Here is a 60,889-nt window from a genome sequence, read left to right as displayed (position 1 = left end):
ATCAACGAAAACCCTACCCCGTATGCTAACTAGGACTACAGCGATAATTTGTATACAACAAATGTAGTTTCCCCTGTCCAGGTGCTGACATATATGTCGGGCTTTCTGATTGGTCAATTATTTTGGTATTTTCTAATCATTGATTTGATTGGTCAAATCAGCAAAAGTGATATTTGTCACTAGTGAAAAATATCACTTTTATAGAATGAATATTTTTTGATATTTCACTGGTAAAAATGTAATAAAATACATTATTATGTATATTCCTACTTGGACTTCCTGTCAAATAATTGAAAAATGATATCCTAATTTCATACCTGCTAATAACTTCAATATGACATATGTAGTCATAATGTTTTTAATGCGGCAACAAGAACTTGACATCAAAATGGTTTTGAAAGCAAAATGCTTTGCTGGATTGTAATTCTTTCTCATCAAAGTATATTATTGCATTGAAAATAAACACATTGGTGTCCATCACATCCATGGAAAAATCATTACAAAATGAAATTGCTTGACTGAATTCCATGTCACAAACAAACAAAGCTATTCCAACTGGAAGTTCCCCAACTGTAACAGCATCCATTGCTTGATAATTGGTTCAATGTTGAGATCAGTCCTTATGCAACATGAATACAGCTTGGCATTCTCTAAATTAATACACAGACTATATCTAAGTGCACTTAAAGGAGGAATATATAGTTCTGAAATTATCAAAGCAGAAAATGAAATAGATCCTTTTATGATGCAATATAAATTAATTTATTTAATAAACAGCTGTATTTGTATTTGAAAAATGCAAACATGTAAACAAATGTTTCAAAAGCTGAATGACACATGCATGCAAGGGCTAGGCAATAGGCACATGTATTTATATAATCTAAAGCTATGTAAAATGTCTCCCCATAAAATCTGTTTCTCAAAAATATTGGTATAAACTTCTCGCACATTTATTTCTCTTTTCTTCGTTAGGATTACAGTCTATACTGTACATGTACCAATAAAAATAAGCAAACACTAGAATCTATGCCTACTATAACTCTATTACTGTTAAATCTGCCAACACAGCATTTTTAATCCAGGATTCTAAACAGACAAAAAGTAACATTTATGTGGATGTTTTATATATGCGTTTTACCTTCGAATCGTCCCTCCCCATAAACTTCAAATACTTTTATCCGTTTAATATAACAGGAACTCTCTAGGCTACAGTAGCCTACCTAAATTTTCTCATACTTTAGCTAGCCTAGACCAAGTTCTCCTTGATAAAACATGGGGTTTACTGCCACAGCTCCCAACTTTAGTTATTCACGAAAGTGTGTTTCTAGGTTCTATACCTCTGTATTATCTTCTTCGATCTTCGTATGAAAGATGAAATGGCGTCTTTCCTTGAATTCAAACACCTCGTGTGCGATATTTTCCTCTCGCAAAGCACACTTTGCAATGCGAAAATCTAAACAGTCTTCAAACTTCACAAGAGTGCCATTATCATATTCCTTATATGCTAGATGTTCAACCAAGCTTTGTATTATTTCGATGCCTCTATCGTTGAACACAATTATCATCCCTATCACGAGAACCATACTGCACAAAAAGTCTCACCTTATTCTAGATCTGTGGCTGTACTCTTGAGGTCCCTCTTCCTCTCCCCATAAAATGTCGCGCGCTAACAAAACATTCGGCACTCCTCGTACGGTTTCATCAAACACCGCGATCGGTTCCGAAGAGAAATTACTCTATACATCACCCCTCTTTAGGCCTATAGCGGGAAATTTAATATCTTGAATGACTGTTGCCGTTTACGAGAGACATTATAATGTAGGCCAGAGACATTATAATGTAGGCCAGAGACATTATAATGTAGGCCAGAGACATTATAATGTAGGCCAGAGACATTAAAACATAAACATGTTCCTCACAATAAACCTCTCACTTGTTTGTCTCATTTCTTTTCAATAGTCGACAGCTGACTCGTTCTGTTATCAAATTTTCGATTTCTCACTCCTAATCGCCCGCATTTTAATCCAATAATGACATAAAGCTGCCTCCTAATTATTTTTAACTTCCTTCCAGTCTTGAGAATTTTTTACCAAGATGACACAGTCAATGCAAATCCTCTCCCTCAACATAAATATTCTCGTGTCATAGATTCTACAGCAGGATCACCATTCATACCATATTATATGTATAATTAGGGATTTCCATTTCGGATGGAAATCCCTATTGTTATTGTTATGTTTTTTCTTCTTCTTCTTATTATTATTATTCTTAACACTTTTTTTGTGAGCAACCTCTCGCAAAAACGAAAACAGATAGAACGTTCTTGCTTTAGTACATGATAGAGAACATCAAGCTGATGATCCCGTAACAAATTTATGTTCATAAGTTCAGAGGTCAAGGTCACAGATCTATAAATAGAATTTTTTAAAACGTTTTTTAAACGCTCATAACTTCATAAGGGATCATTCTATTATGTTCTGGTTCAGTGTGTCATGCAGATAATTTACGGAGCTTACTTTTCTCCATGCCATCTTATCAGAGAACATTTTCTTGACGGGATAGGCGATAAATGTTTAAGGATACATGATACATTGAACAGGATTCCCATGACCTCGCTATGGGTTAAAGAAAATGTCGAAAAAAAAATTCTCGATCTAAGAATTTTGTCCCATCGTAAATGAAAGAGTATAATGCACTGAGACGAAATGTGAAATTTTTTTGATCATCGGATAAAAAATGACGGAGATATGGCACTTTGAAAATTTCGAAGTTTTCCCCGCCAAAATTCAAAAATCGAGCAAAAATGCTTAAATTTTTTTCAGCTCCTTCATTAAAACACATACAGACTTGATATTTCGCACAACCATAGAACGTAATAGTGGCTACAAAAGAAGTTATTTTTCAATGACCTTGAACTTCATTCAAGGTCAAATAAGCCAAAAAAGTAAAATAAAACAAAACTTCTTTTGAATCAGGTTCTTTGTCTGTTCGTTTTTCCCTTTAACAATCAATGCATCTTGTAGTTCATTGGCGGGGCTCACTTTTCTCTTCAATATGTTATCAGAAAATTTGTCAAGGTCAAGGTCTAAGCGCGAGGTCAAGTCAAGGTCAAAAATTCAAAATTCAAAATGAGTTAATTTTTTAACTGCATTAGGAAGTGCATGATTAATGAAGACAAACGGTGCAAGTTTTATGGTCGTGCGATAAAAATGACGTAGAAATGGCACTTTGAAAAATGTTTGTTTTCCCGCCAAAATTCAAATTTGTCCCCAAAATGCACTAAATTTCCTTTTACTCCTATCTCTTTACACATACAGATTTGATTTTTGGTACAGTGATAGCTTGGGCAAAAGGCTACAAACTTAATTGCTTTTCATTGATTTTGACCTTCGCTCAAGGTCACAAAGGTCAAATGATCAAAAATCGAAAATTTCAAATTTTCAAAATATTTTCATCGTATGTGAAAGAAAACGTTATTTTAAAGATGTTTGCAACGTTAGAAGGTCAACTGATCGGTTAAAGAAGGGAAGCGAAGAGAAAACGAATAGAAAACGAAGAGAATCGTAGGTAAAACGTACAAAAGCGTTCGTCAGAACGAGAACATGTCAGCGATCATTTTCTTGTTGACGGGATAGGCGATAAATGTTTAAGGATACATGATACATTGAACAGGATTCCCAGTACAGTAAAAACGATACAAGGTATGATATACACGATTCACAGTACAGTAAACATAATACAAGGTACGAGATACACGATTCACGGTTTAGTAAACCCGATGCAAGGTACGAGATACAGGGTACAGTTAACACGATAGAATGTACGAGATACACGATTCACTGTTTAGTGAACACGATACAAGGTATGATATACACGATTCACAGTACAATAAACATAATACAAGGTACGAGATACACGATTCACTGTTTAGTAAACACGATACAAGGTATGATATACAGTACAGGTAACACGATAGAAGGTACGAGATTCAGGTACAGCAAACACGATACAAGGTACGAGATACAGGTACAGTAAACACGATACAAGGTACGAGATACAGGTACAGTAAACACGATACAAGGTACGAGATACAGGTACAGCAAACACGATACAAGGTGAGAGATACAGGTACAGTAAACACGATACAAGGTGCGAGATACAGGTACAGTAAACACGATACAAGGTACGAGATACAGGTACAGTTAACACGATACAAGGTACGAGATACAGGTACAGTTAACACGATACAAGGTACGAGATACAGGGTACAGTTAACACGATACAAGGTACGAGATACACGATTCACGGAGGTCAAATGATACAAAATCTAAAAATTCAAATTCTTTTAAACCGGTTTATTTTTATCGTATGTGAAAGAAAAGGGTTATTTTAAAGATGTTTCCAACGTTAGAAGGTCAACTGATCGGTTAAAGAAGGGAAACGAAGAAAAATCGAGTAGAAAACGAAGAGAAATCGTAGGTAAAACGTACAAAAGCGTTCGTCAGAACGAGAACATGTCAGCGATCATTTTCTTGTTGGAAATCCCGTGTTTTGATCTTGATCAAATCTAGTTATTATTATTATTCTTATTATTCTTAACACTTCTTGATAACACTTTCGTTCGAAAACGGAAACGGACAAAACGTTCATATTTTAGTACATGATAGAGAACTTCAAGCCGAACATTACACTAACATTTTGGTGATCATAACTTCAAAGGTCAAGGTCACAGATCTAAAAATAGATTTTTTAAAAACGATTTTAGAACGGCCATAACTTCATGAAAGTTCGTTCGATTCCATAGGCACCTAGTGAGTTTTGTAGATCATGGTCGGGGCTAACTTTTATCTATGCCATCTTATGAGAGAATATGTCAAGGTCACGACCTCGCTATGGGGTAAACAAAATGTCAGACAAAAATTTCTGAAACTAAATATTTTTTTCATCTCGCTTGAAAGGGCATGAACCACTGAGACGGAGTGCGCAAATTTTTTGATAATCGGATATAAACTGACGGAGATATGGCACTTTGAAAATTTCAAAGTTTTTCCCGCCAAAATTCAAAAATCAGGCAAAAATGCACTTAATTGCTTTCAGCTCCTTCATTTATACACCTACAGACTTTATTTTTGGTACAACGATAGAACGTATGAATAGCTACAAAAGAAGTTACTTTTCATTGACCTTGATCCTACATTCAAGGTCAAATAATAAAAAAAAATAAAATTAAAAAAAATTCTTTTTACTCGAGCTCTTTGTTCGTTCGTATTGATCCTTGCACAATCAGTGCAACTTGTAGTTCATTGGCGGGGCTCACTTTTCTCTGCGATATGTTATCAGAAAATATGTCAAGGTCAAGGTCTAAGCGCGAGGTCAAATCAAGTTCAAAAATTCAAAATTCAAAATGAGTTAATGTTTTGATTGCATTACAAAGTGCATGATTAATCAAGACGAACTGTGCAAGTTTTATGGTTGTGCGTTAAAAAATGACGTATAAATGGCACTTTGAAAAATGTTCGTTTTCCCGCCAAAATTCAAATTTGCCCCAAAAATGCACTTAATTACCCTCTGCTCCAATATCTTTACATACACAGATATGATATTTGGCACAGTCATAGCATGTACAAATGCCTACAAATTATTTTACTTTTCATTGACCTTGACCTTCGTTCAAGGTCACCGAGGTCAAATGACAAAAAATCAAAAATTTCAAATTCTTTTAAAATCTGTTTATTTTGATCCTCTATAGAAGAAAATGCTCCTATGAAGATATTTGCAACGTTTCAAGGTTAAATCATCAAAACGAAAACAAAAACAAACAAACAAAAAACCCGAAGATAACGGTATGGTATACACGATACACGGTACAGGATTCACAATATTTTTACGGGATACACGACATCCGATACAGTAAACACTATACATGGTGTGTGCTACACTATATACGGTACAGTAAACACGAAACACGGAACGGTATACACAATACTTGGTACGAGATACACGGTACTTGGTACAAGATACACGGTACGGTATGCATGATACATGGTACACTGTAGTTATACACGATACTTGATACGAGATACACGGTACTTGGTACGAGATACATGGTACAGTATACACAATACACGTTACGGGATTCACGATACGTTGTACGGGATACACGATATATGGTTCAGTAAACACGATACACGGTATGACAAACACGATCACGATACAAGGTACGAGATACACGATTCACGGTTCAGTAAACACGATACAAGGTACGAGATACAGGGTACAGTAAACACGATACAAGGTACCATATACGGTACACACGCTATGGAATACACGATACGGGATAGACGATAAATATTACTGGATACATGATACAATACGGGATACACGATACATGGAACAGGATTCACAATACAGTAAACACGATACGAGATACACAATTCACAGTACAGTAAACACGATACAACGTACGATATACACGATTCACTGTTCAGTAAACACGATACAAGGTACGAGATACACGATTCACTGTTCAGTAAACACGATACAAGGTACGAGATACACAATTCACAGTACAGTAAACACGACACAAGGTACGATATACACGATTCACTGTTCAGTAAACACGATACAAGGTATGATATACACGATTCACTGTTCAGTAAACACGATACAAGGTACGGGATACACGAATCACAGCACAGTAAACACGATACAAGGTACGGGATACACGATTAACAGTACAGTAAACACGATACAAGGTACGGGATACACGATTCACAGTACAGTAAACACGATACAAGGTACGGGATACACGATTCACAGTACAGTAAACACGATACAAGGTACGGGATACACGATTCACAGTACAGTAAACACGATACAAGGTACGGGATACACGATTCACAGTACAGTAAACACGATACAAGGTACGAGATATACGATTCACGGAGGTCAAATGATTCAAAATCGAAAAATTCAAATTCTTTTAAAACGGTGTATTTTCATCGTATGTGAAAGATAACGTTATTTTAAGATTGTTTAAAGAAGGGAAGCGAAGAGAAACGAAGAGAAATCGTAGGTAAAACGTACAAAAGCGTTCGTCAGAACGAGAACATGTCTGCGATCATTTTCTTGTTGGAAATCCCGTGTTTTGATCTTGATCAAATCTAGTTATATGGGGCGCCGTTTTACTATTTATTCCTATTTGGTGAGAGTGATATCACCTATTCGAATAAGTGATATCACCTATTCGTTTCATTAAGTGATATCACCCATTCGAATAGGTGATATCTATGGGGCGCCATTTTACTATTTATTCCGATTTGGTGATATCACCTATTCGAATGAATGATATCACCTATTCGGATAAGTGAAATCACCTATTCGTTTCATTAAGTGATATCACCCATTCGAATAGGTGATATCTATGGGGCGCCGTTTTACTATCTATTCCCATTTGAGTGATATCACCTATTCGGATAAGTGATATCACCTATTCGTTTCATTAAGTGTTATCACCCATTCGAATAGGTGATATCACTTAATGAAACGAATAGGTGATATCACCAATTCGAATAGGTGATATCACCTATTCGAATAAGTGATATCACTTATTCGTTTCATTAAGTGATATCACCCATTCGAATAGGTGATATCTATGGGGCGCCGTTTTACTATTTATTCCGATTTGTAGATATCACCTATTCGAATAGGTGATATCACTTAAGAACTTTTTAAGTGATATCACCTATTCGAATGAATGATATCACCTATTCGGATAAGTGAAATCACCTATTCGTTTCATTAAGTGATATCACCCATTCGAATAGGTGATATCTATGGGGCGCCGTTTTACTATCTATTCCCATTTGAGTGATATCACCTATTCGTTTCATTAAGTGTTATCACCCATTCGAATAGGTGATATCACTTAATGAAACGAATAGGTGATATCACCAATTCGAATAGGTGATATCACTCATTCGAATAGGTGATATCACTTAATGAAACGAATAGGTGATATCACCAATTCGAATAGGTGATATCACTTAAGAATATTTTTAAGTGATATCACCTATTCCAATGGGTAATATCACCTATTCGAATGAGTGATATCACGTATTCGTTTCATTAAATGATATCACCTATTCGAATGAGTGATATCACCTATTCGAATAGGTGATATCACTGATTGAATATGTGATATCACCTATTCGAATAGGTGATATCACCAAATGGGAATAAATAGTAAAACGGCGCCCCATAGATATCACCAATTCGAATAGGTGATATCACTTAATGAAACGAATAAGTGATATCACCAATTCGAATAAGTTATATCACTTTAGAATCGTAAAACATACTGATTTTTATTAGATAATTTTCCGATATGCATGCTTAAAAGGTAGAAATTTGTTCCAATATTGTTAATTTATTTTCAGTTTTTCAATTATATGACTTCAAACATCAGAGACCTATAGGCCTATAGCACTGACGACAACTGACACGATTTTTGTTTCATTGGTTGCGCACAACCGATGCGCGGACGTGTGGCCATCCTAAAAGGTCACCTTCATAAACTCCATTTTTCTTTCTATGATTAATTATAAGAAGGAGTAATGAAAATACCCTGCCCGCCCTGGGCTAGAACTAGCGACCATTCGCTCTCAAGACAAATATCCAACCATTAGGCTAAAGGGAAATTCCCACTTGTCAGAGCTAATAAGTTGATCTCAAAAATAGTATACTCTCTAATTTTACACTATTCCCTCCTTCACAAAGTCTTCGCCCCCGAAGTCAACCACAACCAAGGTTCTTTAATAGCTCCAATGAAGTCTCTCAATCTCCTATAGCTTTCACTTGGGGTGGTCATCGGCACCGAATCTATAATAGGAAGGAGTAATGAAAATACCTTGCCCGCACTGGCGCTCGAACTAGCGATCATTTGCTCTCAAGGCAAACATCCAACCACTAAGCTAAAGGGAAATTCCCGTTAGTCTGAGCTAGTATACTCTCTACATTTATATGTACATGCTTCCTCACTACAAATACTAATTTCACTGAAAAAAACCCTCTTACCAACTATCTTACAATATTTCATCTTACTAGCTGTGTAATAAATTATAAGCGTGGTGATTTGAATTTCCCTTTTGTGCTTTTCATTTCGGGATAGCATCATTCCTGCATCCTCCAATCTAAAGTGTTTAATTGACAGACAAGCTCACAACAAGTTGACTATGATCAGTTTCTGGTCGTCATAATGACCTATTTTCGTGCGTTTGTATTCACCAAGATTTACAGGTGTTGTCGACGAAGCAGAAGACGCCTTTTTAAGGAGTCTCCGTGTAAAAATTTCATCGAATGAGTCTGAATTGGGATTTTCATGACACAGCAATATTTTCTGTGTTGCTTATAATGATACAGCGTATATATTGAGTTCTGGTTTTATAGAATCAGAAATGTAAATGTGATTTAGAAGATCATTATGAATGGTATCCGATGCGTGATCATTAATGTAGGTGTAAATATCTTGTTAGGATTTTCAGTTTCGTGGTCGTTATAAATTGTATTGGTTTGCCATTACTAGAAAAGAACATCTAAATTTGAACCAACCCTATTTTACCTAATATGTTCGTCTGTAAAAGTAGCGATGTTGACAGGAAGGTTGGACAGCCCAAATGGTGGGATAGTGAATGTGAGTGACTGGCTGTTAACGCGATGCCAATCATTTCACCAATACATAATAAAGGTAGGTTAAATTTGTGGTGTGATGCATATAACAAATTGTGTGAAAAACTAGATTGGCTATAGAGCTGGTTTTAGTAATACATGTACAATACAGATTATATTTTTTGTTTTACACGCTCTTGTTTAAAAGTATCTAACACGAACAATGGAGAGGCTGTACTGTATCTTGATAGAACAATGGTACGATGTATATGTTCCAAGTTTAAATCCTGGATAAAGGTTGACGTATTGAACTTTTAAATCTAATGTTGGAATCAGACAGAGCTGTATGGTGAATCATCTGCTTTTTTGTGCTGTTTTTGAATGAACTACTTGAAATGTTGCGAGACAAAGAATGTCGTGGTGTATTGCAACTGAATGTTGATATTATTACATCGATACTAAATGCTGATGACATTTCCATCCGATCCGATTCTGTGACTATACATTTGTAGATAGTGTTTCATATTTTTTTGAAAAATCTAGAATGAAAGCCAATCTTGGAGATACCAAGATTATTGTGTTTAGAAGAGGAAGTATCATTGAAAATGGACAAAAGTTGATTTTGAAAAGGCAAACGTATTGAAATTATTAGGGTTTTTTTTTATCTATAAATATCTGGGTGGCATTTTCGCTCCGAAAATCTCCTTGGGTCTGTGTCGCAGCACTCTGACACAACAAACTGGTAAGGTTTTATATATGCTTCAAAATGTCATTCATGCTGGCAGATTAGACACCAAGATCGAGTTTTGTCTTCAACGACCACATGATAACACCAATCTTGCGTTTGAGGCTTTTCAAAAGAGGATGTTATACAATCTGTACCTCTGAGGTTTTGAAGGTTCATCTCGGGTGTACACTTCAGTGCAAACAAAACTAATATATGATGAATTGGGAAGATATTCTTTACATGTAACACATATGCTTCGATGTGTGAAGCATTGGTTGAAAAATAGTATGCATGCGTTCTAAGTGAGACCCTAGAGCCTGCTATGAGATTATGTTTCTTTGACTCTGCAGGTAGAGTCACAAGAACAAAATGATAAGTTTTACTCTGTAATTTGTGAATTGTTATTAAACCAGGTAATATTAAAAGTTGACCTTTTCAACAAAATGTGACAAGTAGACTCATATTTAATGTATTTTTACAATCCTGGTACAACGCTGTGTTTCAGAAATATAGATTACAGGTACGTTCCTAACGCAGATTTAATGTAGGTAATGCAGTAACCCTTTTCGATGCAGTGAACATCATGCTGATAGAGAAAATGTGTTGATAGATCAGAAAGAAACTATATTTTCTCACTGAGTATGGTATCTATGTGGTTGAAGATCAACTTCACTTTCTCTGTGAGTGCTACACATGTGTCACAAAAAGACTTTATTGACAAGTTTTGTACATCGTAAAGTGATGTGCGGCATCGTGAAATTTCGGAAATTTTCTTAAGAAATGCATTAAGACTCGGTGAAAATTACAGAGATGTACATATACAAGAATGAGAATATATACATATGTTATTAAGTGTACGATTTCTTTGACAAACATTGTTTAGCTGTATGATTCACAACCATGATTTGCCTTAAATGTATTATGACCTTATACAGCAACTTGTATGAATTTGATTGGATTATACTTTTACATAATCAATTTAGTTTTTAAAACTGCACTGTATGTATACACACTTCAACACTTTGTTTTTATATGTGTATATTAGTTAAAATCTTCTATGTATTTTGGAACGAATATCATGTAATACGTCTACATTGTACTGTGGGCTGGAGGTCTTTGATACTGAATAAAGATTATTATTGTTTATAGAATGAATGAGGTAAATCATGGTATGACGGACTCTGGACAGGTCCCACCTTTGTATTTAATATTGTGGGAAGACAAAATGAAAGAGGAACGTTGTTAGTTGACAGTTTGTCGAAAATCTCACCTTTATCTTTGGGTTTGTGAGGAGAGAATGAATGAGATACAATATGGGGGTGATGTACTGAGGGAGAACACATTTTTGTATTTGATATATTTTGAGAAGTGAGAATTAAAGAGGTACATTGTGGGGTGACAGTTTGAAGGAAATCTCACCTTTATCCTTGGGTTTGTGGGGAGAGAGAATGAATGAGATACATTGTGGGGTGATATGCTTGGAGAAAACACATTTTTGTATTTGATATATTTTGAGAAGTGAGAATTAAAGAGGTACATTGTGGGGTGACGGTTTGAAGGAAATCTCACCTTTATCCTTGGATTTGTGGGGAGAGAAAATGAATGAGATACATTGTGGGGTGATATGCTTGAAGAAAACACTATTCTAGTATTAGATGTATTTTGAGAAGTGAGAATTAAAGAGGTACATTGTGGGGTGACAGTTTGAAGGAAATCTCACCTTTATCCTTGGGTTTGTGGGGAGAGAGAATGAATGAGATACATTGTGGGGTGATATGCTTTGAGAAAACACATTCTTGTATTTGATATATTTTGAGAAGTGAGAATTAAAGAGGTACATTGTGGGGTGACGGTTTGAAGGAAATCTCACCTTTATCCTTGGATTTGTGGGGAGAGAAAATGAATGAGATACATTGTGGGGTGATATGCTTGGAGAAAACACATTTTTGTATTTGATATATTTTGAGAAGTGAGAATTAAAGAGGTACATTGTGGGGTGACAGTTTGAAGGAAATCTCACCTTTATCCTTTGGTTTGTGGGGAGAGAGAATGAATGAGATACATTGTGGGGTGATATGCTTGGAGGAAACACATTTTTGTATTTGATATATTTTGAGGAGTGAGAATTAAAGAGGTACATTGTGGGGTGACGGTTTGAAGGAAATCTCACCTTTATCCTTGGATTTGTGGGGAGAGAAAATGAATGAGATATATTGTGGGGTGATATGCTTGGAGAAAACACATTTTTAGTATTAGATATATTTTGAGAAGTGAGAATTAAAGAGGTACATTGTGGGGTGACAGTTTGAAGGAAATCTCACCTTTATCCTTGGATTTGTGGGGAGAGAAAGTGAATGAGATACATTGTGGGGTGATATGCTTGGAGCAAAACATTTTTGTATTTGATATACATTTGTATTTTGTGAGAATGAAAGAAGTACATTGTGGGATGATGGTTTGACGGAAGTCTCACCGTTGTATTCGATATTGGGGGGACTAAGAATGAAAGAGGTAGATTGTGGGGTGACGGTTTGACGGAAATCTCACCTTTATCCTTGGATTTGTGGGGAGAGAAAATGAATGAGATACATTGTGGGGTGATATGCTTGGATAGAACACATTTTTGTATTTGATATATTTTGTGAGATTAACAGAGAATGAAAAAAGTACATTATGGGTTGACGGTTTGACGGAAGTCTTGCCTTTTTATTCGATATTGTGGAGAGAGAGAATGTATGAGATACATTTTGGGGTGAGGTACTTGGAGAGAACACATATTTGTACTGGCAATATTGTGAGGAGCGAGAATGAAAGAGGTACATTGTGGTGACGGTTTGACGGAAGTCTCACCGTTGTATTTGAAATTGTTGGGAGTGGTAATGAATTAGATACTTACGGAGTTATCGCCTTCCTATTTGATGTTGTAAGGGAGTATTTGCCAGAATCACTAGTACTTATGAGAAAATATAGATGCTCATTCAAAATAGAAAATTCGTAAGAAATGTTAAAAGTTTTCAAATAAAACAATGTTGATTATACAAGTTAAAATAACGTTTCGAAATATACGTAATTAGCAATGTCATTCAAACCTTTTAATTTTTATAGGAAAAGTTTGGATGGCTTCAAACATTTTAAAAGTTTTTGTAGTAAAGTAGCTCAGAACCCAGAGTAAAGATTCATTACAAACCAATAACCCGCTAAATAAAAATTGACGTTGCAACGAACACAAGTTGCCAAGTATTATCTTCAACAAGGGGATCACAGTGCGGAGAAATACAAAGAGTTTAGTTGAGTAAATACATGTAATTGTTTGAAGTTGCCGCTAGAGCGTTGATAATGCATTTTCCACAAAAGTTAGTAACAATGATCTTGACCTGAACCCAACATCTCTGAAGCTCAAAATTGTCCAAGACAGTATGGTCCTTGTAATTGTGAAGTTTGAGCTAAATTCCTCAAGCAATGAAGCCGTTTGAACGTTGTCAAGGACTTTCTTAAATCAGTAACAGTGATCTTGACATTGATCCGATAACCCTGAAGCTCGACTTGGTTTGAGGAGCGTAGTATGGTCCCATATATATTCTGTATTTGTGTAAAATTTGATAACGACCCCTACAGGAATGAAGCTGCCGAGGCGCTGATAAAAAAATCGTCTTACATGCGTATTTAGTTTCAAAAATAGTAACGGTGACTTTGACCTTCAGTTTGACCTAATAAGCAAAAAACTCAAACTTGTCCGATAAATTATGAGGTATTCTCTCGTCCATAATTTCGTAATTTCCCCAACGGTCATATCTTTACGGTTGCCCATATGGAATCTGAGCAATCATGACCAGGGTTTAATTTGTCTTCTGCAGTTTTGGCGTATCTTCGCGGCAGCAAATAGATACGCCAATTTTGGATCAGGTAGGTCGGCAGGTCGTTAATGTAAATTAAGTAACACATTAATACCGTTACTTTTATTTATTTTTTGGAAAATTCTTGCCAACACTCGAGCGTTTTTCATATCATAAGGGATTTTGATGACACTTCACACACCTATTAATGACCATTATATTTCAGACAAACTTGTAGGACAATTGGCTCAGGGGCACTATAACAATTTTCAGAAAAGTATTGTCAGTGTTCTAGACAATTCATTTCTTGAAAAATGTGAATTTAACCTAGGACACTGATAAAAGGACCATATATGTATCGTACAGTACTCAGTATGCTTGTTACAGTGTGTCATTTTGAGGTTAAAGATTTCTTTCGGGAAATCTACGACTGTATTTTTCCTACTAATCTTCTATGAAGTTTTCAAATGTCTCTATAAATTGGTTCACCAAGGTTTAATATTTCTGCCCAGTGGTCAAATGACGATTTGTGATACGGCTGATCTTCTTTTCACTAAAACGAATTATTATTGCTCTCAAGATAGTCCATTAATCTGGGTCTGATACGCGTTTTTCATTAGCGTGATTTTTTTTTCTATAGATTCTTTTAGTATTTTACTCATTCACAAAGCATTTTTAATATCTCTGGCATGATATTTGGTTTTTATATGCTTGTTTATTCATGAAAACTCTGTCTTTGCCTTTTCCTTGATATTTGTCTGTGTGATCTTCAATCTGTCACCATCTTTTACACGTAGAGTTATATACTTTTAACAGCTTGCGTACTTTCAGAACATTTTGGCACTTCTATTCTTGTATAATATAGTCTACTCTATTGCTTAAGGTCATCCACTTTGAGCTAAATGCCATGAATCTGCTTTTTGGGCACATGTAGGTCTGCTTAGAGGAAGCGATTACTACAGCTATACATTATTTTAAATCGGGTAGCAACATTTATTGCTCTGCAAGAGTGATATTTTAGATATGAAAATAAAGTGTCGCATCCACCACTTACAGTACTGTGTTTTTGATATTGTGGAGAAGGAGAATGAATGAGGTATAATGTGGGGTGGCGAATTGTGGGGAGGTCTCATCTTTGTCTTAGAAATTGTTGGGAGTGAGAATGAATGATAGACAATGCGGGAAGATTGTGGGTAATTGCTTATTTATTGTAGGCATGCTACAGCCGGTTCTTATTAACATGAACTATAGATGACTTATAATCGGAGGAAGAACGTTTGTTATATTTTAATTGCTGTGTCACGCCATTTCCCACGTGACATCAAGTTCAAAATTAAATTAGATCAGAGGACACTGAAATCCTGCAAATGCGAAAAGGACTGCTTTAAACTCCGATTTTGCATATTCTGAAGTTTCATCACGCTATATCTTATTGTAGTTACCTCAGACGTGAAAATGGATATATCCTAAAGCTTTTAAAGCGGAAGAATCCTTTATTACGTGGGATATATCTCATCTTTGTCTTATTCACCAAGACGCTTGAGTGACCTATAGAGCGTTTAATTGAATCTGGTGATATTAATAAGCATCATAACATACGTTGTGAGGATGGAGAGAATTTTAACATGAGCTTAAGGTTAAATACCGATCACTTCCGAACAAAAATTACCCAGCATCGTCAGACGTACGTTTCACGGTGCAGTGAGAGTTACAATTTCTCACTGTCCGTATTAGTGAGGAGGATTCTAGGGCTTTTAACTGTAGATTGATTTAGCAAAAATATTGCGAACAAATGACCTTTTCATTGTGGGGAGATAATTATCTCCCCACAAAACCCAACTATCCCCACAATGTTGGTTTTTTTACGAGTGAGACAACCCCACAATATAGCAATCTCGAGTTCTCTCTCTCTCTCTCTCTCTCTCTCTCTCTCTCTCTCTCTCTCTCTCTCTCCCTTGATAGGATGTGTAATTGTTATATGTGTAGTTTGTTCATGTGTTTTACATGTTTTTTGTATCTGTGTGTGTTTGTTGTGAAGTCAGTCAGTTATATGTGTGTGAGAATGGGTGTGAATGTACCCATGGGTGAACTGTGTGCAAAAAGTAAAAGAAGCTATTCATGAGAAGGATGATTATGATGATGATAATGATGTTGCGGATGATAATGATAAATGTATGTTATGTGCGATATGGTAATGATGATGATAATGATGGTGATATGTAATGATGTATGATGAAGATGACAATGACGATGCATGATGATTATGATAAAGATGAAAATTAATGACTTTGAAAGATGATTATAATAATGATGGTGCTGATAAGGATAATTATGATGATAAAGATGATGATACATGATGATGGTGATGGAAGATGGATGATGATGATGATGATGATGGTGATGATGATATATATATGATGCATGATGATATATGCTGATAATGATGATGATGATAATTTATGATGCATGATGATGATGATGATGATATATGATTTGTGATGATGATGATATATGATGCGTGATGATGATGATGATATATGATGCATGATGATATATGCTGATAATGATACATGATGATGATGATAATTTATGATGCATGACGATGATGATGCTGATATATGATGCTTGATGATGATGATGATGATGATGATATATGATGCATGATGATGATAATATGTGATGCATGATGATGATGATAATATGTGATGATGATATATATATGATGCATGATGATATATATGCTGATAATGATGCATGATGATGATGATATAGGCTGATAATGATGGTGATAATATATGATGATGTATGTTTACTTATACATTGAAAAACACATTTTAACTAAACACAATGAATTGTCTATGTATATAATGTAATATGTACTAGCTTGTGTGATCATTGACCTCACTGACATCACTCAGATGACAAAACTCTCAACAAAGACCACCCCCGTTATAAGACCACCTGATGCCTGTTTCATAACTTTTTTTTTGTTTTTGTTTTTGTATCGTTGGAAGATGAAGAGTATTGAGTATTCTGGAAATATAAAATAGACAGCTGCTTAAGATTGGTGTTGTTTATTCGTCGTCCAAGCTCTGAGTGAAGAGTTACATGATATAACAGTACACAATAATTTGATATACAATGTAACATTACAGTATATTGGTAAATTACATTACAATTGACATTGACCTAGCAGTACAATATAAGTATCTGTTGTCAATAAAAGAGTTACAATCATATAAAATTGAACTACATACACATTATAATGATTTACTGTATATAAGGAACATATATACTATACTGAATACTTTGATTTGACTTGGGGAATATGGGGAAAATTAGCTTATGGTAAAACCTACTCAACTCAGCTATGAGAAGTTACACTGCCTAGAAATAATATATATACATTCAGCCAATCTATTATTTATAATCGATATTGAATACTACAACTACAGAAATACAACTTACAGCTGACGAATAAAAATCTTCAAATGAAAATTATTAACAAAGAAAACAAATTAATAAAGTTGACCACATAGTAAGGTTTGAACCTTTTGTTTACATTAACAACTTCTACTTTCACTTTAATCTAACTACTTCCGGTATGTGGTGATCACTTCCGGTCCTACCAATATTCCTGACAGAATATCAGTTATGATATCAACATTAACTCTGAGAAGAGGTTTTGTATTGTAAAGCCTGATGAATGGCTAATCCGGGATTAAACTAGAAATATATACATTCTACAAGTACGATCATTTAGTAATCTGTCATAACTATAACTCATGTGCAAATCGAGCGCACTAGAAATTAATGACAAGTACCGTTAAAACATGAAAAGTAAACACCTAACAAGATCGGGACAAGTATATAGTGACATAACATGTCTGATGACAATAAAAGATCATAAATCAATATTCTACAAAATTACCTCAATGAGAAGTTCATACCTAACCATAGATTATGGTTTTTAAAAAGATCAGTATGCATTTCGCAACTGTCTGCAGCCATTCCTTTGTACGGAGATCTCACAAGGGAGATAACTCTATCAAAAGTTTGTGAATAATGGTTGTACAATACTGAACCGCAAATATTCAGTTCATTAAAAATTATAACCATAAGGTAAATTTATTTCTATAATAGAAAATCCACCTTAGAGTTAATAGTACAAAAAGCAAGTAATACTGCTTGAATTTGAGAACGTTTAAAAACTCGTACTCGATAATTTCTTTTGTTAGGATGACTGCGACACGAAATACATGTACATAAACATGAAATACAGAATAATGAATTTATTTTCAAAATCACAAATTAGACATTGTTTATAGAGAAAATAACAATCAACAAGATTTGCAAATTGTTGCAAATCGATTAAAAAAGAATATGTACATATAGTAGAAAATACTTACAATAAAAGTGAAATATAAATTTGCTTACCTGGAAATATAAAATAGACAGCTGCTTAAGATTGGTGTTGTTTATTCGTCGTCCAAGCTCTGAGTGAAGAGTTTGACCACGTCCACTACCAATCTAAGCAAGCTGTCCGAAGGAACTTTGTATTCTGATTGGTCAGCTTGACCTCCGCCAATCGGATCAGAGGTATTGGTCAGACAATAAAACTATCTGGTTTACCGTGACGTGACGCGCCCGCATCTAATCGAACTGTCGCTAATTGACACTTAGTACCTGTTGTCATCTAATTAACTGACGAGGTAAGATCACAATAAAACTGTAAATGCCATACGGCGTCTTAGCCGAGAACAAAGAAGATAGATCTGGATGGACCGGTGTATACTTTGCAAAGTAAATAAAGTTACATTAACTATGCATATAATCTTTGTTTCTTAGTTATACTAGGCTTGTCAGTCACAGCGTGGGTAGAATCTTATAACACTTATCAAAGGAACTTGTAATTCTAAAGTATATACTATAAAGCTGACAACCTTGTGACAACCTTAAGAAGTTTGTGTTCCTTTAGATTATTAAACTGATTCCTTTATTTTACTGAAACTTAAACTTATTTAGAAAAACAAGTATCTCTAAGAAAAAATACAAAATAAGATTTTTTTATGAAAATCACAGATTTTCACTATGAAATATCCCTATTGGTCACAAAAATCTTTGTCCTCAAAGATGACAAAGCCTTGCATCTCTCTAAAGGTTTATATATATACGTAAATATATCTGGCTCAAGCAAGATATGTAGTAAAAACTAGACCTACCTATTCTAATTTTATACAAGGATATGAAGAAAAATCATGATCATGAAAAAATTTAAGCAATAAATACCATGTCAAGGGAGATAATCATGAAGAAAACTCTAAATGTCATGATTCAGAACATGTTGAACAAGTAATAACTAAAAATAAATCCAATTCATATTGAAACACAAAGATAATGTACATCTTGAGAGAAAAATGTATAAGATACATATGAACACAACAAGTGGTCAATGATTACAAGTAATAAAAAAATGCAGCAAGAGCGAACATCAGCTCTGCCTTTTGTATATCAAACTTCTCTTGCCTGAATAGGCTAACAAATTTAAGCAGATGAGAACAAAATGTGTCTCATAAATTCACATCAATCGCATAAATGACTGGTTTGAAATTTCAAACTCAAAGTGGATGGAAATATCCATGATGACAAACCAAAGTGTATGCAGCATAAGGCTGGCTTAAGATTTTCCGAATGGAATGGGCTTGCATAGGTGACAGACGAACCTTGTTAGTTGGATAAATTCTGTGCTTACTATTGTTATTAATAATAGAGAATTCTGACCACTCCACACTGAGTACAGGAAAGATCCTGCCAAACACTTGAATGTTATTGATATCAATAGGGGGAGATATTGTCCAGTTATCAGGACAAAGGGGTAAGGAAGCTATACGAACTAGTTCACATGCCGTGCCAGAGGAAAGTTCAAGGAAGATTGCAGTCTTGTGATTATTATGAAATTTCCTGCGAATGCAGTAAATTGAAGCTAGAATGAAAACAGTAGTTAAAAGTGACAGTGTTACATATGGCCATGGTGTCATTAGTGAGTTATACACATTTTCAGTAATGGTGTAAGATGAGGTTGGATTAGGGAGACTTTGGAAATGAAAGCTGGGAATTTGAGGTGATACAGTAACAGTTTGAACTGTGTGAGCTTTCTGAACCAGTAACATCATAGCTGATATTTTCCTTAGTTTTGAGTACAAACAGAAAATTAAGATTATTGCTATGCCTGAAATAGCTGTCCCTACTAATGCAATTACACCACTAGTGTCTGGCCATGTTCCTGAAGTAAATGGGATTTGTCCTTCTAACATAGATTCAGCTAAGGATTTGAATACTATTTCACCCTTTTTAGCTGTCTTGACAATTTTCTTTAAACTTAAGTGATATTTCTGATCTGTAGCTAATTTTTCAGTGAATGAATGATTATAAATGTTTACATCTGGGATTTTAACCCGAACAAAATCTGGATAAGATGTATCACCAAAAATGGAAGCATGTTGTGAGCTAGGAAAAAATTCTTGAAGGAGAGCAAGGTTGACTGGATGAATGACTGAAATGTCATTTGTATCATTTTTACATTGACCTAATCGAGGAGGTACAAACAGATTTCCTGCTGTAACTGTACACATACATGGTATCCTAACTACACAAAATGAGCAACCTTTAATTATCCTCTGACCATTAGGACAGTCTAAGGCTAACATAGGGATTTGATACATAAGCAGATTAGAGGGAGCTAACTCTGTAATAGCCGGTGAGAGTATATCAGGTAAAAATCTAAAATCACAAGTAGTCTTTACCATATCTTTCTGATTATAAAAGATAGCTGCTATGCAAGAAGATTTTGCTACTGATGAAAGGGCTACTTGAAACTTACAATATAAAATGTCTGATCCAGAACATTCTTGTAATTGCTTGTGTGACAAAGTTGAAAAATGCTGGTTATCACTGGTATGAACAAAGTACTCAGGAGTGTTTAACAATTGTGTCGCATGAGAAGATGTTGAATTAACAGGTACAGGTGCAGAATATACCTTGTAGACATGTAATGGTTGGATAAATGGTGAAATAGGTATTTTCACAAGTAAGTACAACATAGAATGATGTCTGGCATACACAAAGTTGGCATTATGATAGTAATACAATGGATCATTATGTATTATGCTAAATCCTTTGTACTTAGAAGACATGATGTTTTGAACTTGTTTCAAAGTTGATCTCATTATCTGAGGAGAGAGTAGAAAGGGAGATAATTTGCCTTTTGCTAAATCATGAATTGCTAACTTAGCATGTTCTAAATGTTTGTCCAATGTTGATGTGGCATTAATCTGAGTGATCATCAGATTTTCTAATAATACTAATTCATGCTCAATGCCATCTAAAGAAGCAGAAAATTGCTCTGACAATGTCATAGTCTGATCATGATTGTTTTTAACAATTTCAACAATGTTATCAAGACGTTCATCCACTGCAGCCATGAAAGATGTAAGTTGATGACTCTGAGAAGCCATAGCTCTTGCTAATTTCACATTGTTATTGTTTAACACTTGCATGTGACGTTTTAAATCCTCAACATCATCTGATGTTGCGGTTCCAAACAACGACTTGGAAATTTGTCCAATGAAGTCCAGTAAACCACGTTTGGATCTACTAGAACTAAGGGTATTTGGAAAGTACGAGTGTGGGATGAGGCGATGAATTTCTTTTACCGTAGAATTGACATTAGACATACACTGAGTGCGTAGATTGTTCAATGAAGTGACGACTTGGTTTGCCACTTTACATGTCTGTCTTTGACATGAAGGAATTCCTGGTAAGTACATGGGTGAGGGGAGAGGTATCTTGAATGTGTGAGTCCAATATTCTTGTCCAAGATGTAACAGAGTTGTAGGTTCGAACATAATTCCATAGTTCAACCTCTGGATTGGTGACGACTCCGCGACAACTAAGGGAATGCAGAGGAACATCACAGCTAAAAAGGTCCACATTTGAGATACACTATTCACACCTAAGGAAGAATAAGAAAAATAAGACTCAATTAGTGATCTGTATACCGGTAGGGGTCTCTGGCCAGGAGACTTCATAGCACTAAATTGACAAACAAATGTCAACATCTTAGTAACATAACACTAACGAGGAAAGAAGAGAGAATTGAAAGAGAATGGTATGAAAGTATAGCGAAATCTCAGCTGTAATACAATCTATTGCTGTGAAAAACAAGTCAAATTGGACTGTTTGTTCCTGCGTTTCTTTCCGTGTTGTGTCTTTGTGATATGAAACTCTCTAACTAATGAGGCAGGGAGATTACCTTCTGGTTCCCAGGTTCTGTCTGAGTGACCTTTCCACTTAACACGAAATTCTTTAATTCCGTTTCGAATTCTGTAACGAAGCAACCTATCAATTGGATAAGTTTGCTGAGAATCTTGTGTGTCAGATTGTACATTGGTATCATTCTGAGACGAGGAAGTATGGTTCCCCTGTGATATAGGAATACCACGATCTGAAGAATTACCTGGTCCCTGTGATATAGGAATACCACGACCTGAAGAATTACCTGGTCCCTGTGATATGGGAATACCACGACCTGAAGATGTACTTGGTCTCTGTGATATAGGAATATCACGACTTGAAGATGTACTTGGTCCCTGTGATATAGGAATACCACGACTTGAAGATGTACTTGGTCCCTGTGATATAGGAATACCACGACCTGAAGATGTACTTGGTCCCTGTGATATAGGAATATCACGACCTGCTGTGTGTTGATTATTGACATTACCTGGCTTAGGTGCATGATGCAAGTTGCTATCATTTGTCGAAGAATTGGCGTTACCTTGCCTTGGGGCTTGATGCAAGTTGGCATCTTGCCTGATTCGCTGAGCTGGAGGATCAAGTATAACTCTACTTGTAGGATTCACATAGACTTTTAGCCTATTGGCATGAATGAGCGATTTCAACTCTTTGTGAGTGCTACAGCGCCGAAGTTTGTAAGTATGATTTGGACCAATATCCGCAATGTAAAATGGACCATCCCATGGATTATGCAACTTTGAAGAGAGACCTTGGGGTACTCTAGTAGAATGCAGTAAAACAAGATCTCCATTCTTGAACTGAGGTTCTTTTGCTTTCCTGTCATGCTGCTGTTTTTGTTTGGCTTTAGCAGCTGTAATATTTTTCTCTGCTAACTCCTTCACATACTTAAGATGCTTTAATAGAGCTAAAACATGAGATTTGGCATCTTTATTCATACCTTCCTTAGGAATAAGGGAAGTGTCAAATGGTAGATTCATCTCTTTACCATACAAGAGTTGGTAAGGTGACATTTCTGAAGACTGAGTAGAGGGACTCATTCGGAATGCCATGAGAATACCTGGCAAAAATTCTGTCCAGTTTTGTTGATTTTCATCAACATAAGCCCGTAAACACTGTGCAAGTGTACTATTCATCCTCTCACAAGTTGAATTTGTTTGGGGGTGATAAGAACTGGTGAAATGTCTGGTAACCTGAAATATTTCACAGACAGCAGTGACAATCTTAGAGAGAAAATTCTGTCCTCTGTCACTAACAATGGTATGTGGTGCGCCATACCTGCTGAAAATTTCAGAGTAGAGTACTCTGGCTATCTCTTTTGAATCTTGAGTTTTAAGAGGGAATGCCTCAGGCCACTTACTAAATGAATCAACAATTAGTAGGATGTATTTGTAACCTTCAGTTGAAGTGGTGATAGGACCTAAAATATCCATGTGAAGTCTATAGAAGGAATCTGTCACAGGCATGGGAGTGAGTGGGGCATTTCTCATGTTTGTTGGCTTCTTAATTCTTTGACATGTATCACATGTACGAATATAGTCTGAAATGTTCTGATACATTTTAGGCCAATAGTACTTAAGTTGTACTGCGTGGTATGTGCGATCAAATCCTAAATGTGCTCCACCTGCTTGACTGTCATGATAGGATTTAAGGACATCTTCTCTCAAACAACGTGGTACTGCTAGCTGACGGATAGGAAGTTGTCCATTTCTAGCAGAACGAGAGTAATAGAGATGATAGAGAATGTCATCAAGTAATACATATCTATCAGCAAGAGACAGAACTCTGTCTGCATTGACCTTACCAGCTGGTAATATACCTGTCTGGAGATACTGATAAAGGTCTGAGAAATCAGGACACTGGGCTTGTAACAACGAAACTGAATCAAGAGAAACAGGATCAGAAATCTGAGAAATTGACTCAGGTTTTGACTGACTGTTAGAGTACTCAAATGTCACTTGTAGAGAAGATTGTGAGTCTAGGATCGTTGCAACATCAGCAGAAGGTACACTGTCTTCAATGGGATAAGACTCTGAAGTGTCATAGGGTCTCCTTGACAGCGCATCAGCAACTTCATTTTTCTTACCTGTTTTGTAGATTATTTCATAATCATAACTTTGTAGAAGAACTGACCAGCGAGCTAACCTACCTGTTGAGTGTTGTTTGATATCTTTAAGCCATTTAAGTGCACAATGATCTGTATAGACAGTGAAACTCTTACCTGCAAGATAAACATGATAGTTTTTTATTCCTTCAACTATCGCTAAACCTTCTCGTTCAGAGATGTTATACTTACGTTCACATGTGTTTAGTGAGCGTCCTCCATAGGCGATAACTCTCTCTCTCTTTTGATCATCAAGTTGTCCCAACACATAACTGATTGATTCACCAGAAGCATCCGTGGTAAGGATAAAAGGTTTAGAATGGTCTGGATACGCAAGGACAGGAGGAGAGGTAAGAGCAGTTTTGAGAGAATCAAAGGCATTCTGACAGTCAGAGGTCCATTCAAACTTTTTGTCCAATTTGGTAAGTTCATGTAATGGTGCTGCTATCTTACTGTAACCTTTTACAAATTTCCTGTAATAATTACAGAGTCCCAGAAATGATCTCACCTGTTTAGGGTTTTTGGGGGTGGGAAATGATTTAGCAGCATCTGTTTTAGAGGTATCTACCTCAACACCATCCTTGGAGATAACATGACCTAGATAATGTACACGGGGCTTTGCAAAGGCACATTTACTGGGTTTCAAAGTGAGACCTGCACACTTGAGACGATCAAAGACTTGTTGAAGATGTTGAAGGTGAGCTTCGAAGGAACGAGAGAAGACCAAGATATCATCTACATAGACTAAACATGTTTTCCAATTCAGATCTCTTAAGACTTTAGTCATCAAAGATTGGAAGCTAGCCGGGCTATTAACTAGTCCGAATGGCATTCGTTTCCATTGGTACACACCTGTAGGTGTAACAAACGCTGATTTGTGAGCTGTTTGAGGATCCATTGGAATTTGCCAAAATCCTGAAGCTAGATCAAGACTGGAAAAGAATTGAGCCTTGGTTTCACCTATAGAGTCAAAAACATCCTCAAGGCGAGGTAGAGGGAAGGTGAATTGTTTAGTTACAGCATTAAGTTTCCTATAATCAACTGCAAAGCGTAACTGACCATTTTTCTTCTTAACCATAACAACAGGTGATTGCCACATAGATGTTGATTCAGAGATGATATCATTCTCAAGCATCTCTTGAATTTGACGTTCTGTTTCCGCTTTGACCTCAGGAGATTGTCTATAGAATCTTTGACGTATAGGAGTAGCTTCCCCTGTTTCTATTGTGTGAAAATCATAGCTAGTTTTTCCAAGTTCTGACAAGTTAGTAGCAAAGACAGATCTATTACTATGCAGAAATGTAAGTAGAACATGTTTTTGTTTCTCCGTAAGATCAGAATTTTCAAGATCAAATGATAGTTCCTGTGATTCAGAAGAAGATGAAGTTGTGACATGTTGTTTACCTTGATCAGAAGTTGATGAGGTCTCGAGGGATGTTATTTTGTCATTGTCAATGACAGATACTGATGCTACAGCCTTATTTCTTAAAATGACTATATCTTTGTCTGTGGGGTTCATAACCTGTAATACAGTTTTCTTACCAGAGTGTACCACAGCAACACATTTAGCACCTGCTATACCTAGCTTAGGCAGATTTGGTAGGGGCTCAAGTAACACATTAGATCCTACAGGGAGTGTGGAAACATCTACCTGTATATTTGAAATACACATGGATGGTACAGTGGTACAAGTGGAAGTTCTAGCTATCCCTATATTGGTGTCTACCGAAAACTGTATTGGATGTAGGTTCCTGAAGCTGAAGTGTTCTAGAAGATGCATTAAAAACAGCTTGATTTTTCTCAAGAAAATCCATACCTAGAATGAGGGGTTGATGAAATTTTTCAAAGACATGAAACACTTGTGAAATAAATATATCACCAAAACAAATGGGCAAGGACACCGACCCTAAACTGCAGTGATTTTCACCGCCTGCTACTAGTACACTAATAGGTGAACACTTTTGTAACGTTGACATATCCAGATTGACCTTCTTTAACAAAGGCAAAGCGACGCATGAGATAGATGCTCCTGTATCTACTAAAGCTTTAACAGGTGTACCATACAATTCAACGCTCACAGTGTTTCTATCGACAGGGGTGACCAGGTTAACGTTAGTGACATGCTTACCTACACCCTTGGAAGGAGTAGATTTAGTAGGTGAAGGCTTACCTATTGAATAAGTTGATGGTGCCCTATGAGAATTAGTGCTAGTGCTGTTTAGGAGGTGCCTATCCTTGGTAGGGAAAGGCGCGTATCCCTATTGTGAATTGTTAGTATATGTATGAGCCGTTCTCTGACCTCTACAAACAGGTTTGATGTGACCTAATTTTCCACATTTATAACAGGTCAACTTGAAAGCAGGACATTGTGTGCGATCAGTACATGACTTACCACAACCCTGGCATTGTCTTTGTTGGCTCCTGTTTGACTGTCTTTGTTGATCTCTGTGTGGTTCCTGTCTCTGATGATGTTTGTGTCTCCACTGTTGTTGATTCTGATTTTGGTTTTGATGCTGCAACTGATTTACTTGCTGTAATATTGTTTCAGAGAAATTCCTTGACATCTGGGCGAATCTTTCTGTTAAAAAATCAATGTTTTTGACTTCTTGTGACTCAAAACAGTCTAACTCCTCTGAAGCTAGTTGAACTGCCTTCCTTAGGTCCAAAAATGATGTTGGTTCCTTACCAATCACTCTGCTTCTGAGGTTCGGGCTTAGTCCGCGAACAGCAGCTTTCACTTTATAACACTCGGGCAGTGCTGCTCCCAGTCCTGTTTTTTCTGCCCTTTCAATGAAGGCGAGAGCACTTTCTGTGGTGTCCTGTTTTAGTGACATGAATGACATGTCATTGTCTTTGATTCCAAACCTTTGGAAAAATGCAACTTTGAATGCTGCAAGAGATGCTGTAGAGGCTTGTGGCTGTGTTTGTAGCCAGAGAGCAGCCGGACCCTCTAGAATTAATGGCAATGCACTCAGCATTTTTGATTCTGTATAACCCTGAACTTTCATCCAGGCCTCCATGCTTGAATACCATATTTGTGGTGACTCTGTTCCATCATACCTTCTAATCTGAATGTGCGTCATGATTTCTTCTGGTTGCTCTTGAGGCTGAATGTCTATTTCCTCCACTATATTTTCTCTCGAACCATTTAATTCCACTTGGTTGTCTGGTAATTCCTGATCTGTAGTTGTGGTCTGGCTTCTAAGATTTCTGTAGTTGATTGGTTTGTTTACAGGCATCGGGTCTTAGGATCTCCACCAAGTTTTCATAACTTTTTTTTTTGTTTGTTTTTGTATCGTTGAAAGATGAAGAGTATTGAGTATTCTGGAAATATAAAATAGACAGCTGCTTAAGATTGGTGTTGTTTATTCGTCGTCCAAGCTCTGAGTGAAGAGTTACATGATATAACAGTACACAATAATTTGATATACAATGTAACATTACAGTATATTGGTAAATTACATTACAATTGATATTGACCTAGCAGTACAATATAAGTATCTGTTGTCAATAAAAGAGTTACAATCATATAAAATTGAACTACATACACATTATAATGATTTACTGTATATAAGGAACATATATACTATACTGAATACTTTGATTTGACTTGGGGAATATGGGGAAAATTAGCTTATGGTAAAACCTACTCAACTCAGCTATGAGAAGTTACACTGCCTAGGAATAATATATATACATTCAGCCAATCTATTATTTATAATCGATATTGAATACTACAACTACAGAAATACAACTTACAGCTGACGAATAAAAATCTTCAAATGAAAATTATTAACAAAGAAAACAAATTAATAAAGTTGACCACATAGTAAGGTTTGAACCTTTTGTTTACATTAACAACTTCTACTTTCACTTTAATCTAACTACTTCCGGTATGTGGTGATCACTTCCGGTCCTACCAATATTCCTGACAGAATATCAGTTATGATATCAACATTAACTCTGAGAAGAGGTTTTGTATTGTAAAGCCTGATGAATGGCTAATCCGGGATTAAACTAGAAATATATACATTCTACAAGTACGATCATTTAGTAATCTGTCATAACTATAACTCATGTGCAAATCGAGCGCACTAGAAATTAATGACAAGTACCGTTAAAACATGAAAAGTAAACACCTAACAAGATCGGGACAAGTATATAGTGACATAACATGTCTGATGACAATAAAAAGATCATAAATCAATATTCTACAAAATTACCTCAATGAGAAGTTCATACCTAACCATAGATTATGGTTTTTAAAAAGATCAGTATGCATTTCGCAACTGTCTGCAGCCATTCCTTTGTACGGAGATCTCACAAGGGAGATAACTCTATCAAAAGTTTGTGAATAATGGTTACACAATACTGAACCGCAAATATTCAGTTCCTTAATAATTATAACCGTAAGGTAAATTTATTTCTATAATAGAAAATCCACCTTAGAGTTAATAGTACAAAAAGCAAGTAATACTGCTTGAATTTGAGAACGTTTAAAAACTCGTACTCGATAATTTCTTTTGTTAGGATGACTGCGACACGAAATACATGTACATAAAAATGAAATACAGAATAATGAATTTATATTCAAAATCACAAATTAGACATTGTTTATAGAGAAAATAACAATCAACAAGATTTGCAAATTGTTGCAAATCGATTAAAAAAGAATATGTACATATAGTAGAAAATACTTACAATAAAAGTGAAATATAAATTTGCTTACCTGGAAATATAAAATAGACAGCTGCTTAAGATTGGTGTTGTTTATTCGTCGTCCAAGCTCTGAGTGAAGAGTTTGACCACGTCCACTACCAATCTAAGCAAGCTGTCCGAAGGAACTTTGTATTCTGATTGGTCAGCTTGACCTCCGCCAATCGGATCAGAGGTATTGGTCAGACAATAAAACTATCTGGTTTACCGTGACGTGACGCGCCCGCATCTAATCGAACTGTCGCTAATTGACACTTAGTACCTGACACTGTTGTCATCTAATTAACTGACGAGGTAAGATCACAATAAAACTGTAAATGCCATACGGCGTCTTAGCCGAGAACAAAGAAGATAGATCTGGATGGACCGGTGTATACTTTGCAAAGTAAATAAAGTTACATTAACTATGCATATAATCTTTGTTTCTTAGTTATACTAGGCTTGTCAGTCACAGCGTGGGTAGAATCTTATAACACTTATCAAAGGAACTTGTAATTCTAAAGTATATACTATAAAGCTGACAACCTTGTGACAACCTTAAGAAGTTTGTGTTCTTTTAGATTATTAAACTGATTCCTTTATTTTACTGAAACTTAAACTTATTTAGAAAAACAAGTATCTCTAAGAAAAAATACAAAATAAGATTTTTTTATGAAAATCACAGATTTTCACTATGAAAGTATTATACCGACATAACTAATCTACCCAGGTCTATATTATTATACAGACATAGCTAATCTACCCAGGGTTATAGTATTATACCGACATAGCTAATTTACCCAGGGCTATAGTATTATACCGACACATCTTATCTACCCAGGTCTATAGTATTATACCGACATAACTAATCTACCCAGGTCTATATTATTATACCGACAAAGCTAATCTACCCAGGTCTATAGTATTATACCGACATAACTAATCTACCCAGGTCTATATTATGATACCGACATAGCTAATCTACCCAGGGTTATAGTATTATACCGACATAACTAATCTACCCAGGTCTATATTATTATACCGACATAGCTAATCTACCCAGGTCTATAGTATTATACCGACATAGCTAGTCTTCCCAGGTCTATAGTATTATACCGACATAGCTAATCTACCATGGTCTATAGTATTATACCGACATAGCTAATCTACCAAGGGTTACAGTATTATACCGACATAGCTAATCTACCCAGGGCTATAGTATTATACCGACATAGCTAATCTACCCAGGTCTATAGTATTATACCGACATAGCTAATCTACCCAGGGCTATAATATTATACCGACATAGCTAATCTACCCAGGTCTATAGTATTATACCGACATAGCTAATCTACCCAGGGCTATAATATTATACCGACATAGCCAATCTACCCAGGTCTACAGTATTACACCGACATAGCTAATGTACCCAGGTCTATAGTATTATACTGACATAGCTAGTATACCAAGTTCTATAGTATTATACCGACATAGCCAGTATACCAAGGTCTATAGTATTATACCGACATAGCTAGTATACCAAGGTCTATAGTATTATACCGACATAGCTAATCTACCTAGGTCTATAGTATTATACCGACATAGCTAGTATACCAAGGTCTATTGTATTATACCGACATTTCTAATCTACCCAGGGCTATAGTATTATACCGACATAGCTAATCTACCAAGGTCTATATTATTATACCGACATAGCTAATCTACCCAGGGCTATAGTGTTATACCGACATAGCTAATCTACCCAGGGCTATAGTATTATACCGACATAGCTAATCTACCCAGGTCTATAGTGTTATACCGACATAGCTAATCTACCCAGGGCTATAGTATTATACCGACATAGCTAATCTACCCAGGTCTATAGTATTATACCGACATAGCTAATCTACCCAGGGCTATAGTATTATACCGACATAGCTAATCTACCCAGGTCTATAGTATTATACCGACATAGCTAATCTACCCAGGTCTATAGTATTATACCGACATAGCTAATCTACCCAGGGCTATAGTATTATACCGACATAGCTAATCTACCCAGGTCTATAGTATTATACCGACATAGCTAATCTACCCAGGTCTATAGTATTATACCGACATAGCTAATCTACCCAGGTCTATAGTATTATACCGACATAGCTAATCTACCCAGGTCTATAGTATTATACCGACATAGCTAATCTACCCAGGGCTATAGTATTATACCGACATAGCTAATCTACCCAGGTCTATAGTATTATACCGACATAGCTAATCTACCCAGGTCTATAGTATTATACCGACATAGCTAATCTACCCAGGTCTATAGTATTATACCGACATAGCTAATACACCCAGGTTTATAGTATTATACCGACATAGCTAATACACCCAGGTCTATAGTATTATACCGACATAGCTAATCTACCCAGGTCTATAGTATTATACTGACATAGCTAATCTACCCAGGGCTATAATATTATACCGACATAGCTAATCTACCCAGGTCTATAGTATTATACCGACATAGCTAATCTACCCAGGGCTATAGTATTATACCGACATAACTAATCTACCCAGGTATATAGTATTATACCGACATAGCTAATCTACCCAGGTCTATAGTATTATACCGACATAGCTAATCTACCCAGGGCAATAGTATTATACCGACATAGCTAATCTACCCAGGGCTATAGTATTATACCGTCATAGCTAATCTACCCAGGGCTATAGTATTATACCGACATAACTAATCTACCCAGGGCTATAGTATTATACCGTCATAGCTAATCTACCCAGGGCTATAGTATTATACCGACATAGCTAATCTACCCAGGGCTAGAGTTAGTTATATTGACTAGAGAGGACAGTACTTTCCGGAGAGTGTTATCATGGTTACGACTCTACTAGATTATTCCTTTGTGTACATCTGTGATCTTTACGATCTAGGGTCAGAGAATACATCAATCGGCCGTCTAGTCTCTGACCGATAACATTCCGTTATACATATCTCCTGGGGGCACTGGCCGTTAGATCACCGAACCATGCACGGTTTAACACAGCGGTAAACAGTTATCCAAGTAGGAACTCGGTACCCAGTCAGGAATCTGAGGAAGGTTCTACCATGTTTAGAAAGTAATCTAAACGCGGTGTTGACTAAATACAAAAGCGATATTTGGAACGCAATCAAGACAAAACTCGCCAAGACGAAAACATTTGCAAACAATACCCCCATTTAATGTACAAACAACACCCCCATTTAATGTACAAACAATACCCCCATATAATGTACAGTGTATCGTGACTCATACACTATATCTAATACAATACCCCCATTTAATGTACAAACAATACCCCCATTTAATGTACAAACAATACCCCCATATAATGTACAGTGTATCTTGGCTAATAGCTAAGAAAGCAATACCCCCATTTACTGTACATTGTGTCGTGGCTCATATGTAAGAAAACAACAGCCAATTTGATATTCTTTGTACAATTATAGTTTAAATCCTGTTCCCTTGTCACTTTCCAAATGTATGGGAGGTGACACAATACACGACATACTGAAGAGAGGTTCTATAAGGTTCGTCACGATCTTGTTTATCGTGTTATGTACAAAATACACAAGGACGGGTTAGATCAGATTCTATAAGGTTCGTCACGATCTTGTTTAGGACGGATTAGATTAGATTCTATAAGGTTCGTCACGATCTTGTTTATCATGTTATGTACAAAATACACAAGGATGGATTAGATCAGATTCTATAAGGTTCGTCTTGATCTTGTTTAGGACGGATTAGATTAGATTCTATAAGGTTCGTCACGATCTTGTTTAGGACGGATTCGATTAGATTCTATAAGGTTCGTCACGATCTTGTTTAGGACGGGTTAGATTAGATTCTATAAGGTTCGTCACGATCTTGTTTAGGACGGGTTAGATTAGATTCTATAAGGTTCGTCACGATCTTGTTTATCATGTTATGTACAAAATACACAAGGACGGGTTAGATTAGATTCTATAAGGTTCGTCACGATCTTGTTTAGGACGGGTTAGATTAGATTCTATAAGGTTCGTCACGATCTTGTTTAGGACGGATTCGATTAGATTCTATAAGGTTCGTCTTGATCTTGTTTAGGACGGGTTAGATTAGATTCTATAAGGTTCGTCTTGATCTTGTTTAGGACGGGTTAGATTAGATTCTATAAGGTTCGTCACGATCTTGTTTAGGACGGGTTAGATTAGATTCTATAAGGTTCGTCATGATCTTGTTTAGGACGGGTTAGATTAGATTCTATAAGGTTCGTCTTGATCTTGTTTAGGACGGGTTAGATTAGATTCTATAAGGTTCGTCACGATCTTGTTTAGGACGGATTAGATTAGATTCTGTAAGGTTCGTCTTGATCTTGTTTATCGTGTTATGTACAAAATACACAAGGATGGGTTAGATACGTCACTAAATTGAATCTGACATTTAAAGTACATCTGCCGACTTTGTTTACTAAACACAATGTAAGATACAGTTACATGATAGATATAATAGTTATAAATGTATGAGTTATCTCGTATCGCTATTTGTATTTATATGTTTTTGTTAAAAATTAATCGCCAATTGTATATATTACGGAAATAACAGTCGTCATTTAAATTCAATACGAGACGCCATTTAATTATTCAGACCTGAATCATTTGGCAACTGAACAAACAATTTGGAAACTTATTATGCTGCTGCGAGCAATAAAGATCAGTATTATGGAGCTGACCAGCAAACCAAACTACATGTAACGTATACTAGAGTTATTCTATGCTTATATTTGATGTCATGGAGACAACTTCAATAACACTTCCAACTTTTATCTTAAAGGAACTTAATTACTAAGATAACTTTAAGTCCAGGCCATAAATCATCGATAAGTACAGATACTTTACAAATGATGAGGTGCATTATTGTTAATAGCATGACGTCACACTCGATTTATGATTAGCACAGCCAATGAAGTGTCTCAAAGTATATTACACTAATGACACATGTACAAATATTACACTAATGATACATGTACAAATATTACACTAATGATACATGTACAAATAGTACACTAATGACACATGTACAAATATTACACTAATGACACATGTACAAATATTACACTAATGACACATGTACAAATAGTACACTAATGACACATGTACAAATAGTACACTAATGACACATGTACAAATAGTACACTAATGACACATGTACAAATAGTACACTAATGACACATGTACAAATATTACACTAATGACACATGTACAAATATTACACTAATGACACATGTACAAATAGTACACTAATGACACATGCACAAATAGTACACTATTGACACGTGTACAAATAGTACACTAATGACACATGTACAAATATTACACTAATGACACATATACAAATACTACACTAATGACACATGTACAAATATTACACTAATGACACATGTACAAATATTACACTAATGATACATGTACAAATAGTACACTATTGACACATGTACAAATATTACACTAATGACACATGTACAAATAGTACACTAATGATACATGTACAAATAGTACACTAATGACACATGTACAAATATTACACTAATGACACATGTACAAATATTACACTAATGATACATGTACAAATAGTACACTAATGACACATGTACAAATAGTACACTAATGACACATGTACAAATAGTACACTAATGACACATGTACAAATATTACACTAATGACACATGTACAAATATTACACTAATGACACATGTACAAATAGTACACTAATGACACATGCACAAATAGTACACTATTGACACGTGTACAAATAGTACACTAATGACACATGTACAAATATTACACTAATGACACATATACAAATACTACACTAATGACACATGTACAAATATTACACTAATGACACATGTACAAATATTACACTAATGATACATGTACAAATAGTACACTATTGACACGTGTACAAATAGTACACTAATGTCACATGTACAAATAGTACACTATTGACACGTGTACAAATAGTACACTATTGACACGTGTACAACTATTACACTAATGACACATGTACAAATAGTACACTAATGACACATGTACAAATATTACACTAATGACACATGTACAAATATTACACTAATGACACATGTACAAATAGTACACTAATGACACATGTACAAATATTACACTAATGACACATGTACAAATAGTACACTAATGACACATGTACAAATAGTACACTAATGACACATGTACAAATAGTACACTAATGACACGTGTACAAATATTACACTAATGACACATGTACAAATAGTACACTAATGACACATATACAAATATTACACTAATGACACATGTACAAATAGTACACTAATGACACGTGTACAAATATTACACTATTGACACGTGTACAAATAGTACACTTCTAAATTCCAGACAGGCAGATTGTGTAATTATTCTGTCAGATGATATAACACCCCCCCCCCCCCCCCCCCCCCCCCCCCCCAAAAAAAAATAAATTGGAGAACCCCATCACCGACAAGGTCACAGGTCAGTATATGTAACCGTATTGTATCGAGTGTATGTGTACTCTTCCTCGCCACTGTTGTAAATAATTCTACGTCAGAGCCTTAAATTTTACGTCACAGATATAAAGGTAATAGAGAGCGCAGCTCGAACGGGCGAAGCCCGTTCGCGTAGCGAACTTAATGGTAGAGATGTCTCGGAAACCCCCCCTTTTCCCCCAATATACTTAGAGTTCAAAAACTTTCTCAGTAACCGGAAACAGGAAGTCACGACAAGATCCAGTGTTGCGCAAGACTGTATTCAAAGTCACATTCTCGGGAGATTACAAAATATCAAGATTTTAAAAATATGCAAATGTTTGACTTCACACTAGTTAGAATTTGTTAATAAAATTTATCCCGAACAAGTTCTTAATTTTTTATATTCAAAACGTAACGGTATAATTTTCAACGAAAATATTTCCTGTGTTTAACGAGTGCAGCTCCGGTCCGTTCGAGTTGCATACATTTATTTTATGTGCTATACCAAATATAGCACATAAAATAAAGAGGACTTCCGAATTTTTTTGTTGTCGTCTGCTGCTCATCTGCTGTCCCGTCACCTTGTCATCGCTTAATCAGTCTATTTTAAGACTTATTCTACGATTAGTTTTTGTAGTAAGTTATCTAAATCATAATTCTTGTTGATATATACTTTATTACAAACCAGAGTATAGATCTGTTGGCAATATATTCATTTTGTAACGTGGGATTTACTATTCTAGTACACTAGATTATGTGTGCTTGTTTCTCGAATTCCATGGGCACCAGGGATTGCTGCGCTCTCACATAGGCCATGCCTAAAATTATATTAGTCGGAGCTATAGCGGATTACGTCACAGATATAAAGGTAATAGTCGGAGCTATAGCGGATTACGTCACAGATATAAATTTTCTACTTCGGAACTAAAGAGCGTTACGTCACAGATATAAAGGTTATACGTAACGGCTAGAGAGGTTTACGTCATTGATATGAAGGTTTTACGTCACAGCTATAGATGTCAACGTCACAGATATAAGGGGTTTACGTCACAGCTATAGAGGTTAACGTCACAGATGTAAGGGTTTTACGTCACAGCTATAGAGGTTAACGTCACATATATAAGGGTTTTACGTCACAGCTATAGAGGTTAACGTCGCAGATATAAGGGGTTTACGTCACAGCTATAGATGTCAACGTCACAGATATAAAAGTGTTACGTCCGAGCTATAGTGGTTTACGGTATATCACAGTACAAGATATTAAATTGTTTACCGTTAAATATCGAATACATTTTAAGAATATGGCGGATATCAGCATTTTGAATCAGGCATTGAAATAAAATAAAATCTTGTCTTGTTTACTGGAAAGAAGCTGGGCAGATTCGTCGCAATGACAACCGATCGAGTCAGCCGATCGGGATAAGTGTAAGACATTCTAACAAATTTTCAACGAGTGTATCATTTTGGACAACATAGTGCCGTTAATTAAGGAATGATTCCTTGACGGAGAAACATTAACTTCGTAGAGTCAAGAATCTGTAGAATCTGCTAAAGGGGACATGTTTGTTGTCAACAATAACACTCTTGTTAGTGTGAGGTACGCCGATAAGATGGATATCTACCTTCTAACTACAAAACATGAAGATAAAAACACCAGAATCATGTTAACATTAGTTATAAGATGTACCTTAATACATACAGATTACGTCACAAACCATTGCAATGTTAAAGTGAATGAAAAGGTGTACATTTGTATGTATGATGCACTGCACTAGTGTAGGATAGTTTGAATTCAGGTTAATTAGAATTTAACAGACAAGGGATCATTCTCCGTGAAAATCAATACTTGTATCAATAGTCTTGTATGATTAAGTCACTTTAACTTTTTATAATCAAACAATGTATTTTTTAATCATACGATGTATTCTATAATCACACAATTATTGAATAATCATACAATTTTCTTTATAATCATACGATGTATTCTATAATCATACGATGTATTTTATAATCAAACAATGTATTTCATAACCATTCAATACCGATGCTATTAAACTTGATTGAAGTTAACTACAGAATCCGGCAGCCATATGCATATCAGAGTTCAATAACCCTGCTTTAAAAACAGGGCGCATGTTTGACACAGGGAAACGGTATCATGACTTAAGACCGATTGTGTCCTTTCATATAATTATCATAATAAGGTGATAGGTGACCACTGTAACTAGATGGCTGCCTATGGAGGCTTTAATCGGCGAGTGAATGTGTTTATTTTCCATATTCTCTGTCTAGCAGTGTTAAGTCATACCTCCTCTACAAATGGGGAGCCCCTTATCCAATTCATCAAAATGTATTTAGAGAGAGTTTGTGGCCTAAACAGTTGAAGCTGCTGAAGTTCCAGGAATCGGTCAACAAGGAAGTAAGGTGAACAAACTAAGGTTTAATGGCAGGGAACGGTGCATTGTGGGTGGTCCAGCTAAAGTTGACGTCTTCAAATCGTCAATATCCAACAAGTATAGGATACGAAACCTGATTTCAGTGCCAGCAATGTTGTATGGGGTATCAAGCCCTGCTTTCAGTTGTTTTACACAAAATTAGAAAACATTTTAGCCTCCAAGTGTCAAAAATTAGGAGACCGAAGCCGATACTGCGGAATGATTGTACAAATTAACTGCTGTCATGGTTTAGATAATGATAAATATTAGTGAAAATGGTAAGGTACACATGGCCTTGATATACAGATTTTAGGTATATCTCTGCTATAAAATGACTTCATTGGCTTAGATCCCATTCTACAATAAACTTGAATAAAGCATAAAAAACAATACTGATTTTTGGTGGTTTAACAAATCGAATACTTCAGCGGTGGGTGTAACCCCATATGGACATCACCACTATGGTTAAGATGAGGCGGGATGTCCAAGGTCCCTACAGAATGTATAGGGTGGTGTAGATACTGTGTTTATTAGTTTGTAATTTAAACCCTGAAATAGTCTCACAATACAATAACGACATGTAGATTATAATAGACACCCTAAATCATCCTCGACGTCTACCGGAACACCACACACTCTCACAAAACTCATAACACAGGGCTGATAACATCATCGTTATGTGAAGGTGACAGTCAGCATTTTATCTCCATATAACCACATACACACCTGTTCTCGTGTCATTCACGGCTATTTCTCCACGTAGCTGTCTCGGTGTATTTTCTATGATTTTTGAAATAAAGAGACTGTGGCACTTTAACGACGAGTAATGTATATAATGTATCATAAAATACGGATCCGTTTGCTAAAATATGGAGAGAAAAAAAGACGGAGAAGGCCAAGTCTGTAGTTAGCAACATTTTTTCTCATTCTCATCTTTCTATATTTTCTTTCTGTCTTCCTTTCGCCGGTTTTTCTATCTAAACATCGTTTATCACCTATACATGTATCTATATAACGTAATACTGAGGAATAGCCTATACTATGTTGTAGTAACTCGTGTCTAATCTAGTTGTAATATGTAGGACATTAAAACATATTTGAATCGAAAAGAAAAATCTAGAGAAGCTTGACAAAAAAGACGAAAATTAAATGTTAATTAGACATTTAAATTATTAGTAATGAAATAGATATCAAAACAGATCCATTTTCTGATACAAAAACAAATAATGCCCACCAAAGTTGTCTCCCCTTCATCACGTTTTACAACAAAGTTTTTCCATTACATTTAGACGATCGATGTAACTCAGATCACTAAACTTAACATACACCAGGGGGCGCTGTGTATTAAATTTAAGTCATTGGATGCACGGTATTCACGTGAAAAATGAAAGGCCAGTTGTTAGGACAATAGAGTTGAATAGAGTGATTTGAAAAGAAAAAAAAACACTTGTTTTGCTTCATTGTCAAACTAGATACAAAGGAGTTATTAACGGTTGTTTCCACCGACTCATCATACCGATAATTATCTACCGATTTTCAACATGAATGGTTTTACTGAAAGAGTACATAATTAGTACACACAGCATGACAAATAAGTGTATGTTTTTGCTGATAAAGTTGATAACGGGGTAAACATACCAGCCGGGCGAAACTGACCTTTATTCGACACGAAATACATTATAAGCAATAAAATTTCAATATCTGCAAGATCATACGTAGTTGTGCATATATGTGTAAATTTGTATAACTCATTCAAAATCCGATGTTATCTTGTAAACTTGCATTTAATGCACTGATACTCCTTAAAGCTATCACCGATGTTAGTATGTATTTGCAACAGAACAGACATACTCTTTCATCTCACTCCAGAATCTTACTCTCAAAAATGTTTTCTACTTTTGCCAAACCCAGCCTATCATCTGTAATCTGCAGCCTCGCGAACAAACGTCTGTGGGATCTAGACACGAGTTCCTAAAGGGTCTCATCTGTTTCGGGAAGATTCTTGTTACGATAAACTGGCCACTGGGGTATCTTTAGAGGTGATAGAACTAGAATGAATTCTGTCGACGAATCAAATCCACATTAAAATTCATCCTTTGCCATATCTTTGTATAATTCACCTGTTATGATATGTTCTTAAAGTTTCTATTGGCGAAACTGACTTTCGATTTTTTTTAAATTTGTGACAGATCTACATCTAGACTGTATTAAACCTGTGAGAAGATTACCACACAAAGTTAATTTTCGTGAGAAGATTGTTTACTGCCTATCGGGATGATATCCTGAATATTTGCCATATCACCAACAGATATAATAAGCATGTCTTCTTTTGATTCATTAAAGTTTCAGTAACTATTTTGTCATCTCTAGTGTTATAGTAGGCTGATACATTACCTGAGTTAAACTCCTTTTATTGTTCAACGAGGTTCGAGTTCTCTCTTCATTACACACCTTACCGAGTGTAAAGTGTAACGTTATCTTCACAAGACATCTTCAGCGTTAACTATCTATTCAGTTATTTATTTATATATTTATTAGTTCTTGGCGGATTTACTATTTATCAAATGAAATCAACAATATGGAGTCGACAATGAGATACCAGCATAATTCTAATATGACCAAAAATCTGAGTGCAAAGAGCGGTTAATATGTTGTTTAAGACTCTGTACATACGCCTCGCAGTAAACAGGATGATGGATCTAAAATGAAGTAACATCTAAAATCATTGGCAGACTCACAGAACGGGGCTATATTCTCGTTATCTCCGGGAGAACTGAGTGGCTCGTACATAAACCTTTAAATCAGGTAAAAAAACAGAATCAGTTTATAATCTTGTTACCATAATAACCTGCCTGTTTAAAGTGTTGTGGGGAAATGAAAAAAAAACAACACCCTAACGTTCGATAACCTTTAATAAACCAACTTGTATCCTTCGTAAGCAACACAAGGCAATTTTAACGGAAAACTAGTGATGTTTAGTACATCTCACGGAATACTAGTGATGTTCAGTACATCTCACGGAATACTAGTAATGTTCAGTACATCTCACGGAATACTAGTGATGTTTAGTACATCTCACGGAATACTAGTGATGTTCAGTACATCTCACGGAATACTAGTAATGTTTAGTTCATCTCACGGAATACTAGTAATTTTTATTACATCTCACGGAATACTAGTAATGTTTAGTACATCTCACGGAATACTAGTAATGTTTAGTCCATCTCACGGAATACTAGTGATGTTCAGTCCATCTCACGGAATACTGGTAATGTTCAGTCCATCTCACGGAATACTAGTGATGTTTAGTACATCGCTAGGAAAACTAGTAATGTTCAGTCCATCTCACGAAAAACTAGTAATGTTCAGTCCATCTCACGGAATACTAGTAATGTTTAGTACATCTCACGGAATACTAGTGATGTTCAGTACATCTCACGGAATACTAGTGATGTTTAGTACATCTCACGGAATACTAGTGATGTTTATTACATCGCTAGGAAAACTAGTAATGTTCAGTCCATTTCACGAAAAACTAGTAATGTTCAGTCCATCTCACGGAATACTAGTGATGTTTAGTACATCTCACGGAATACTAGTGATGTTCAGTACATCTCACGGAATACTAGTAATGTTAAGTACATCTCACGGAATACTGGTAATGTTCAGTACATCTCACGGAATACTACATGTAGTAATGTTTAGTACATCTCACGGAATACTAGTGATGTTTAGTACATCTCACGGAATACTAGTGATGTTCAGTACATCTCACGGAATACTAGTGATGTTTAGTACATCTCACGGAATACTAGTGATGTTCATTACATCTCACGGAATACTAGTGATGTTTAGTACATCTCACGGAATACTAGTGATGTTTAGTTCATCTCACGGAATACTAGTAATGTTTAGTAAATCTCACGGAATACTAGTAATTTTTATTACATCTCACGGAATACTAGTAATGTTTAGTCCATCTCACGGAATACTAGTGATGTTCAGTCCATCTCACGGAATACTGGTAATGTTCAGTCCATCTCACGGAATACTAGTAATGTTTAGTACATCTCACGGAATACTAGTGATGTTCAGTACATCTCACGGAATACTAGTGATGTTTAGTACATCTCACGGAATACTAGTGATGTTTATTACATCGCTAGGAAAACTAGTAATGTTCAGTCCATCTCACGAAAAACTAGTAATGTTCAGTCCATCTCACGGAATACTAGTGATGTTTAGTACATCTCACGGAATACTAGTGATGTTCAGTACATCTCACGGAATACTAGTAATGTTAAGTACATCTCACGGAATACTGGTAATGTTCAGTACATCTCACGGAATACTACATGTAGTAATGTTTAGTACATCTCACGGAATACTAGTGATGTTTAGTACATCTCACGGAATACTAGTGATGTTCAGTACATCTCACGGAATACTAGTGATGTTTAGTACATCTCACGGAATACTAGTGATGTTCAGTACATCTCACGGAATACTAGTGATGTTTAGTACATCTCACGGAATACTAGTGATGTTTAGTTCATCTCACGGAATACTAGTAATGTTTAGTAAATCTCACGGAATACTAGTAATTTTTATTACATCTCACGGAATACTAGTAATGTTTAGTCCATCTCACGGAATACTAGTGATGTTCAGTCCATCTCACGGAATACTGGTAATGTTCAGTCCATCTCACGGAATACTAGTAATGTTTAGTACATCTCACGGAATACTAGTGATGTTCAGTACATCTCACGGAATACTAGTGATGTTTAGTACATCTCACGGAATACTAGTGATGTTTATTACATCGCTAGGAAAACTAGTAATGTTCAGTCCATCTCACGAAAAACTAGTAATGTTCAGTCCATCTCACGGAATACTAGTGATGTTTAGTACATCTCACGGAATACTAGTGATGTTCAGTACATCTCACGGAATACTAGTAATGTTAAGTACATCTCACGGAATACTGGTAATGTTCAGTACATCTCACTGAATACTAGTGATGTTTAGTACATCTCGGAGAATACTAGTGATGTTCAGAACAGATAGAGATGTTTGTACAATGACGGTACATCTATAGTTATCTGTACAAAGTATATCATTTAAATATGTCACTGGTAACTACGTACTAGATAATGTCTGACCAAAGTCAGCAGTATATTGTCCTATCACACTAGCTTATAGAGTAGTATGGATTAGGAATAATATTCATCAGTTTTGTATGAATGATATATAACAAGTTTTGTACACAAATTGAAAACTGAATTTGCGAGCTTTCGAAAACGTACAATAGTCGTGTGTCCGAGTAAAATCACCTCTCTACCTAAAAAAAGCTGAGTTAGTGAAATCAGCTGTCAAATTCGTATGACCCTATTTGAACATCCAATAAGGGACGGAGTGGGTAAACATCCTACCCGTACCTAAGCCTACCTACAGTAATAATAAAAAGTATGGGGTCTGATACATCATCAGTATACATTGTCCTGTCGTACTGGTTTATATAGTAGTATGGAGTCTGTCATACTGGTTTATATAGTAGTATGGAGTCAGGTCACGTTTACCGGGGGAAGACAAAGTACCCGGCCTAAATATTACGGATGATTTAGGGGCCATAAGTAGCTGTGGTAAGAGACGCCCCCGTAACAAACGAACGGGGTAGACAGTACAAACCACTATAACGAACGGGGTAGACAGTACAAACCACTATAACGAACGGGGTAGACAGTACAAACCACTATAACGAACGGGGTAGACAGTACAAACCACTATAACGAACGGGGTAGACAGTACAAACCATTATAACGAACGGGGTAGACAGTACAAACCACTATAACGAACGGGGTAGACAGTACAAACCATTATAAAGAACGGGGTAGACAGTACAAACCACTATAACGAACGGGGTAGACATTACAAACCACTATAACGAACGGGTTAGACAGTACAAACCATTATAACGAACGGGGTAGACAGTACAAACCACTATAACGAACGGGGTAGACAGTACAAACCACTATAACGAACGGGGTAGACAGTACAAGCCATTATATGATCATTTTAAAACAGAGACGCAGTATTAATAAAAAGATAAAGTTCATATACTTAATGCCACAAAACGTACAGTTCAGTTTTAAAACTGTTGCCGTGTGACTGATACATAAAGTCGTGCTGAAGGTTCTCTAACTGCGCTTACTGAGCATGCTTCGGCTTATGACGCCAGCGACACGGTTCGATTTCACTTGGGACACTCGGCGGGGATGTGGTGACATTCGGCGGGGATGTGGTGACACTCGGCGGGGATGTGGTGACACTCGGTGGGGATGTGGTGACACTCGGTGGGAATGTGGTGACACTCGGCGGAGATGTGGTGACACTCGGCGGGGATGTGGTGACACTCGGCGGTGTGGGCCACCTCGGCGGAGATGTGGTGACACACCGCGGGATGTGTGGACACTCGGCGGAGGATGTGGTGACACTCGGCGGGGATGTGATGACACTCGGCGGGGATGTGGTGACACACCGCGGGGATGTGGTGACACTCGGCGGGGATGTGGTGACACACCGCGGGAATGTGGTGACACTCGGCGGGGATGTGGTGACACTCGGCGGGGATGTGGTGACACTCGGCGGGGATGTGGTGACACTCGGCGGGGATGTGGTGACACTCGGCGGGGATGTGGTGACACTCGGCGGGGATGTGGTGACACTCGGCGGGGATGTGGTGACACTCGGCGGGGATGTGGTGACACTCGGCGGGGATGTGCATGATGACACTCGGGCGGGGATGTGGTGACACCCGCGGGGATGTGGTGACACTCGCTGGGATGTGGTGACACTCGGCGGGGATGTGGTGAACACACCGCGGGAATGTGGTTGACACTCGGTGGGGATGTGGTGACACTCGGCGGGGATGTGGTGACACTCGGCGGGGATGTGGTGACACTCGGTGGGGATGTGGTGACACTCGGCGGGGATGTGGTGACACTCGGCGGGGATGTGGTGACACTCGGCGGGGATGTGATTTCCCTGTTACAACAGTAAGATCCTCTACACCCGAATTAATCAAATGTGACAGTAGTTTCTATAGGACTAACTATGATGATACATGATCTAGACCTGCCCAATGCCTGTTTTTGTAGTCCATTATTGGAAGATGTCGCTGTTGATGTCGATATTACTTGTTCTGGATGACTAGTTCGTATATGAATTATACTTAGAACCTGAATGTTTTCTCTTGTCGCTTGTCTTTTGACCTGGCCGCTCCACAATATTCCTATCATCCACACAAATATATAAATCGATCGAGGGACCGTTGTCTAATAGACTGCTCGGTCAATTGTTTGGGTCAATTGTTGGTCAATTGTTTGGGTCTATTGTTTAGTCAATTGTTTTGGTCAATTGTTTGGTCAATTGTTTGGGTCAATTCATCAAAAACATAAGAATTTCTAATGAGGTAGATCTACTAGACATGAATTCAAACTGTTTGTTCGCAAACGTTGACGGTTTGATGTGATTCCTAAGTATAGGTTCCGATATTTTAAACACAATCAATTTCAAACTTTTCGGTTTGTAATTAAATATGCCCCAGTGTATAAAACATGGCCGTTATCTGAGTGATGCAGTCATTTGGTTTTTACTGAGTTGACATAAACTGAGATGATGGTGATGTTATCGTTGCTGACATTTTCAGAAGAAATACGGAAATAAAAACATTGTCAACAGAATTAATCAACTACACATGCGCGACCGTCGTGGACCAATTTAAACATACAGTGTAAATAGCTGGCGTCTCGTTTACAACTGCCCGTCGTCTGTGGAATTCTCCTGACAGACGCAAAAATGTGAGCAGCATATTGCTTAAACAAGAAATGGCAGTAGCCGAAGATTTAAACATAAGAAACGACTATTTCTTTTCATCTTTAAAGTTGATATATGCAAAAACAATAAAATCGTACAATATCGTCAAATGTAACGTGACACAAAAGTTAACATTCAAGGTCTGTAGGTAACTTAAGTAGTAAATAAAAACACTCCATGTCAATCGTCTAAAGGATACAGCACTACAAGACATTCTCAACATGTTTGATAAACACGATACACGATCTGTGCATGGAATCAGTCTGTGAAATTCTGTAACACTTGGACACTATAGAATATTATCAGAACACACACAAGAATCTCTGGGCGTATCATATTTTATTTCGTAAATACTGATAAAGTTATCTCCGCTTATGATGAACTCTTCAATTAAAAGGTAAAATATGTTTATATATCAAAGCGAGTGGTGATCAACCGGAGCGCCATTAAATACCACTTCCTGTAGATCAGTGCTGGCTATAAACTCTCGGCTTGTAACCATTCCGACATTTCTAACTCCAGTACACAGCCTGCTACCATTCAGACATTTCTGTTCAGTTTCCATCACATGGGACGAATCTCACCAACATTAATGTCACGAACTGTTAGCAAAACATGTGACCTCGCATGACCTTGTCGAGTCTATTTACCGAGTGGGAAAACCTGTATTCAGTAATACTACGTCTTCTCGAGTAGTAATACCGTAACACGTCATCACAGTCCACGGGGTCACTCAGTAATACTCCCACCAGACGTCAGGGAGAAACCTTCCTTCCCTAGTAGTAATACCGTAACACGTCATCACAGTCCGTCACTCAGTAATACTCCCACCAGACGTCAGGGAGAAACCTTCCTTCCCTAGTAGTAATACCGTAACACGTCATCACAGTCCACGGAGTCACTCAGTAATACTCCTACCAGACGTCAGGGAGAAACCTTTCTTCCCTAGTAGTAATACCGTAACACGTCATCACAGTCCAGGGAGTCACTCAGTAATACTCCCACCAGACGCGAGGGAGAAACCTTTCTTCCCTAGTAGTAATACCGTAACACGTCATCACAGTCCGTCACTCAGTAATACTCCCACCAGACGTCAGGGAGAAACCTTCCTTCCCTAGTAGTAATACCGTAACACGTCATCACAGTCCACGGAGTGACTCAGTAATACTCCCACCAGACGTCAGGGAGAAACCTTTCTTCCCTAGTAGTAATACCGTAACACGTCATCACAGTCCACGGAGTCACTCAGTAATACTCCCACCAGACGTCAGGGAGAAACCTTTCTTCCCTAGTAGTAATACCGTAACACGTCATCACAGTCCACGGGGTCACTCAGTAATACTACGTCTTACCAGACGTCAGGGAGAAACCTTTCTTCCCTAGTAGTAATACCGTAACACGTCATCACAGTCCACGGGGTCACTCAGTAATACTCCCACCAGACGTCAGGGAGAAACCTTTCTTCCCTAGTAGTAATACCGTAACACGTCATCACAGTCCACGGAGTCACTCAGTAATACTCCCACCAGACGTCAGGGAGAAACCTTTCTTCCCTAGTAGTAATACCGTAACACGTCATCACAGTCCACGGAGTCACTCAGTAATACTCCCACCAGACGTCAGGGAGAAACCTTTCTTCCCTAGTAGTAATACCGTAACACGTCATCACAGTCCACGGAGTCGACTCAGTAATACTCCCACCAGACGTCAGGGAGAAACCTTTCTTCCCTAGTAGTAATACTGTAACACGTCATCACAGTCCACGGAGTCACTCAGTAATACTCCCACCAGACGTCAGGGAGAAACCTTTCTTCCCTAGTAGTAATACCGTAACACGTCATCACAGTCCACGGAGTCACTCAGTAATACTCCCACCAGACGTCAGGGAGAAACCTTTCTTCCCTAGTAGTAATACCGTAACACGTCATCACAGTCCGTCACTCAGTAATACTCCCACCAGACGTCAGGGAGAAACCTTTCTTCCCTAGTAGTAATACCGTAACACGTCATCACAGTCCACGGAGTCACTCAGTAATACTCCCACCAGACGTCAGGGAGAAACCTTTCTTCCCTAGTAGTAATACCGTAACACGTCATCACAGTCCACGGGGTCACTCAGTAATACTCCCACCAGACGTCAGGGAGAAACCTTTCTTCCCTAGTAGTAATACCGTAACACGTCATCACAGTCCACGGGGTCACTCAGTAATACTCCCACCAGACGTCAGGGAGAAACCTTTCTTCCCTAGTAGTAATACCGTAACACGTCATCACAGTCCACGGAGTCACTCAGTAATACTCCCACCAGACGTCAGGGAGAAACCTTTCTTCCCTAGTAGTAATACCGTAACACGTCATCACAGTCCACGAAGTCACTCAGTAATACTCCCACCAGACGTCAGGGAGAAACCTTTCTTCCCTAGTAGTAATACCGTAACACGTCATCACAGTCCACGGAGTCACTCAGTAATACTCCCACCAGACGTCAGGGAGAAACCTTTCTTCCCTAGTAGTAATACCGTAACACGTCATCACAGTCCACGGAGTCACTCAGTAATACTCCCACCAGACGTCAGGGAGAAACCTTTCTTCCCTAGTAGTAATACCGTAACACGTCATCACAGTCCACGGAGTCACTCAGTAATACTCCCACCAGACGTCAGGGAGAAACCTTTCTTCCCTAGTAGTAATACCGTAACACGTCATCACAGTCCACGGAGTCACTCAGTAATACTCCCACCAGACGTCAGGGAGAAACCTTTCTTCCCTAGTAGTAATACCGTAACACGTCATCACAGTCCACGGAGTCACTCAGTAATACTCCCACCAGACGTCAGGGAGAAACCTTTCTTCCCTAGTAGTAATACCGTAACACGTCATCACAGTCCACGGAGTCACTCAGTAATACTCCCACCAGACGTCAGGGAGAAACCTTTCTTCCCTAGTAGTAATACCGTAACACGTCATCACAGTCCACGGAGTCACTCAGTAATACTCCCACCAGACGTCAGGGAGAAACCTTTCTTCCCTAGTAGTAATACCGTAACACGTCATCACAGTCCACGGAGTCACTCAGTAATACTCCCACCAGACGTCAGGGAGAAACCTTTCTTCCCTAGTAGTAATACCGTAACACGTCATCACAGTCCACGGAGTCACTCAGTAATACTCCCACCAGACGTCAGGGAGAAACCTTTCTTCCCTAGTAGTAATACCGTAACACGTCATCACAGTCCACGGAGTCACTCAGTAATACTCCCACCGGACGTCAGGGAGAAACCTTTCTTCCCTAGTAGTAATACCGTAACACGTCATCACAGTCCACGGAGTCACTCAGTAATACTCCCACCAGACGTCAGGGAGAAACCTTTCTTCCCTAGTAGTAATACCGTAACACGTCATCACAGTCCACGGAGTCACTCAGTAATACTCCCACCAGACGTCAGGGAGAAACCTTTCTTCCCTAGTAGTAATACCGTAACACGTCATCACAGTCCACGGAGTCACTCAGTAATACTCCCACCAGACGTCAGGGAGAAACCTTTCTTCCCTAGTAGTAATACCGTAACACGTCATCACAGTCCACGGAGTCACTCAGTAATACTCCCACCAGACGTCAGGGAGAAACCTTTCTTCCCTAGTAGTAATACCGTAACACGTCATCACAGTCCACGGAGTCACTCAGTAATACTCCCACCAGACGTCAGGGAGAAACCTTTCTTCCCTAGTAGTAATACCGTAACACGTCATCACAGTCCACGGAGTCACTCAGTAATACTCCCACCAGACGTCAGGGAGAAACCTTTCTTCCCTAGTAGTAATACCGTAACACGTCATCACAGTCCACGGAGTCACTCAGTAATACTCCCACCAGACGTCAGGGAGAAACCTTTCTTCCCTAGTAGTAATACCGTAACACGTCATCACAGTCCACGGAGTCACTCAGTAATACTCCCACCAGACGTCAGGGAGAAACCTTTCTTCCCTAGTAGTAATACCGTAACACGTCATCACAGTCCACGGAGTCACTCAGTAATACTCCCACCAGACGTCAGGGAGAAACCTTTCTTCCCTAGTAGTAATACCGTAACACGTCATCACAGTCCATGGAGTCACTCAGTAATACTCCCACCAGACGTCAGGGAGAAACCTTTCTTCCCTAGTAGTAATACCGTAACACGTCATCACAGTCCACGGAGGTCACTCAGTAATACTCCCACCAGACGTCAGGGAGAAACCTTTCCTTCCCTAGTAGTATACCGTAACACGTCATCACAGTCCACGGAGTCACTCAGTAATACTCCCACCAGACGTCAGAGAGAAACCTTTCTTCCGAGTAGTATACCGTAACACGTCATCACAGTCCACGGGGTCACGCAGTAATACTCCCAACCAGACCTGAGGGAGAAACCTTCCTTCCCTAGTAGTAATACCGAACACTCTCACGTCCACGAAGTCCACGGAGTCACTCGTAATACTCCCACCAGAACGTCAGGGGAGAAACCTTTCTTCTCGAGCAGTAATAACCGTAACACGTCATCACAGTCCACGTGAGTCACGCATTAATACTTCCACCGAGACGTCAGGGAGGAAACCTTTCTTCCGCTAGTAGTAATACCGTAACACGTCCATCACAGTCCACGGAGTCACTACCATGTAATACTCCACCATACGTCCAGGGAGAAACCTTCTTCGCCTAGTAGTAATACCGTAACACGTCATCACAGTCCACGGAGTCACTCAGTAATACTCCCACCATACGTCAGGGAGAAACCTTTCTTCCCTAGTAGTAATACCGTAACACGTCATCACAGTCCACGGAGTCACTCAGTAATACTCCCACCATACGTCAGGGAGAAACCTTTCTTCCCTAGTAGTAATACCGTAACACGTCATCACAGTCCATGGAGTTACTCAGTAATACTCCCACCAGACGTCAGGGAGAAACCTTCCTTCCCTAGTAGTAATACCGTAACACGTCATCACAGTCCACGGAGTCACTCAGTAATACTCCCACCAGACGTCAGAGAGAAACCTTTCTTCCTAGTAGTAATACCGTAACACGTCATCACAGTCCACGGAGTCACTCAGTAATACTCCCACCAGACGTCAGAGAGAAACCTTTCTTCCCTAGTAGTTATACCGTAACACGTCATCACAGTCCACGGGGTCACTCAGTAATACTCCCACCAGACGTCAGAGAGAAACCTTCCTTCCCTAGTAGTAATACCGTAACACGTCATCACAGTCCACGGAGTCACTCAGTAATACTCCCACCAGACGTCAGAGAGAAACCTTCCTTCCCTAGTAGTAATACCGTAACACGTCATCACAGTCCACGGAGTCACTCAGTAATACTCCCACCAGACGTCAGAGAGAAACCTTCCTTCCCTAGTAGTAATACCGTAACACGTCATCACAGTCCACGGAGTCACTCAGTAATACTCCCACCAGACGTCAGAGAGAAACCTTTCTTCCCTAGTATTAATACCGTAACACGTCATCACAGTCCACGGAGTCACTCAGTAATACTCCCACCAGACGTCAGGGAGAAACCTTTCTTCCCTAGTAGTAATACCGTAACACGTCATCACAGTCCACGAAGTCACTCAGTAATACTCCCACCAGACGTCAGGGAGAAACCTTTCTTCCCTAGTATTAATACCGTAACACGTCATCACAGTCCACGGAGTCACTCAGTAATACTCCCACCAGACGTCAGGGAGAAACCTTTCTTCCCTAGTAGTAATACCGTAACACGTCATCACAGTCCACGGAGTCACTCAGTAATACTCCCACCGGACGTCAGGGAGAAACCTTTCTTCCCTAGTAGTAATACCGTAACACGTCATCACAGTCCACGGAGTCACTCAGTAATACTCCCACCAGACGTCAGGGAGAAACCTTTCTTCCCTAGTAGTAATACTGTAACACGTCATCACAGTCCACGGAGTCACTCAGTAATACTCCCACCAGACGTCAGGGAGAAACCTTTCTTCCCTAGTAGTAATACTGTAACACGTCATCACAGTCCACGGAGTCACTCAGTAATACTCCCACCAGACGTCAGGGAGAAACCTTTCTTCCCTAGTAGTAATACGTAACACGTCATCACAGTCCACGGAGTCACTCAGTAATACTCCCACCAGACGTCAGGGAGAAACCTTTCTTCCCTAGTAGTAATACCGTAACACGTCATCACAGTCCACGGAGTCACTCAGTAATACTCCCACCAGACGTCAGGGAGAAACCTTTCTTCCCTAGTAGTAATACCGTAACACGTCATCACAGTCCACGGAGTCACTCAGTAATACTCCCACCAGACGTCAGGGAGAAACCTTTCTTCCCTAGTAGTAATACCGTAACACGTCATCACAGTCCACGGAGTCACTCAGTAATACTCCCACCAGACGTCAGAGAGAAACCTTTCTTCCCTAGTAGTAATACCGTAACACGTCATCACAGTCCATGGAGTCACTCAGTAATACTCCCACCAGACGTCAGGGAGAAACCTTTCTTCCCTAGTAGTAATACCGTAACACGTCATCACAGTCCACGGAGTCACTCAGTAATACTCCCACCAGACGTCAGGGAGAAACCTTTCTTCCCTAGTAGTAATACCGTAACACGTCATCACAGTCCACGGAGTCACTCAGTAATACTCCCACCAGACGTCAGGGAGAAACCTTTCTTCCCTAGTAGTAATACCGTAACACGTCATCACAGTCCACGGAGTCACTCAGTAATACTCCCACCAGACGTCAGAGAGAAACCTTTCTTCCCTAGTAGTAATACCGTAACACGTCATCACAGTCCACGGGGTCACTCAGTAATACTCCCACCAGACGTCAGGGAGAAACCTTTCTTCCCTAGTATTAATACCGTAACACGTCATCACAGTCCACGGAGTCACTCAGTAATACTCCCACCAGACGTCAGGGAGAAACCTTTCTTCCCTAGTAGTAATACCGTAACACGTCATCACAGTCCACGAAGTCACTCAGTAATACTCCCACCAGACGTCAGGGAGAAACCTTTCTTCCCTAGTATTAATACCGTAACACGTCATCACAGTCCACGGAGTCACTCAGTAATACTCCCACCAGACGTCAGGGAGAAACCTTTCTTCCCTAGTAGTAATACCGTAACACGTCATCACAGTCCACGGAGTCACTCAGTAATACTCCCACCGACGTCAGGGAGAAACCTTTCTTCCCTAGTAGTAATACCGTAACACGTCATCACAGTCCACGGAGTCACTCAGTAATACTCCCACCAGACGTCAGGGAGAAACCTTTCTTCCCTAGTAGTAATACTGTAACACGTCATCACAGTCCACGGAGTCACTCAGTAATACTCCCACCAGACGTCAGGGAGAAACCTTTCTTCCCTAGTAGTAATACTGTAACACGTCATCACAGTCCACGGAGTCACTCAGTAATACTCCCACCAGACGTCAGGGAGAAACCTTTCTTCCCTAGTAGTAATACCGTAACACGTCATCACAGTCCACGGAGTCACTCAGTAATACTCCCACCAGACGTCAGGGAGAAACCTTTCTTCCCTAGTAGTAATACCGTAACACGTCATCACAGTCCACGGAGTCACTCAGTAATACTCCCACCAGACGTCAGGGAGAAACCTTCCCTCCCTAGTAGTAATACCGTAACACGTCATCACAGTCCACGGAGTCACTCAGTAATACTCCCACCAGACGTCAGGGAGAAACCTTTCTTCCCTAGTAGTAATACCGTAACACGTCATCACAGTCCACGGAGTCACTCAGTAATACTCCCACCAGACGTCAGGGAGAAACCTTTCTTCCCTAGTAGTAATACCGTAACACGTCATCACAGTCCACGGAGGTCACTCAGTAATACTCCCACCAGACCGTCAGGGAGAAACCTTTCTTCCCTAGTAGTAATACCGTAACACGTCATCACAGTCCACGGAGTCACTCAGTAATACTCCCACCAGACGTCAGGGAGAAACCTTTCTTCCCTAGTAGTAATACCGTAACACGTCATCACAGTCCACGGAGTCACTCAGTAATACTCCCACCAGACGTCAGGGAGAAACCTTTCTTCCCTAGTAGTAATACCGTAACACGTCATCACAGTCCACGGAGTCACTCAGTAATACTCCCACCATACGTCAGGGAGAAACCTTTCTTCCCTAGTAGTAATACCGTAACACGTCATCTCAGTAATACTCCCACCAGACGTCAGAGAGAAACCTTTCTTCCCTAGTAGTAATACCGTAACACGTCATCACAGTCCATGGAGTCACTCAGTAATACTCCCACCAGACGTCAGGGAGAAACCTTTCTTCCCTAGTAGTAATACCGTAACACGTCATCACAGTCCACGGAGTCACTCAGTAATACTCCCACCAGACGTCAGGGAGAAACCTTTCTTCCCTAGTAGTAATACCGTAACACGTCATCACAGTCCACGAAGTCACTCAGTAATACTCCCACCAGACGTCAGGGAGAAACCTTTCTTCCCTAGTATTAATACCGTAACACGTCATCACAGTCCACGGAGTCACTCAGTAATACTCCCACCAGACGTCAGGAGAAACCTTTCTTCCCTAGTAGTAATACCGTAACACGTCATCACAGTCCACGGAGTCACTCAGTAATACTCCCACCAGACGTCAGGGAGAAACCTTTCTTCCCTAGTAGTAATACCGTAACACGTCATCACAGTCCACGGAGTCACTCAGTAATACTCCCACCAGACGTCAGGGAGAAACCTTTCTTCCCTAGTAGTAATACCGTAACACGTCATCACAGTCCACGGAGCCACTCAGTAATACTCCCACCAGACGTCAGGGAGAAAACCTTCTTCCCTAGTAGTAATACCGTAACACGTCATCACAGTCCACGGAGTCACTCAGTAATACTCCCACCAGACGTCAGGGAGAAACCTTTCTTCCCTAGTAGTAATACCGTAACACGTCATCACAGTCCACGGAGTCACTCAGTAATACTCCCACCAGACGTCAGGGAGAAACCTTTCTTCCCTAGTAGTAATACCGTAACACGTCATCACAGTCCACGGAGTCACTCAGTAATACTCCCACCAGACGTCAGGGAGAAACCTTTCTTCCCTAGTAGTAATACCGTAACACGTCATCACAGTCCACGGAGTCACTCAGTAATACTCCCACCAGACGTCAGGGAGAAACCTTTCTTCCCTAGTAGTAATACCGTAACACGTCATCACAGTCCACGGAGTCACTCAGTAATACTCCCACCAGACGTCAGGGAGAAACCTTTCCTTCCCTAGTAGTAATACCGTAACACGTCATCACAGTCCACGGAGTCACTCAGTAATACTCCCACCAGACGTCAGGGAGAAACCTTTCTTCCCTAGTAGTAATACCGTAACACGTCATCACAGTCCACGGAGTCACTCAGTAATACTCCCACCAGACGTCAGGGAGAAACCTTTCTTCCCTAGTATTAATACCGTAACACGTCATCACAGTCCACGGAGTCACTCAGTAATACTCCCACCAGACGTCAGGGAGAAACCTTTCTTCCCTAGTAGTAATACCGTAACACGTCATCACAGTCCACGAGTCACTCAGTAATACTCCCACCAGACGTCAGGGAGAAACCTTTCTTCCCTAGTAGTTAATACCGTAACACGTCATCACAGTCCACGGAGTCACTCAGTAATACTCCCACCAGACGTCAGGGAGAAACCTTTCTTCCCTAGTAGTAATACCGTAACACGTCATCACAGTCCACGGAGTCACTCAGTAATACTCCCACCAGACGTCAGGGAGAAACCTTTCTTCCCTAGTAGTAATACCGTAACACGTCATCACAGTCCACGGAGTCACTCAGTAATACTCCCACCAGACGTCAGGGAGAAACCTTTCTTCCCTAGTAGTAATACCGTAACACGTCATCACAGTCCACGGAGTCACTCAGTAATACTCCCACCAGACGTCAGGGAGAAACCTTTCCTCCCTAGTAGTAATACCGTAACACGTCATCACAGTCCACGGAGTCACTCAGTAATACTCCCACCAGACGTCAGGGAGAAACCTTTCTTCCCTAGTAGTAATACCGTAACACGTCATCACAGTCCACGGAGTCACTCAGTAATACTCCCACCAGACGTCAGGGAGAAACCTTTCTTCCCTAGTAGTAATACCGTAACACGTCATCACAGTCCACGGAGTCACTCAGTAATACTCCCACCAGACGTCAGGGAGAAACCTTTCTTCCCTAGTAGTAATACCGTAACACGTCATCACAGTCCACGGAGTCACTCAGTAATACTCCCACCAGACGTGAGGGAGAAACCTTTCTTCCCTAGTAGTAATACCGTAACACGTCATCACAGTCCACGGAGTCACTCAGTAATACTCCCACCAGACGTCAGGGAGAAACCTTTCTTCCCTAGTAGTAATACCGTAACACGTCATCACAGTCCACGGAGTCACTCAGTAATACTCCCACCAGACGTCAGGGAGAAACCTTCCTTCCCTAGTAGTAATACCGTAACACGTCATCACAGTCCACGGAGTCACTCAGTAATACTCCCACCAGACGTCAGGGAGAAACCTTTCTTCCCTAGTAGTAATACCGTAACACGTCATCACAGTCCACGGAGTCACTCAGTAATACTCCCACCAGACGTCAGGGAGAAACCTTTCTTCCCTAGTAGTAATACCGTAACACGTCATCACAGTCCACGGAGTCACTCAGTAATACTCCCACCATACGTCAGGAGAAACCTTTCTTCCCTAGTAGTAATACCGTAACACGTCATCACAGTCCACGGAGTCACTCAGTAATACTCCCACCATACGTCAGGGAGAAACCTTTCTTCCCTAGTAGTAATACCGTAACACGTCATCACAGTCCACGGAGTCACTCAGTAATACTCCCACCATACGTCAGGGAGAAACCTTTCTTCCCTAGTAGTAATACCGTAACACGTCATCACAGTCCATGGAGTCACTCAGTAATACTCCCACCAGACGTCAGGGAGAAACCTTCCTTCCCTAGTAGTAATACCGTAACACGTCATCACAGTCCACGGAGTCACTCAGTAATACTCCCACCAGACGTCAGAGAGAAACCTTTCTTCCCTAGTAGTAATACCGTAACACGTCATCACAGTCCACGGAGTCACTCAGTAATACTCCCACCAGACGTCAGAGGAAACCTTTCTTCCCTAGTAGTTATACCGTAACACGTCATCACAGTCCACGGGGTCACTCAGTAATACTCCCACCAGACGTCAGAGAGAAACCTTTCCTTCCCTAGTAGTAATACCGTAACACGTCATCACAGTCCACGGAGTCACTCAGTAATACTCCCACCAGACGTCAGAGAGAAACCTTCTTCCCTAGTAGTAATACCGTAACACGTCATCACAGTCACGGAGTCACTCAGTAATACTCCCACCAGACGTCAGGGAGAAACCTTTCTTCCCTAGTAGTAATACCGTAACACGTCATCACAGTCCACGGAGTCACTCAGTAATACTCCCACCAGACGTCAGGAGAGAAACCTTTCTTCCCTAGTAGTAATACCGTAACACGTCATCACAGTCCACGGAGTCACTCAGTAATACTCCCACCAGACGTCAGGAGAGAAACCTTCCTTCCCTAGTAGTAATACCGTAACACGTCATCACAGTCCACGGAGTCACTCAGTAATACTCCCACCAGACGTCAGAGAGAAACCTTTCTTCCCTAGTAGTAATACCGTAACACGTCATCACAGTCCACGGAGTCACTCAGTAATACTCCCACCAGACGTCAGGGAGAAACCTTTCTTCCCTAGTAGTAATACCGTAACACGTCATCACAGTCCACGGAGTCACTCAGTAATACTCCCACCAGACGTCAGGGAGAAACCTTTCTTCCCTAGTAGTAATACCGTAACACGTCATCACAGTCCACGGAGTCACTCAGTAATACTCCCACCAGACGTCAGGGAGAAACCTTTCTTCCCTAGTAGTAATACCGTAACACGTCATCACAGTCCACGGAGTCACTCAGTAATACTCCCACCAGACGTCAGGGAGAAACCTTTCTTCCCTAGTAGTAATACCGTAACACGTCATCACAGTCCACGGAGTCACTCAGTAATACTCCCACCAGACGTCAGGGAGAAACCTTTCTTCCCTAGTAGTAATACCGTAACACGTCATCACAGTCCACGGAGTCACTCAGTAATACTCCCACCAGACGTCAGGGAGAAACCTTTCTTCCCTAGTAGTAATACCGTAACACGTCATCACAGTCCACGGAGTCACTCAGTAATACTCCCACCAGACGTCAGGGAGAAACCTTTCTTCCCTAGTAGTAATACCGTAACACGTCATCACAGTCCACGGAGTCACTCAGTAATACTCCCACCAGACGTCAGGGAGAAACCTTTCTTCCCTAGTAGTAATACCGTAACACGTCATCACAGTCCACGGAGTCACTCAGTAATACTCCCACCAGACGTCAGGGAGAAACCTTTCTTCCCTAGTAGTAATACCGTAACACGTCATCACAGTCCACGGAGTCACTCAGTAATACTCCCACCAGACGTCAGGGAGAAACCTTTCTTCCCTAGTAGTAATACCGTAACACGTCATCACAGTCCACGGAGTCACTCAGTAATACTCCCACCAGACGTCAGGGAGAAACCTTTCTTCCCTAGTAGTAATACCGTAACACGTCATCACAGTCCACGGAGTCACTCAGTAATACTCCCACCAGACGTCAGGGAGAAACCTTTCTTCCCTAGTAGTAATACCGTAACACGTCATCACAGTCCACGGAGTCACTCAGTAATACTCCCACCAGACGTCAGGGAGAAACCTTTCTTCCCTAGTAGTAATACCGTAACACGTCATCACAGTCCACGGAGTCACTCAGTAATACTCCCACCAGACGTCAGGGAGAAACCTTTCTTCCCTAGTAGTAATACCGTAACACGTCATCACAGTCCACGGAGTCACTCAGTAATACTCCCACCAGACGTCAGGGAGAAACCTTTCTTCCCTAGTAGTAATACCGTAACACGTCATCACAGTCCACGGAGTCACTCAGTAATACTCCCACCAGACGTCAGGGAGAAACCTTTCTTCCCTAGTAGTAATACCGTAACACGTCATCACAGTCCACGGAGTCACTCAGTAATACTCCCACCAGACGTCAGGGAGAAACCTTTCTTCCCTAGTAGTAATACCGTAACACGTCATCACAGTCCACGGAGTCACTCAGTAATACTCCCACCAGACGTCAGGGAGAAACCTTTCTTCTCGAGCAGTAATACCGTAACACGTCATCACAGTCCACGGAGTCACTCAGTAATACTCCCACCAGACGTCAGGGAGAAACCTTTCTTCCCTAGTAGTAATACCGTAACACGTCATCACAGTCCACGGAGTCACTCAGTAATACTCCCACCAGACGTCAGGGAGAAACCTTTCTTCCCTAGTAGTAATACCGTAACACGTCATCACAGTCCACGGAGTCACTCAGTAATACTCCCACCAGACGTCAGGGAGAAACCTTTCTTCCCTAGTAGTAATACCGTAACACGTCATCACAGTCCACGGAGTCACTCAGTAATACTCCCACCAGACGTCAGGGAGAAACCTTTCTTCCCTAGTAGTAATACCGTAACACGTCATCACAGTCCACGGAGTCACTCAGTAATACTCCCACCAGACGTCAGGGAGAAACCTTTCCTTCCCTAGTAGTAATACCGTAACACGTCATCACAGTCCACGGAGTCACTCAGTAATACTCCCACCAGACGTCAGGGAGAAACCTTTCTTCTCGAGCTAGTAATACCGTAACACGTCATCACAGTCCACGGAGTCACTCAGTAATACTCCCACCAGACGTGAGGGAGAAACCTTTCTTCCCTAGTAGTAATACCGTAACACGTCATCACAGTCCACGGGGTCACTCAGTAATACTCCCACCAGACGTCAGGGAGAAACCTTTCTTCCCTAGTAGTAATACCGTAACACGTCATCACAGTCCACGGGGGTCACTCAGTAATACTCCCACCAGACGTCAGGGAGAAACCTTTCTTCCCTAGTAGTAATACCGTAACACGTCATCACAGTCCACGGAGTCACTCAGTAATACTCCCACCATACGTCAGGGAGAAAACCTTTCTTCCCTAGTAGTAATACCGTAACACGTCATCACAGTCCACGGAGTCACTCAGTAATACTCCCACCATACGTCAGGGAGAAACCTTTCTTCCCTAGTAGTAATACCGTAACACGTCATCACAGTCCACGGAGTCACTCAGTAATACTCCCACCATACGTCAGGGAGAAACCTTTCTTCCCTAGTAGTAATACCGTAACACGTCATCACAGTCCATGGAGTCACTCAGTAATACTCCCACCAGACGTCAGGGAGAAACCTTCCTTCCCTAGTAGTAATACCGTAACACGTCATCACAGTCCACGGGGTCACTCAGTAATACTCCCACCAGACGTCAGAGAGAAACCTTTCTTCCCTAGTAGTAATACCGTAACACGTCATCACAGTCCACGGAGTCACTCAGTAATACTCCCACCAGACGTCAGAGAGAAACCTTTCTTCCCTAGTAGTAATACCGTAACACGTCATCACAGTCCACGGGGTCACTCAGTAATACTCCCACCAG

General features: G+C 39.1%; 1 protein-coding gene across 1 annotated transcript; it reads right to left on the bottom strand.

Moving 5' to 3' along the window:
* Positions 1-19,818: 19,818 nt before the first annotated feature.
* Positions 19,819-29,627, bottom strand: LOC117317810. Its single transcript, XM_033872750.1, has 2 exons — positions 27,036-29,627; positions 19,819-22,237 (listed from the first exon to the last, which is right to left on the bottom strand). The coding sequence occupies exons 1-2, from the start codon at positions 27,880-27,882 to the stop codon at positions 19,845-19,847; spliced, it is 3,240 nt and encodes a 1,079-aa protein (XP_033728641.1). The 5' UTR covers positions 27,883-29,627; the 3' UTR covers positions 19,819-19,844.
* Positions 29,628-60,889: the final 31,262 nt, after the last annotated feature.

This window comes from Pecten maximus, chromosome 19, assembly GCF_902652985.1.
Source record: "Pecten maximus chromosome 19, xPecMax1.1, whole genome shotgun sequence".
Lineage (NCBI taxonomy): Eukaryota > Metazoa > Mollusca > Bivalvia > Pectinida > Pectinidae > Pecten > Pecten maximus.
Note: the sequence above shows the minus strand (reverse complement) of the source record. Positions and strands in the feature narration are given on the sequence as shown.

Bases quoted from the DNA above. Each gene is read 5' to 3' on its own strand.
- LOC117317810 (XM_033872750.1), bottom strand. From the start codon at position 27,882: ATGCCTGTAAACAAACCAATCAACTACAGAAATCTTAGAAGCCAGACC. The intron at 22,238-27,035 runs GTAAGTCATGTA...ATTCTTCCTTAG, and splicing joins AAGACAATGCCAGGGTTGTG to GTGTGAATAGTGTATCTCAA.